Here is a 72,089-nt window from a genome sequence, read left to right as displayed (position 1 = left end):
GGCAAGGCATTGAAGGTGACTCCTCAGGTAGGCATGTCACTTGTGATAGTGGTTCTGTTGGTCACCGACTGGTGCTTGGTGAGGTGAGGGGCATCACATAGGTGACAGGCAATACCGTTGATGGAGTCTCTCTCGGCACCTCAGCGGGCGTCCATTGAGCTATTCGCTATTGCAGGCATTCTTAATGGAAGTGACCCTCCTTGCCACAGCTAGGCGCATTTTGGTGGATTGACCGTCGCATGTAACGATGCCGCGACACCTGCTGATGATTAAATAGGATGGACAAAGATCAAATGTGATCTGATGTACCCTGTTTAAAACAGGTTACGCACTGAACTGCGTCCATCGCTCTCTACGTGACTGTGAACCATGCCACAGGGCTGGAAGGCCGCTATGGAGTCTTCCGCCTTTAGCTTGAACGGCAGCTCAAACAAGCGTGATACGTGCGTATCGATTGGACCTGTCAATCGGCCGAGTAGCTTTATCGATGCGGCTAAAGTCAGAGGTCGTACTCGTTCGGAGCATAGTAAAAGCCCTCGGCCTGTGCGCTTGAGGAGTGAGCTGTGGGCCGTCAATGGGAGAAGTTCTCTATAAGGAGGTTTGACGGAATCACGTGCCGTGGACGCGACCGCGCCTGGGTAGTCGCTGTTCTGCAGTTGTTTTGATGCAGGCCAGTGAGGTACCTGTGTGTGACGGAGTGCACCATGTGTTGGAGCTGTTACTGTGTTTCACATGATCCACCACATTAACTCAACATTGAGAAATTGGTGTGTTCGTGCATTGAGGACTGTGGCGGGTGCTGACTTTCATACTCCAGCATGGATTAACATTTCTTCTTATCTGTGGTAGAAGCAGGGAAGTTTATATGTAAGCAACAAAACATTCTGAGTGTGGTGATTGCTTAACGTTATCGGCTGAAGGCTTGTGTTTACCGACGGCCGGTTTCTGTACTGACAGCATAGAGTAATTTTGATTCCCGAGTGCTGTAAAAGTGGCTGTCGGCTCAAGACACTTTTAAGTGATCACATATACTTATTTCATAATTTCCAAAAGTAAAGTTGTGGCTTATTCTCTTGGAGGACAAGTACGCAGATCACAAACTGAAGTGGTTAAATTTTAAAAGGACAAAAGTTGATTCTCATTTATGTCAAAAAAGCACCAATTTAGGTGCCGGCCGGAGTGGACGAGCGGTTCTAGGCGCTACAGTCTGGAACCGCGCGGCCGCTACGGTCGCAGGTTCGAATCCTGCCTCGGGCATGGATGTATGTGATGTCCTTAGGTTAGTTAGGTTTAAGTAGTCCTAAGTTCTAGGAGACTGATGACCTCAGGAGTTAAGGCCCATAGTGCTCAGAGCCATTTGAACCATTTGAACCAATTTAGGTGTTTAGGTGTCGTAAGGCAACCGACAGTTGTCCTGTTGCTCAGTGTGTTTATTGATTTCCAACTGAAATTGTCTTCTTGACATTTACGCAATATCACTTAATGAAAATTGCCTCATTAACCTTAGTATGTCATTTAAAGTTCGTATCAAAAGATGTGCGTTGTGCATTGTCTCGTTGCAGTATTGGTCATGTGCGTTGTAATTTTAAAAGGATTAGATCCCAGGTCATTTAAGAAAATTTGCTAAATTTCAGATTTAAGTCGTTAATTCCAAAGTTGTAGTTCCTGTGTTCATGCTATTTTCGTGTAAAAAAAATTTTTCTCCTAAGCAAATTGTCTTTAAAGGTCTTACCCTTTACTAAAGGGGCTAGTGCCTATGTTTCCTAGTCCACAGATTTTCCTGAGTTAAATTACAAAATTTTAAAGGGGCTACTGTTTGGCGTTGTGCAACCATTGTTGTGCATACTCATTATCTAGTTGCGTGCGCTAATCGCTGTTAGTTCTGTCTTAGGCTGAAGGTAACACTGTGGGTGGCCACTTCGCAGATTTGACACTGTACCCATTGACTTTAGTCAAGATATCATTGTGTGTTGTTGTTACCTTTTCTTTGTAAAATATGTGTGGAAGTAATCAAATAAATCTTGCAAGTTTTCGTGAGAACTTTCTATGTGGCTTACTGCCACCAATCAGTAATGTTAACTGTTTTTATTTACTTGGATAAAACGGTTCATGATCTGCAATCACGATATTAGTAATCCTGTTGAAGGCTCCGTGTACCAATGTATGTTCCTTACAAGATGTTAATAAATGTTTTGTAAATCTACTGTCCAGTGGCTTTCCACTCAAGGACCTCTGTTTGCAAGGTAACCTTCTCCAAAGGTTTTAAAAGGGCCGTTAGTTCCAAAGTAATTCCATCTACCTTCGTCAATACTGACCCCCCCCCCCCCCCCCTCCTATTAACGCGTATGGTACGAACGCCCAAACGCGCATGTGCCACCGTGACTACTCCGTTGTGGCAGATCGGAGGCCATATTCAGGAGCTGCGTTGTCAACGACCTTCACATATACAACACTACTGAGTATGGGAAAGTGTATTCCCATTATGTTCAATGGCGGTACCTTTGCTTCATCATGGAGGATGCGTTGAACCTCGAGAACCTTTGGTCATGTCTATTCACTGTTAAAGGTGAATTGAAGTGTTGCTTTTCTTAAGCGTTTGGCCATGTGCCTGTGCAGAATCAAGTGGAGTGTAAGTCCAAAATGTACACAAAACAGGACGTGCTCATTTCCACCACTCGGTTTCTAAAGCCAGACTCTCACCATTCAGCTGAGGGCGACCTCTTTTTACCTTCAAAAAAATGTGGTCGAGTAGATACGACCTAGAGCAATGGAGAAATTGCATAACGAAATGTAACTATTCTGGTCATAGCTATCCAAGCAGTCACTCCTCCATGGACATGATGTGTTTATTGAGCTTTCAGTATCTTCTCAATAGTCTTTTGTGAGATTTCTGCCGGTAATGAAGCTCAGAATAAAAATGTAAAAAGGCATCCTTGACTTTTATGGTATTGTTAACTACCGTCATCCAACAAACGAAAAACTTACTATGACGCTGCACGATTTTATTCGATCACAGATTTCATTTACTTTATAGGACTGAATAACATTAGCCGAGAGGGCTTACATCATAGAGGCTACGTGTAATCCTTGAGATTCTTGCACGTTTTGCCAATGCTGTATTATGCCTACAAAGAGGAAGGAAGTGTAATGATAGCTGCCATAATTGCGCAGATTTCCGTAATCAGCTGGCATAGCATTTCCTCATTTTGGCTGCCGTTGGCACATTAATAGGGCCAATCAGTGGTCTCTCTAAAATCCAGGACACTTTTGAACATTGTCACAAGGAAGGTGAGCCGTGCTGTGACTCGTGTTCGTGCTGGTTGTAGGTTTCCGCCCTCTGTTGGAGGCCAGACCGTATCCTTTAGTTGGCATGGTTCCAGTTGTTTTCTTCTCGTCTGGACGGGCGCCACTCGTTTTCGCAAGCGTTGTCTGTCCGCTAGTGGCAGCAGCGGTAGTTATCGACATGTAGAAACTGTTGCCCTATCTTTGGGGCGACGTGGCTGTTTTTTCATGTCCTGTGAGTGTGGCAGTTCGGTTGAGGACTCAGGAGGAGCCAGGTCCGCACAGTGGCCGGTACTGCTGGTGGCGCGTGTGGACTACCGGATGGAAGGGCTGTGGTCACGAGGGTGCACGACCTCATCGTAAACCAGATCCTGCAGGCTGTAAGATTAGTGCATTTCAATTCAAGTAGGGGAACCTCCACCATTGTGACATCTCGCTATTCTCCAGTGACTTGGGTTCGTGCTGCCGCTCATAGTGTCGCTAAGGTGAAGAGCAACAAGTGGATTGCTTGGGAAAAGCTACTTCTTACTAAGATTTACTGCGTTCAGCTTGTCACAAGTTTTAAGTTCAACCAGCGGTATTTTTCCTGCCTTTTGACCGCTAACGCCCCAGTTACGTGCCCTGGGGGTTAGTGCATGTAACGGCAGTGTACGTTTCCTCGCCTTGCCGCTGTTGTCCAGTAAGGCGTGTAGTTTTCACAGCTTTCTTGATTGTAGGCCGTTTGTGGTTCTTCTACTCTGGTGGCAGTGATTCCTTTCTCGTTCTGGGCGCTCTAAACACAGTATTCTGGGGGCGGAGTGCAGACCGCCAGTTCCGGCTTTGGCGTGTTGTTCCATTCTTGCATTTGGTTTATTGGACGTCAGGTAGCTTCAGCAAGATTATCATTAGTCATTCGTTAGACTGCCACCAACCTGAGTTACCATCTTGTGAAGTGAATGCAACTCTTGGCTGCCTACCTCATCGCTGGCGAAAGTGTTTCTGGCTGGACCTTCTTAGAGGTCGATTCCTGGAGCACCGTCTGTCACTGGTCCTTGTGTTTTACTGGTGTATTATTTATTACCATACCTTGTAATGCCTACATTAACGGTTATGTATGTTTAGTTAATAGTTCCAGTCACCTCCTGGAATAAATCTAGCAATGTAAGGGTTGTGTTACAAGGTTACCATCATCTTATTTCACCCGTTTGGTGTCAGTTGCTTATTTCTTTTGATTAACCTTTGCTTGTATTTGCTGTCTTACAGCAGGTTTCTAAATTTTTTATGTAATTGCCGTTCCTGGCGTATAAGGCCTTCAGCCGTGATTGTGGTCATTTGCTTTGAAAAAAATAAATAAATCGATATCTGTATTTTAGCAGTAAGCCTTAAAACCTTATTTACTGCCATTCCTGGCGTCTGATACCTTCTGCTGTGTTTGTGGCCACTTAATATTTTAATATCTGTAAGCTGTAATTGCAGCGAGTTCTTAAACATCGTTAATTTATTGCCATTCTTGGCGTGTAAGGCCTTTAGCTGTGATCACAGTGGCTTGCTTTTTTCTTTTATTTTTTAACATTATTTGCATCTGTATTTTATGGTGATTTGCTACATTGTAACGCACTGAAAACACTATTATTTACATAGTTCTTTATTCCTTCATTAATAAAAATGTGGTATTTTTTAAATTTATTGTTGAGTCTGGAATTTTTGTTTTAAAAATAAATGTGTGTAACTGTAAAAGGCAACCAATAGTAAATGATTACGGCCCCATACAGAACCATAACCGAATCCTGCCTTCCCTTGACCAGCAGGTTCCAGAAGGTAAATAAGGTGTAGGCCATCTGGCACATATAAATACTGGCCACCAAGCTGGCAAAAGGTATTAAATTGGCGATTGCTGTTGAGTGGGCTACCACTTTGTAGCTCGGAGCTGTACCATCACTCCGTCGCTGTCCACGCGTGTAGCCAAAATCATACATTACCACGTAGGAGCTCTTGCTGTTTCGACTAGCATCAACTCCAATACGCCGAGGGGTGAACTTAACCATTCACTGGTCGCCATCAGTTCTGTCACTCACCCCTGCTGGGACAGGTTCACGGCCTACCACCAAGGATTGTCGGTTCGATGCTCATTCCCTGGCTGCCGGTCGTGATCACAGTATTTCCACTGTAGGCTAAAAGTAATAAATAAATTAACTGTGACAGGAGTTGACCCTTGCCTACCCATCAGAGAATGCTGCGCCATTACAGAAGGAAGATTAAGGTTCCACGTCGCATAGAGAGCGTACTGTTTGGACCTGCAGCACAAGTTTATACTGGTGAAGGATATTGGCCATGTGCTTTCATAGGTACCAACCCATTATTTGCCACAAGCGATTTCTGAAAACGACAAAAACTCTAGACTAGGATGGCTAGATGAGGAATAGTACCCGGATCTTCCTGAGTGTAAGCCCAGTCTCTTCACCCCTTCACCACCTCGCTCTGCCATTGGGTTGGGTCTCTTGGGTAATTAAGTCTGCAGGAATAAATTCTGTCCGCTGACGAGAGGCTGAAGCAGTAATGAACTCAAATCCGTCCTTTCGACAAAACGCAGCTGTACCAGAAGTGCTGTCTCCCAGATCCCTCTTCTGATGCTCCAGGACTCGCTCTGTATCCCTTCTTTGTTCCAGCTAATTGTGAGATTCTTTTTTACAGCGAAATTTGTCATCATGATGCTTGCAGTGATCATACAAAACAGGACAACAAAATCCAAGCAGTTATAGTCCATTCAAATCACCGAGTCACTGATTTTAGAGGAGGAGGAGTAATGCTGTGTATCATATGTCATCTGCTATGATATAGACATATAGTCATGGTTTCTGACATGTGAATCTCTGGTTTGATTCCCATGTCCTGCAGTTATTAGCCATTTAAGATTTATAAATTGTTTATTGTTCTGAAACTTATTCATGAAATATTGTAATTTATTGAAACATTCTGTGTGTATATAAATAGGATCATTCCCTACTGGGGCAAGCAGTTGTTTTGCTTGTATCATTCATGTGTGCACTCGGTAAACATGCTTTCAGAGTGAAGTGTTAGCTCTTTTTGGCGACCATACTCTCGTAACTAGTTCCTGTTTCCATATAGTATGTGATAGTGTCATCAGCATTAAGACCTCCAGATAGGTCTGGCTTACTATTTCTTGTCTGGCTCCGTTCTTGTAAGGTGGAATATTTGCTTCATTGTGGTAGTTTTGGGGTATCGTCTTCCTCTGCAAATAATTTTGGAAGTTCCTTTTGTATTACTTTTTCCTTAACTTTAACCGTTGCGATTCAGGTATACTATGACAGATCCACTGGCGGTTTGTTCTCTTGCCGTATATAGTCCACACACATTAATCCCAAGTTTGTAGGAAAGAGACGAGTCCAATAATTGATGTTGCGCTAGTTCCACAACACATTCCTGTTCCGATATCACGTGGAGGTCCTACACATAACTGATGAGGGTTTCAAGAATTGCAGAATCAGTTGTCCTGCAGGAATAATAACTACATGTATATTATATGCTGGCATGTATTTCAGGAAAGCTTTTGTTACTATTAACTGTCTCCATTTTCTGTCCTTGTTATCTCAGCCATTGTCAGTCACATTGCTGAACAAATAGTAAAGCTCATCTACTACTTTTAGTGGCTCATTTCCTAACGTAATCCACTCAGCAAAACCAGATTTAATTTTATTGCAGCCCATTACCCTCGGTTTGCTTTAGTAGATATTCAACTTGCAGACTCTTTTTAAGACACTAACCATACTGGTCAACTGATTTTCGAAGACCTGTTGTAAGCGAATGGGGGAGGGTGGGGTTATTGTTCCGTCTGGTTTTGCAATCACCTCGTAAATCCAATCGTCATTCGCTTCTTCCCTTGCAGTGTAGGAACAGCATCTTGAGTATTGCTGTAATAAACGATAACTAACTAGGGGGACAAAGGAGTGCCAATTACAAAAATTGAAGTTTTAGTCTAGTATAATCCTGTTGTGTACATCGTTCCGCGTAGTCAGCGCGTACACAACTTTCCCACTAGAGCGCGCCCTGCTAAGCACAACAGCGCGGGCGCAGAGCTCGTCCATCTCCGCACTATGAGATGGCGCTGCCTTAGAGACGGACCAAATTCTGCTTCCACCGATCCGCGTATTAATATGTAACGCAGACAATGAGATTGCTGCTAACGTAGAATCTTTCTCCTCGCGGATCACACTCGCGCAGTGATATATGAATGCGCGAGGTATTATAATGAGTGTACAGACCTCTGATCAGTCAGTCTGCATTTGTCTGCACCAGTCTGTACCAGTCTGCATTAGTCTGTACCAGTCTATAGTCGAATTTTAGTCTGCACCTAAGAATATTATCATATTCCTGTACATAGCCATGAAGATAAATGTATAGACACTTTTGTCAAGTATCAGAGATATGTGAGAATGAGATTAACGTACCAAGACCAAAGGAACTTCGGATTGTCAATTGTAAACAGCATCCAGAATCAAGTTACGTAATGTCTATGCATTTTATTATTTTAATAAATGTGTGTGAAAATTAACAAGTTCTGTTTAAAGTTGGTCACCGTCAATCTGCTACTCTAAGTGTGCAAGTGGCATTTCTATCTTGTGACCTAACGGCAGAAGATAAACATGCCATGATAAGATCACGAGACATATTGCTGACACTCGCCTACTTCGTTAGAGCGACAAGTCAAATAATCTGATGGTGTGTGTACCGAAGGTCTTACAGTACGCACACCACAAATCCATTGATGTATTTTTTAACACTTGCACTACACAGGGCTGCACTGTTACACTCTTCACAAAATAAGAAATATGTTGATACACTGATACATACAGTAACACGACACCACAATACATTATCCCACACTGCAATCCAGACTTGGCGTTCGTGGCAATACAGGTAATCCAAGTTTCATTTCACGGCGCGGATGAGATGCTCGTCGGCATCTAATCATGTTCTCGCGATCGTTCTCGTGGTTTTTGACTTCGCGAACAGCGGATTACCTCTCGTGAGGTACACGAATGATTACACAGCATCAAACACCTCTATAGTCAAAAAATTTACTTGTTCTCTTAACCTGATTCCTTAATATCTTCACACCAAACACACGGTTAGAAAACCACCACGTGACTCGCTCGCTCGTTCTGGCGCGAAAAAATAAAGAAGCGGCCATAGCGATGTTATCATAATCGATATCAGTGCTACTCGATACATCCTTACACTGTGCTGCGTCTAATAGAACTACAAGTCACGGGCGTTTGATAAAGTTTTTATTTTTCTTCCGAACTTTAATTTCCTTACCAAATATCTTTAATGGTCACGTACTTGGCATCATTGCAGTTGTAGCAAAACTGTCTCTTAGAAAAGAACGTATTTTCCAGAGACAACGAACATGTGGTAACAAGGTGCTTAATTCGCCAGTAGCACAACTGAAACCGTTGCCTCGACCGCAGCGCTATGACAATTACGTGTAATTCTCGTAGACCATAACAACAACCACAGCGCCGCTGCACTAAAAAGGAGTGACAAAAAATCGTAATAAAGGCGGGCTTAGCGCGCAGCTAGAGGGATTCAGTTTGTTAATATCGTACGGTGCGCATGCCGCCGTTACTGTCTTTGAAGTCTTAAATTATTCATTTATGACTCGCTCGCGGACAGGAGTTTTTTTCAGGAAAGAGTTTGCGTATGTGTGTGTGTATGTGTGTGTGAGTGAGTGCGAGCTTGTTCGCGAGCGCCCGCGCGCACGTGCCCGGCTCGCTCTCGCGTTTATTGAGTTTTACGAGACGCGTGCGTCGCACACAGAGCGGGCCGGCGCCACAAATAAACGACGCCCGCACCCAGCTCGGCGGAAGGCAAACAAACCGCGCGGCGCGGCGCCGTCGCTGTCGGCGTCGATGGCGACGGCGGCACGCGTGCGCGCGCTCTGCGTCCCACATTCGCCCCTGCTCAGCACTCCAGGGCGGCGCATCTGGGCCGGTTGCCTCGGCCGATAAAACTGAATGTTCCGCTCCGAATAATCGCGGCCCCGTATAGGCTTTCGGCACGCGCTCTCATAAAAGTTTAGCTCCCGAGAGATGAGAGAGACAGAGACAGCACGCACGATTCCGCGGCGTGGCGTGTGTTTCCCTACGTGAAGAGCACGGTATGTATTTTACTGTGCGCGGAAGAGGTGTCCTGATTCAGCGGCAGGTAGCTGCCGGCTGTTTGATCGGCGTGCTTAACGATTCTCGCTGCGCGGCTTCCGAATCGGGAACAGCGTAGCATGTGTGTGTGTCCGTGTGTGTGTGTGTGTGTGTCTGTGTGTGTGTGTGTGTGTGTGTGTGTTAAACCGCGGCGGGCGCGACGTCCACCGCATAATGATAACGGTGCTCGCTGTTGCCTCAGTCCTACGTGTCACCCGTGTGGACGGGCGAGATAGGCAGCAATGTACCAAAGACCGGCGGGACGGATGAAGTAAGGCGGAAAAAGGATGCAGCGCAAATAACAGATTTTGTGCTCTTTGACATCAGCTATCTGTTTCCCAATTCGCTTTATAAGGAATACTTTATAGCATTGGCCCCTTACTTAGATTGCATTTATTGCGAATCTCTCGCCCAGCGCAAAGTGCCAAGATACTGGGAAAAAAAGTACGGGTGACTCCTGTGTATACGACAGGAAAAAGAACGGCCTCGCAAAAATTACAAGCCGATATCTTTAACATCGGTTTCCTGCAGAATCCTTGAACACATTCTCAGATCGAATATATTATACACTACTGGCCATTAAAATTGCTACACCAAGAAAAAATGCAGATGATAAATGGGTATTCATTGGACAAATATGTTATACTAGAACTCACATGTGATTACATTTTCACGCAATTTGGGTGCATAGATCCTGAGAAATCAGTACCCAGAACAACCATCTCTGACCGTAATAACGGCCTTGATACGCCTGGGCATTGAGTCAAACGGATGGCGTGTACAGGTACAGCTGCCCATGCAGCTTCAACACGATACCACAGTTAATCAAGAGTAGTGACTGGCGTATTGTGACGAGCCAGTTGCTCGGCCATCATTGACCACACGTTTTCGATTGGTGAGAGATCTGGAGAATGTGGTGGCCAGGGCAGCACTCGAACATTTTCTGTATCCAGAGAGGCTCGTACAGGACCTGCAACATGCGATCGTGCATTATCCTGCTGGAATGTACGGTTTCGCAGGGATCGAATGAAGGGTAGAGCCACGGGTCGTAACACATCTGAAATGTAACGTCCACTGTTCAATGTGCCGTCAATGCGAACAAGAGGTGACCGAGACGTGTAACCAATGGCACACCATACCATCACGCCGGCTGATACGCCAGTATGGCGATGACGAATACACGCTTCCAATGTGCGTTCACCGCGATGTCGCCAAACACGGATGCGATCATCATGATGCTGTAAACAGAACCTGCATTCATCCGAAAAAATGACGTTTTGCCATTCGTGCACCCAGGTTCGTCGTGGAGTACACCATCGCAGGCGCTCCTGTCTCTGATGCAGCGTCAAGGGTAACCGCAGCCACGGTATCGGAGCTGATAGTCCATGTTGCTTCAAACGTCGTCGAACTGTTCGTGCAGATGGTTGTAGTCTTGCAAACGTCTCCATCTGTTGATTCAGGGGTCGAGAGGGCTGCACGATCCGTTACAGCCATGAGGATAAGATGCCTGTCATCTCGACTGCTAGTGATACAAGGGCGTTGGGATCCAGCACGGCGTTCCGTATTACCCTCCTGAACCCACAGATTCCATATTCTGCTAACAGTCATTGGATGTCGACCAACACGAGCATGAATGTCGCGATACGATAAACCGCAATCGCGATAGGCTACAATCCGACCTTTATCAAAATCGGAAACGTGATGGTACGTTTCACCAGGCAACGCCAGTCAATTGCTGTTTGCGTATGAGAAATCGTTTGGAAACTTTCCTCATGTCAGCACGGTGTAGGTGTCGCCACAGGCGCCAACGATTGTGTGAATGCTGTGAAAAGCTAATCATTTGCATATCACAGCATCTTCTTCCTGTCGGTTAAATTACGCGTCTGTAGCACGTCATCTTCGTGGTGTAGCAATTTTAATTGCCAGTAGTGTAAAATACAGGGTGAGTCACCTAACGTTACCGCTGGATATATTTCGTAAACCACATCAAATACTGACGAACCGATTCCACAGACCGAACGTGAGGAGAGGGGCTAGTGTAACTGTTCAATACAAACCATACAAAAATGCACGGAAGTGTGCTTTTTAACACAAACATACGTTTTTTTAAATGGAACCCCGTTAGTTTTGTTAGCACATCTGAACATATAAACAGATACGTAATCAGTGCCGTTTGTTGCATTGTAAAATGTTAATTACATCCGGACATATTGTAACCTAAAGTTGACGCTTGAGTACCACTCCTCTGTTGTTCGATCGTGTGTATCGGAGAGCACCGAATTACGCAGGGATCCAAAGGGAACGGTGATGGACCTTAGGTACAGAAGAGACTGGAACAGCACATTACGTCCACATGCTAACACCTTTTTATTGGTCTTTTTCACTGACGCACATGTACATTACCATGAGGGGTGAGGTACACGTACACACCTGGTTTCCGTTTTCAATTACGGAGCGGAATAGAGTGTGTCCCGACATGTCGGGCTAATAGATGTTCAATGTGGTGGCCATCATTTGCTGCACACAACTGCAATCTCTGGCGTAATGAATGTCGTACACGCCGCAGTACATCTGGTGTAATGTCGCCGCAGGCTGCCACAATACGTTGTTTCATATCCTCTGGGGTTGTAGGCACATCACGGTACACATTCTCCTTTAACGTACCCCACAGAAAGAAGTCCACAGGTGTAAGATCAGGAGAACGGGCTGGCCAATGTATGCGTCCTCCACGTCCTATGAAACGCCCGTCGAACACCCTATCAAGGGTCAGCCTAGTGTTAATTGCGGAATGTGCAGGTGCACCATCATGCTGATACCACATACGTCGACGCGTTTCCAGTGGGACATTTTCGAGCAACGTTGGCAGATCATTCTGTAGTGCTCTCCGATACACACGATCGAACAGAGGAGGAGTGGTACTCAAGCGTCAACTTTAGGTTGCAATATCTCCGGAAGTAATTAACATTTTACAAGGCAACAAACGGCACTGATTACGTATTTGTTTATATGTTCAGATGTGCTAACAAAACTAACGTGGTTCCATTTTAAAAAACGTAGGTTTGTGTTAAAAAGCACACTTCCGTGCATTTTTGTATGGTTTGTATTGAACAGTTACACTAGCCCCTCTCCTCACGTTCGGTCTGTGGAATCGGTTCGTCAGTATTTGATGTGGTTTACGAAATATATCCAGCGGTAACGTTAGGTGACTCACCCTGTATATCTCCTTGAGAGTGTTAAATTTGTCTCCACAAATCAGTACGGACTTAAGAGCATCGCTAGTGCTAAACTCAGCTTGCTCTTTTCTCACATGATGCACTGCGAACCATGGGTGGAGGGCAACCAGCGGATTCCATATTCCTAGATTTCCGAAAGCGTTTGAACCTGTGCCACACTGCCGATGGTTATCAAAAGTGCAAGCGCACTGAATAGGTTCCCATGTATGTCAGTGACTCGAAGACTTCCTAAGCCACAGAACCCAGTATTCCGTTCTCGACGGCGAGTGTTCCTCAGAGACAAGAGTTTCGTCAGGGGAGACCTACGGAAGTGTGATACGACCGCTGTTATTTGCTGTATACATAAATGAATTCGCAGACAAAGTTTTTATCAAAGATATGGTCAAATATTCGTCAAATTTCTTTGACAAAGATCTTTTACGTGGCGCTAAAAAGGGGTATTACACTGTCATCATATATTTCGTCAGTGTTCAAGATGGTTGACAACAACAACAACTTGTTATTATGTGCAGCAGCTGCATGTACCACAATTGCACTGTGTGCGCATTTGGTAGAGAAGCGGTGAGAAAAGGAATCGTAGCTTGGTGAAGCCGTGGGTTTTAAGAAGATACAATAAAAGCATTCAACAAAATTTGTTCGTGAGTTTGTAGTGGAGGTCATCAAGTCTTTTATAAATTACTTAAGAATGGATGGGCACACATTTCAGTATTTGCTCAAAGAAGTGTCTCCTCATATCACAAAGCACAATACTCACTGCTACATCTGCTGAAGACAGGCTCACAGTAACACTGCGATTTCTTGCCGCAGGAGAGAGTTACTCTAGCTCACAGTACAGACTCGAATACCACAGTGCACATTAACTAAAATAATGCCTGAAACGTGTGAAACAATTTATAAAGCACTAAAGGATCAATATCTGAAGGTAAATAAATGTTCAATACGCTTTATGTGCATTAAGAACTATTTTTATTATAGATCCAAGTAGCAATTACATTTTGTCCCCACAACTACAAAATTAATAGAAATGTATGAATCTGATGAGCTGCTTTACAACGTGAGGCATCCTGAGTACAAAAATTGGTTAAGAAGACTGGAGAGCTCAGAAGAGGTATATACAGGGTGGTCCATTGATCGTGACGGGGCCGAATATCTCATGAAATAAGCGTCAAACGAAAAAACTACAAAGGCGGAAACTTCTCTAACTTGAAGGGGGAAACCAGATGGCACTATGGTTGGCCCGCTAGATGGCACTGCCATAGGTCAAACGGATATAAACTGCGATTTTTTAAAAATAGGAACCCCCATTTTTTATTTCATACTCGTATAGTACGTAAAGAAATATGAATGGTTTAGATGGACCACTTTTTTCGCTTTGTGATAGATGGCGCTGTAATAGTCATAAACATATGGCTCACAATTTTAGACGAACACTTGGTAACAGGAAGGTTTTTTTTTAAATTAAAATACAGAACGTAGGTACGTTTCAATATTTAATTTCGGTTGTTGCATTGTGATACAGGTATCTTTGTGAACTTATTTCTGAGAACGCATGCTGTTACAGCGTGATTACCTGTAAATACCACATTAATGCAATAAATGCTCAAAATTATGTCCGTCAACTTCAATGCATTTGGCAATACGTGTAACGACATTCTTCTCAACAGCGAGTAGTTCGCCTTCCGTAATGTTCGCACATGCATTGACAATGCACTGGCGCATGTTGTCAGGCGTTGTCGGTGGATCACGATAGCAAATATCCTTCAACTTTCCACACAGAAAGAAATCCGGGGACGTCAGATCCGGTGAACGTGCGATGACCAATCCACCTGTCATGAAATATGCAATTCAATACCACTTGAACCGCACGCGAGCTATGTGCCGGACATCCATCATGCAAGACCTCTACGGTCGCAGGTTCGAATCCTGCCTCGGGCATGGCTGTTTGTGATGTCCTTAGGTTAGTTAGGTTTAACTAGTTCTAAGTTCTAGGGGACTAATGACCTCAGCAGTTGAGTCCCATAGTGCTCAGAGCCATTTGAACCATCCATCATGTTGGAAGTACATCGCCATTCTATCATGCAGTGAAACATCTTGTAGTAACATCGGTAGAACATTACGTAGGAAATGATACATACATTGCACCATTTAGATTACCATCGATAAAATGGGGGCCAGTTATCCTTCCTCCCATAATGCCGCACCATATATTATCCCGCCAAGGTCGCTGATGTTCCACCTGTCGCAGCCATCGTGGATTTTCCGTTGCCCAATAGTGCATATTATGCCGGTTTACGTTACCGCAGTTGGTGAATGACGCTTCGTCGCCAAATAGAACGCGTGTGAAAAATCTGTCATCGTCCCGTAATTTCTCTTGTGCCCAGTGGCAGAACTGTACACGACGTTCAAAGTCGTCTCCATGCAATTCGTGGTGCATAGAAACATGGTACGGGTGCAGTCGATGTTGATGTAGCGTTCTCAACAGCGACGTTTTTGAGGTTCCCGATTCTCGCGCAATTTGTCTGCTACTGATGTGCGGATTAGCCGCGACAGCAGCTAAAACACCTACTTGGGTATCATCATTTGTTGCAGGTCGTGGGTGACGTTTCACATGTGGCTGAACACTTCCTGTTTCCTTAAATAACGTAACTATCCGGCGAACGGTCCCGACACTTGGATGATGTCGTAAAGGATACCGAGCAGCATACATAGCACACGCCCGTTGGGCAGTTTGACCACAATGCCATACATCAACACGATATCGACCTTGTCCGCGGTTGGTAAAAGGTCCATTTTAACACAGGTAATGTATCACGAAGCAAATACCGTCCGCACTGGCGGAATGTTTCGTGATACCACGTACTTATATATTTGTGACTATTACAGCGCCATCTATCACAAAACGAAAAAAGTGGTCCAACTAAAACATTCATATTTCTTTGCGTACTACACGAATATGTAATTAAAAATGGTGGTTCCTATTTTAAAAAAACGCAGTTGATATCCGTCTGACCTATGGCAGCGCCATCTAGCGGGCGAACCCTGGCGCCATCTGGTTTCCCCCTTCAAGCTAGACGAGTTTCGTTCTCTGTAGTTTATACTTCCGTGAAATTTTTTATGGTTTGTATTAACCAATTACACTAGCCCCTCTCCTCACGTTTGGTCTGTGGAATCGGTTCGTCAGTATTTGATGTGGTTTACGAAATATATCCAGCGGTAACGTTAGGTGACTCACCATATATATATATATATATATATATGTATATATATATATATTATAGTGTGTCCTCCTCCTGTATAACAGCTTGCTGGAAGGCAGCCTGGGTGCATACAGAGGTGGATGGTTGTGGCTGTGGATTTGTAGCCTGCAGAAAATCCCACCTGTGAATCAAAATACGATCTAACCCATGCATAGTGCCCTTTGTGAATGCTTTACCATCCACATTTTCTATCTGCAGCAGTTCAGCTGCGATGTGGGCGGCAAGGGTCGCTATACCGATCTTCACGGGCATGCTGGGGCTGATTTTTGCTCATATCAGCTACAGACTTGAACGTTTCGGTGGCCTCCACAAGAATGCCCGCTGTAACTTTGCTTCTCTTTGTGGGAGGCCGCTCATGATGCTGAGGCTGTGGCTGTGGCTCATCGGTCTCTTCTTGTGAAGATTAATGAGCCTGTAAGTGAGGCTATATAAAATGCAGAAATAAAAGCCACTAGTTACATACTGTCTTACACCTACATAAATCTTATTTACAATACCCACAAGCAGTGATGAGTGGGAGCAAATTGCAAATGATTTCGAGGAGAAGTGGAACTGTTATCACTATAGGAGCAATGGACGGAATGCATATTCGCATTAAATGCCCACAAGCTAGTGGATCTCAGTTTTTCAATTATAAATTCTTTAACAGTATAATTTTATTTGCCATTGTAGACGCTACCCACAAATTCTTTATGTTGATATAGGAGCTAATGGACGCGTTGGTGATACTGGAGTGTTTTCAAGAATGAAACTACGAGCGTGTCTGATTGATTGATCTATTCTGAACATTCCTGAATGCAGAGAGCTTGGGAACACAAACATTACACCTCCAATGGCTGTATTGGCAGAAGATGCTTTCCCTCTGAGTTACAACATTATGTAGCTGTGCCCCATAAAGATAATCATTGTGTAATTGGGAACTTTGTCAATCTCGCCTGTAGTCAAATAAATACGATCAAATCTGGGGCCTTGCTGTAGATGTTGATCATAAAAGTCGCATGTCTTCTGCTCTCTGCAATGTGAAATGTTACCACTTGGAGACAGACTGTCGTGAGGAAGAAGACTAGTGGAAAGCACCTTTCGCATTCTTGCCAGCCGTTTCAGGATTTTTCGAAGTGCCATTAATCCACCTCCAGAAACAGTTACTACAACTACATTGGCAGCCTCCACACTGCATAACATGTTAACTGAGACGAGAAAGACGTGTACACTCGTCAAGAAACGTTGTCTACCGTAGTGGGAGACTTCGCTTATTTTGAGCCTCAAAGCACTGAGGATCTACAGCGAATTGAACCAATACTTTTAGTTTGCTAAGCTGCTTCTGGGCGTACAGTACATGGGAAAGCAGTCAGAGAATTCTTTAAAGCATTTTACAATGGTGCTGGGAAAATGCCCTGGCAGGACAATCACATTTCGTAATGTAAAATGTAAACAAATATAACCTCAAACATTTCTTCGAACGTGGGTGTCCCACGTTCACTGCCACTTCCGGTGCCCTCTACATTACAGACGCTTTCGTCCGCCTCTGTAGTCTGGTCCACGAACTTAAGCAAGCGGAACCAGTACACTTGTGGACCACAAACGGCCTGTGCACTGACTCCACTTTTGCTTTTAAGCATCTGCAATTATAGTAACAAAAATAATGTATGGAAAATTACCGAGCTATCAGTTTAATAAGTCACAAATACTAACGCGAATGGAAAAACGGATAGAAGCCGACCTCGGGGAAGATCAGTTTGGATTCCGTAGAAATGTTGGAACACGTGAGGCAATACTGACCTTACGACTTATCTTAGAAGAAAGATTAAGTAAAGGCAAACCTACGTTTCTAGCATTTGTAGACTTAGAGAAAGCTTTTGGCAATGTTGACTGGAATACTCTCTTTCAAATTCTGAAGGTGGCAGGGGTAAAATACAGGGAGCGAAAGGCTATTTACAATTTGTACAGAAACCAGATGGCAGTTATAAGAGTCGAGGGGCATGAAATGGAAGCAGCGGTTGGTAAGGGAGTGAGACAGGGTTGTAGCCTGTCCCCGATGTTATTTAATTTGTATATTGAGCAGGCAATAAGGGAAACAAAAGAAAAATTCGATGTAGGTATTAGTCCATGGAAAAGAAATAAAAACGTTGAGGTTCGCCGATAACATTGTAATTCTGTCAGAGACAGCAAAGGACTTGGAAGAGCTGTTGAACGGAATGGACAGTGTCTTGAAAGGAGGGTATAAGATAAACATCAACAAAAGCAAAACGATGATAATGGAATGTAGTCGGGTGATGCTGAGGGAATTAGATTAGGAAATGAGACACTTAAAGTAGTAAAGGAGTTTCGCTGTTTGGGGAGCAAAATAACTGATGATGGTCGAAGAAGAGAGGATATAAAATGTAGACTGGCAATGGCAAGAAAAGCGTTTCTGAAGAAGTAAAATTTGTTAACATCGAGTATAGATTTAAATGTCAGGACGTCGTTTCTGAAAGTATTTGTATGCAGTGTAGCCATGTATGGAAGTGAAACGTGGACGATAAATAGTTTAGATAAGAAGAGAATAGAAGCTTTCGAAATGTGGTGCTACAGAAGAATGCTGAAGATTAGATGGGTAGATCACATAACTAATGAGGAGGTATTGAATAGAATTGGGGAGAAGAGGAGCTTGTGGCACAACTTGAAGAAGGGATCGGTTGGTAGGACATGTTCTGAGACATCGAGGGATCACCAATTTAGTATTGGAGGGCAGCGTGGAGGGTAAAAATCGTATAGGGAGACCAAGAGATGAATACACTAAGCAGATTCAGAAGGATGTAGGCTGCAGTAGGTACTGGGAGATGAAGAAGCTTGCACAGGATAGAGTAGCATGGAGAGCTGCATCAAACCAGTCTCAGGACTGAAGACCACAACAACAACAACAACAACAACAACATGTAAACAGCATTGTGTGCTTCAAGTATCTGCAGTGAACAAAATTATGTAAATCATTTGTATGTCATGTGAACACTAATCGCATAAATAAAATGAAATAAGTAAGTCGATACGTACTTTTGCTTTCTCGTGAGATTAGCTTGATTGGAGTCCGTTAATTTTCTTTTTTATATAGTAAGAAGTGCATGCGGGCCGTATCTCACGGCTTATGAGCTCCGCAGCTTTTTTGTAGCTCTCCAGTTTTCTATTTTCTGTACTCAGGGTACATCACGTCGTAAAACGCCTCAGCTTCATACATTTCCATTAATTTTGTAGTTGACAGCACACACCAATTAAATTTAGCAGCCATGTTTACAAGCACACTACTGGTGGCAGAACGCTGCAGCGATGCTAGCGTTCGAAGCGGTAACATTTCACATTGCCGTGAACAGAAGAGAAGCTACTTCTATGATCAAATCTACAGCGAGGCCGCAGATTTGATCGTATTTATTTGACGACAGGCGAGATTTGACAAAGTTCCCGATTACATCATGAAATTGATTTGACATGTTAACTTTCATGAAGAAATATGATAGTATAGTACTGGCCTAAGCAGTAGTCTGTGGCTGCTATTTCCTGATGATGCTGTGTTATATGGTATGGCGTCGTCGTTGAGTGGCTCTAGGAGGATATGGTGTGACTTAGACAAAATTTGTTGTTGGTATCAAGAATGGCGTGTAGCTCTAAATGTGGATAAATAGAGTCCTTGAGTAGGAAAATCAGATATGTAATGTTTCAATATACCGTTAGTAGCATCCTGCTTGACACATATAACGCCTCTTCTTCTTGATGATTTGGTTTGATTTGTACTTGGCCTCGGCTAAAACTCGGCGACAGTCGATAGAGTGTTCAGATAGTTATCAAGTTACGAAGACGACGTTACACAAAATAACGGTGCTGAACCGAAATGTCGACGTGCGTGAGATATTTACTTCACCAAGAATCGTAATTAATCGTTCGTAATCGATGTTTAACTGATTAATGATGAAATATTAATGATAAAACCAATACAGTCACATCCAGAACAAATTCCCTACAAGCTGGCCTTAATTCCAAGTATCTAAGAAGTCGTAACAGTGGGCTTGTTATTTGAGTCAAAGATTCTACACAAGCGCCGACCGCTACAGTTAAATATTACCATTGCGCGTAATTATTACTCGGGCGTTTCATGTCAATAATTTGATAGAATTTTAAATCACAAATGCACGACTTGTCACGAGAGTGTGTTTTATTGCACAATATCAGTCACTTCCTAACCGAACCTTGAGAAGAAAACTTTCCCAGGTGTTGGGGGGATTTAAATTATATTCTTCGGACCTATCAGTGAAGTTCCATAAACCACTGGCTACTATGAACGAAAATTGTCTATCAGTGTTCGTTGCCAAAATAGCTGTCTAAGTAATGTTTAGTTCAATTAACTAGTTAAAAGTTCACTTTATTCTAGTAGGTAAAAGTCCTCCGTTCGAATTCTAATGCCGTGATATTTGAAGTCAGAAGATCGTATTACTGCGTCATAATAGATCGCAATTATTCAATCTCAAAAACAATCTAAGCGCGCCTACATGTACGAGCATTCAAGTATATGACCTGCTTCGGCAAACTCTCATAACGTAGTGACAATTCATTGAATTATACTTAGTCATTACTCACGACTCCCTAAGAGTTCTACTTTGCGAATGTTAATTTATGCTAATTTTGCGATTTATTATGATTTTGATTTTAATTTTACTGAAATTTAATCTATCTTTCGTAGATTGCTAAATTGTCAAGTCTTAGATACCTGATTTAATTACTTGTTATTATCCTAATAATAGTGATAAATGGAACTTCGTTCGCTTATTCACTTTTCTAGGAATTTGGGACTTGGGGGGAACTCTTTGGGGGTATTTGGAGCTAATTTTTTTTTTGTTTCTCGTCCGAGGAAGTGGCATTACACACACACACACACACACACACACACACACACACACACACACACACACACACACACACACACACAGTCACGTTGCAAAGCAATATGAATTGGAACGACCATTTAAGGATAGTAGTACAGAAGGCGAATGGTCAACATCGGTTTATTGGGAGAGTTTTAGGAAAGTGTGGTTCATCTGTCAAGGAGACCGCATATGGGACACTAGTGCAAACCCATTGTTGACTACTACTGTTCGAACGTTTGGGATGCGCACCAGGTTGGATTAATGGAACACATCGAAGCAATTCAGAGACGGGCGGCTAGATTTGTTACCGGTAAGTTAGAACAACACGCAGGTACTACACGCATGCTTTGGGAACTGAAACGGCAATCCGTAGAGCTAAGTCACGCATGATTAGCCGAGCGGTCTGAGGCGCTGCAGTCATGGACTGTGTGGCTGGTCCCGGCAGAGCTTCGAGTCCTCCCTGGGGAATGGGTGTATGTGTTTGTCCTTAGGATAATTTAGGTTAAGTAGTGTGTAAGCTTAGGCACTGATGACCTTAGCAGTTAATTTTCACACACATTTGAACATTTTGAAAGGGTACAGTACCGCCTGACATTGAAAATAGGTACAACATACTTCATTATTTTTGTCAGAACAACACATTTTTTTTGTAAAATAACTCAATTTCAATTAATACAGCGAAGCCGGATACCAGTGTGGGAAAGAATGACAATTTATTTATTTAATTGATCACATGTGCACTCCCACAAAGTAAATCCCTACATCCAGTTTGGTGATATCTGTGAAATGAATGAATGTATGGTCGTCTGCTAACCACAGATAGTGAATGTGAATATATGATCATCTTTGAGTCGATCCTTTGGCCACCTTTGGTGGGACCAAAGAGATGAAATTTACCTGAGCTTTGAGCGCCTGAAATGTGGCTGACCAATACGGTAGCATGGTCTTCCCCCACCTTGACAGAGGTGCGAGATGACCTAAAGAACGGCCATGTTTCAGCACTCTGCCGCTGGATCTTGTGCTGTGAAGACCTGTTTTAGTTGTGCTCCGTAATGACGAAAGAGTGGAGACATGGTATGCATGTGGAATATTTAAGAGTAGTTTGAAATAATAATTTCTCTATTTCAGGAACTTTTGTGGGGAAAATTAAATGTCAGGCAGGTAATATTAATGGGATTGTAGTAATCTTCGGAAGTGACCAACGGTCACAATGAAACCACGTGTAACAATAAGTTGAAATACTTCCGTGTGCTTAAGTTAAGCTGAATTACTAGCGTGTGTACAATAAGTTGAAATATTTAAGAAATAGCGTGTGTACCATAAGTTGAAATATTCAAGAAATGGCGTGTGCAGGACTTGAAATTAGAGACGAGTACTTCCACGTGGTGAGTACTGTGTGAGTCTCAAACTGTGTATGAGACAAAAGATAAAGAGAAGTACTCGTCCATGGTATCAGTTGAGGACTCGCGTGTGTGCTGAATATGTTCTTAATATTACTTTGCGTGATATGATTCCGTGTGACGCTAGATTCAAACTCTGAGAGAGAAGCAAGGTGAGTCGGCCGTCTATCCAGCAACGCCACTTGGCTTGCATTGCACAGGAAGACGTGCATATATCTCCAGAGTTCATAGTAGGAAAGTAGAATTACGAAGTGGGGCTGTGTCGTGAGAAACTGGGATAAATATTAATTGAAGTGGGAAAGCTGAAAGTGATAATGTTGTGACTATTCCCTGTGTAGCATTTCATGTTGTAGTGTGGTGTATGTCATGTAATTTATGTGTGATTTGCGTGGGAGAGTAGCAAGGTAGTTTCAAAAGATTAGTGGGTTATGCTTGTTCCTTCTGTACCGCTCGGTCTGGAGGATAGTTTCGTGACGATGATTGTGAGAGTCGAAGTGTGAGAAATAATAAAAGATCCACCATCCTATCCAGAAAGTGCACTGTAGCGTTAAATAATTACGAGACCATAATATAGAGATTCACCACCACTGGGCGGAATTTCTCATGTGTTATTAGGTTATGGAATTTGTGTGTTTAGGTTAGAGAATTTATCGGAATAAATAAGATAGTGAAAAGAAAAAGATTGGTGGACTTTTCCTTCGAATTGTATGTTGTCATAATGTCCCGAATTTATTATGTGTGCGCCAATCATATTCAGTGCGGTGGCCACGTGTTGACAAAAGCCGTTAAATAAAAGACAGAAAGAAAATGTGGTATTGCCAGTGCGTAGTGTACAGTCAGAGTTTTGTAAATTACTGATAGTCAGATGCGTGTTTCCGTTGCGTATTATTCATACAGGAGGATAATCTGTAACTTAATTGTGAGTACGAGAGTTCATGTTACTCGATAAATAAGAATGAATCCACTCGCTTGGCAGACCACTCATCTTGCAGGCCTGACTGCTTGATGCCACAGTATGAGCAAGGCATGTGGGTGACTCTCAATTTGAACCCTAGAGCTAAGGCGACGTTCTTTTCGAGGAGCACTATTGAGAAGACACAGAGCTTAGGTATTTGAGGCTGACTGCGGGTCGCTTCTACTGCTGCCAATGTACATTTCGAGTAAGGTCTATGAAGATAAGACTAGAGAGATTAGGGCTCATATGCTGGCATATAGACAGTCTTTCTTCCCTCGTCCTATTTTCGGGTGGAACAGAAAAGGAAATGGCCAGGGTAGCTGGCGGAGTATGAATGTGTATGTAAATGTAGATGTGGACTTATGATTTAGTGTACTAAACGTGATGTACAATCAAAATTGCAGAAAGAAAAATACAGCTCATACAAATAACACTGGCGACCTTCGGTCTCTGAAGTTGGCTGTTGCACACGTTTCATTGTTGCATTTTTATATGAGACGCTTACAAGAGAGAAAATTCTGTATCACCTGGCCTCGCTTCCAGTCATTAGTTATGATGTAAATACTCCTAGAATTAATGATGTATGGAGGTCATAAAATTCAGTTTGTTAAATCCACGTCACGATCCCGCGTAAACGTAGAGATACATTTGTCACAGAAAAATATCTGTAGCAAAGAGCATGCTACGATTTATCGACTGTCTAGAAAAACTATTATCATTATGTAATTAGCTACGTTCCTAGTAAACCGAAAAGCATTTTGAAAAGTTTTGGACGTTCCTTTGAAAACAGTTGGCTGATTCAAATGATCATTGAGTGTTTCAACCATTACAGCGATAAAATTAATCAGTCCTCTGAAAACACATGGGTTTGATGATGATTCAGTTTCATTATGAACTTTTAAGGCTAGTTCGAGCCAGCAGCTGTGTCCGAGCGGTTGTAGGCGCTTCAGTCCAGATCCGTGCTGCTGCTACGGTCGCAGGTTCGAATCCTGCCTCGGGCATGGATGTGTGTGATGTCCTAAGGTTAATTAGGTTTAAGTAGTTCTAAGTTCTAGGGGACTGATGACCTCAGCAGTTAAGTCCCATAGTGCACAGAGCCATTTGAACCATTTTGTTCAGCTCTATTGACAACCTTACTCAGTTTTGTATGTGAACAGCTGAAGATTCACCCTTCTTCTCTCTGTACAGATAACCAACAAGTATTTAAGAAGAAATTAAAAGAATTTCTGAACGACAACTCCTTCTACTCCATAGAGGAATTTTGAGATATAAATTAAGAAAAAAAAGAAAAAAAAACAAAACAAAAATATTAAAAAAATAAAAAAATAAAAATAAAGAAAAACAAAAAACACAAAAAAATAAAGTTGTTATATTAACTTAAGTATGTTGTTAAATTAACCTAATTATGTCATGTATTGGAAAATTCGACTCGTTCCACATCATTACGAAATATCGTATTCATGATCCATGGAACTAGTATTAATCTAATCTAATCTAATCTAATCTGTACACAGTATATCTCACATTTTTGTCCACGATGATTCTCCACCAAAGAAAAGGCGCAGAAAGGAGAATAATGCGTTTTTAACTTCTCAGCGCAAGGATCTATCACAGTTTTTGAGATATCCACTTTAAATTCTCTCTTAAACTGTCAATTTCCCGTATTAATATTTTGTATATTATTTAAAACTGGTAACGGTCTTCCCAGTATCTTTACAGCAAGCTCTCCTCGTCAGAAAGGTAGGACAAGTCTGTACTTTGTAAACTATATACACTGTTCGTTTTCACTCGCAATCCACATTCTACACATTATGTGACAAACTAGTTCTCAGTGTCCGAACGTATCAGAAACAGCAACCCATATAACACCGCAGTATAAAGAGGCGAAACACTCAGTTACCTAGCAAAACCACAACTTTTCTAGACAAGGTTCATAGAAATACCTTCTTACACGTTATAAACATTACGGCTATCGTAACAATAATCGCAATAGTCTAGCCACTTCTTCCAATGGTCATAATGTTGCCATTAAATCTAGGCTGAAATGACCAATGTCATGGGCTAGCTTTATGCACATGTACAAGTTCCAGTAGTATTGCGTACACGAGGTATAAAAGGGCAGTACATTGGCGGAGCTAACATTTGTACAGTGTCTGTGATGAGAATATCGAATTTCAGGCACCATCGCTGGCCACGCACAATGCAGTGGCCGACGACCTTCACTTAACGACCGAAAACAGTTGCGTCTGCATAGAGTTGTCAGTGTTAATAGATAAGCAACACTGCGTGAAATAATCGCGGACTTGCCTGTTAAAGCGGAAGAATTTGGAGTTAATGGGCTATGGCAGCAGACGACCGACGTGAGTACCTTTGCTAGCAGCTTGATATCGCCTGCAGCGCCTGTCCTGAGCCAATGACCATGTCGAATGGACCCTCGAAGACTGGAAAACCGTGGTCTGGTCACTACTTCTGTTGGTAATGGTAGGGTTCGAGTGTGGCACAGACCCCACGAAACCATGGACTCAAGCTGTCAACAAGGCACTGTGCAAGCCGATGGTGGCTCCATAATGGTGTGGGCCGTGTTCACACGATATGGACTTCGTCCTCTGGTCCAACTGAACCGATAATTAACTGGAAATTTTTATGTTCAGCTACTTGTAGACCAGTTGCAGCCGTTCATGGAATTCATGTTCTCAAACAATGTTGTCATGTCACCAGGCCACAGCTGTTCGCGATTGGTTTGGAGAAAGTGTGGACAATTCGACCGAATGATATGACTACCAAGATCATCCGACATTAATCCCATCTAACATTTAAGGGATGTAATCGAGAGATCAGTTAGTGCACAAAATCCTATACCGGCAACACTGACACTTATGGACGGTTATAGAGGACGCATGACTTAATATTCCTGCAGGGGACTTGTTGATTCCGTGCCTCGTCGAGTTGCTGTACTATGCCGGTTAAAAGGCGGTCCGACACGATATTAGGAGTTACCACACAACATGTTTCACCCCAGTGTATGTTTTTCCATCCATGCAGTGGGAGTTAAAAGCCCTTGTGTCTCTGTGGTGTGTCAGTAAGACGTTTCACTTCAGGTGGAGCAGTCATGGTCCACATTTCACGCCATCTTTTGTTAGAAATGAAGTTGCTATAGGCCAGCTGTTGGGCCAGTCACAGGCGAGTTTTAATATTAAAAACGAGTTTGAATAAATTTGTAGCAGGTGTTGAAACACGAAACTGAATCGTCTGATGTTCGGCAGAGCAGACGAATCATTTCCTGTAAGATATCAGGCACGTAATGAGGCAAAGAGGAGAGTTAACACCTATTGTAATTTACCTCAGATCCGGATGAGTCACTGTGGCATCCTCGTCTACTGTCTTTATTTCCTGTCATTTCTCGTGAGATACGTCTAATGCCAGTTGGGGTTTTGTACGTCTAGCACTATCACTTACTTGATCTATTTTCCGCATACCACATCTGGCAGTACACATTCATTACAGACCTTTTCATGCACTATTCTACACCTACATCTACATCTACATGGATACACTGCAAATCATATTCAAGTGCATTGCACAGGGTTCACCGAACCACCTTCACAATTCTCTAGTATTCCAATCTCGTATAGCGCGCGGAAAGAATGAACACCTATATCTTTCCGTACGAGCTCTGATTTCCCTTATTTTATCGTGGTGATCGTTCCTCCCTATGTAGGTCGGTGTCAACAAAATATTTTCGCATTCGGAGGAGAAAGTTTATGATTGGAATTTCGTGAGAAGATTCCGTCGCGACGAAAAACGCCTTTCTTTTAATGATGTCCTTTTAATGATGTCATTTCTGTGACACTCTCTCCCATATTTCGCGATAATACAAAACGTGCTGTCTTTCTTTGAACTTTTTCGATGCACTCAGTCAGTTCTATCTGGTAAGGATTCCACACCGCGCAGCAGTATTCTAAAATAGGATGAACAAGCTTAGTGTAGGAGGAGGAGGAGGATATTGGTGTTTAACATCCCGTCGACAACGAGGTCATTAGAGACGGAGCGCAAGCTCGGGTGAGGGAAGGATGGGGAAGGAAATCGGCCGTGCCCTTTCAAAGGAAACATCCCGGCATTTGCCTGAAGCGATTTAGGGAAATCACGGAAAACCTAAATCACGATGGCCGGAGACGGGATTGAACCGTCGTCCTCCCGAATGCGAGTCCAGTGTGCTAACCACTGCGCCACCTCGCTCGGTCAAGCTTAGTGTAGGCAGTCTCCTTAATAGGTGTGTTACATTACCTAAGTGTCCTGGCAATAAAACGCAGTCTTTGGTTAGCCTTCCCCACAACATTTTCTATGTGTTCCTTCTTATTTAAGTTGTTCGTAATTGTAATACGTAGGTATTTAGTTGAATTCCGGCTTTTAGATTAGACTGATTTATCGTGTAACCGAAGTCTAGCGATTTTCTTTTAGCACTCATGTGGATGACCTCACACTTTTCGTTATTTTGGGTCAACTGCCAATTTTCGCACCATTCAGATATCTTTTCTAAATCGTTTTGCAGTTTATTTTGATCTTCTGATGACTTTATTAGTCGATACTCGACAGCGTCATGTGCAAACAACCGAAGACGGCTGCTCAGATTGTCTCCAAAATCGTTTATATAGACAAGGAACAGCAAAGGGCCTGTAACACTACCTGGGGGAACGCCAGAAATCACATTTGTTCTACTCGATCACTTTCCGTGAATAACTACGAACTGTGACCTCTCTGACAGGAAATCACAAATCCAGTCACATAACTGAGACGATATTCCATAAGCACGCAATTTCACTACGAGGCGCTTGTGTGGTACAGTATCAAAAGCCTTCCGGAAATCCAGAAATACGGAATCGATCTGAAATCCCTTGTCAATAGCACTCAAAACTTCATGTGAATAAAGAGCTAGTAGTGTTTCACAGGAACGATGTTTTCTAAACCCATGCTGACTGTGTGTCAACAGACCGTTTTCTTCGAGGTAATTCATGATGTTCGAACACAATATATGTTCTATAGTCCTGCTGCATAGCGATGTTAACGATATGGGCCTGAAATTTAGTGGATTACTCCAACTACCTTTCTTGAATATTGGTGTGACCTGTGAAACTTTCCGATCTTTGGGTACGGATCTTTCGTCGAGCTAACGGCTGTATATGATTGTTATGTATGGAGCTAAAGCATCAGCATACTCCGAAAGGAACCCAATTGGTATACAGTCTGGACCAGAAGACTTGCTTTTATTAAGTGATTTAAGTTGCTTCACTACTCCGAGGATATTTACGTTAGTCATGTTGGCAAAAAATGGTTCAAATGGCTCTGAGCACTATGGGACTTGACTTCTGAAGTCATCGGTCCCCTAGAACTTAAAACTACTTAAACCTAACTAACCTAAGGACATCACCCACATCCATGCCCGAGGCAGGATTCGAACCTGCGACCGTAGCGGTCGCGCGGTTCCAGACTGTAGCACCTAGAACCGCTCGGCCACTCCGGCCGGCAGTCATGTTGGCAGCTGTTCTCGATTCGAATTCTGGAATATTTACTTCGTCTTCTTTTGTGAAGGCATTTCGGAAAGCTGTGTTTAGAAACGCTGCTTTGGCAGCACTGTCTTCGATAGTATCTCCATTGTTATCGCGCAGAGAAGGCATTGATTGTTTCTTGCCGCTAACATACTTCACATACGACAAGAATCTCTTTGGATTTTCTGCCAGGTTTCGAGACAAAGTTTCGTTGTGGAAACTGTTATAGGCATCTCGCATTGAAGTCCGCTCTAAACTTCGAACTTCTGTAAAAGATCGCCAATGTTGGGGATTTTGCATCTGTTTAAATTTGGCATGTTTGTTTCGTTGTTTCTGCAACAGTGATCTAACCCGTTTTGTGTACCAAGGAGGATCAGCTCCGTCGTTTGTTAATTTATTTGGTATAAATTTCTCAATTGCTGCCGATATTATTTCTTTGAATTTAAGCCACATCTGGTCTACACTTATATTATTAATTTGCAATGTGTGGAGATTTTCTCTTAGGAAGGCGTCAAGTGAATTTTTATCTGCTTTTTTGAATGGGTATATTTTTCGCTTATTTATCGAGGATTTGGGGATTACAGTATTCAATCTCGCTACGTCAACTCTGTGTTCACTAATCCCTGAATCGGTTTTGATGATTGTTATTAACTCAGGATTATTTGTTGCTAAGATGTCTAGTGTGTTTTCACAAACGTTTACTATTCGCTTGGGCTCATGAACTATTCTGTTTCCCAAATGAATTTACTCTACTTTATATTTCTTCCTGTGTTCATTAGCTGTTCATTTTCCTATGATTCAATTACACAAAGTCGTAGATTGTTTCAGTAACGTTACTGCTGACTCCTGATGACTTCACTCAGTGAAAAGGAAGAAAATAAATGTACAGGGTGACTCAAAAAGAATACCACAAATTTAAAAATGTGTATTTAATGAAAGACACATAATATAACCTTCTGTTATACATCATTACAAAGAGTATTTAAAAAGGTTTTTTTCACTCAAAAACAAGTTCAGAGATGTTCAATATGGCCCCCTCCAGACGCTCGAGCAATATCAACCCGATACTCCAACTCGTTCCACACTCTCTGTAGCATATCAGGCGTAACAGTTTGGATAGCTGCTGTTATTTCTCGTTTCAAATCATCAATGGTGGCTGGGAGAGGTGGCCGAAACACCATATCCTTAACATATCCCCATAATAAAAAATCGCAGGGGGTAAGATCAGGGCTTCTTGGAGGCCAGTGATGAAGTGCTCTGTCACGGGCTGCCTGGCGGCCGATCCATCGCCTCGGGTAGTTGACGTTTCATAACTAACCTTTTTCGTAGGACTCTCCATACAGTTGATTGTGGAATTTGCAGCTCTCTGCTAGCTCTGTGAGTCGATTTTCCTGGGCTGCGAATAAATGCTTGCTGGATGCGTGCTACATTTTCATCACTCGTTCTCGGCTGTCCAGAACTTTTCCCTTTGCACAAACACCCATTCTCTGTAAACTGTTTATACCAACGTTTAATACACCACCTATCAGGAGGGTTAACACCATACTTCGTTCGAAATGCACGCTGAACAACTGTCGTCGATTCACTTCTGCAGTACTCAATAACACAAAAAGCTTTCTGTTGAGCGGTCGCCATCTTAGCATCAACTGACGCTGACGCCTAGTCAACAGCGCCTCAAGCGAACAAATGTACAACTAAATGAAACTTTATAGCTCCCTTAATTCGCCGACAGATAGTGCTTAGCTCTGCCTTTTGTCGTTGCAGAGTTTTAAATTCCTAAAGTTGTGGTATTCTTTTTGAATCACCCTGTATAACGACCCGTCGAAGACGTCATTACAGGAGGACTATCAGGCTCAGATCGGAAGAGGACGGAGCAGAAAATAGACAATGTGTTTTTCGGTGGAACTACCCTGGGATTCACCTTAAGCTTCTTCGTTAAATTAGGAAAACCTAATTCTGAATAATTGTACAGAGATTTGAATCGCGCTCCTCCAGACTACGAGTCAATTGTTTTAACATCCACTCCAGCTATGTGTACCTCACGAACGTAATGTTGAACATAGACCTTGCGCCCCAATGATAATATTTCGCACTCGAGAAAACTCATAAAGTTTTGTTTCCTCGTTCAGTAAGACGTTGCACTTCAGGTGAAACAGTGGTGGTCCACGTTTCACGCCATTTTTTGTCAATCGTGAAGTTGCCATCAGCCAGTTGTTGGGCCAGTCGCAGGCGAGTTAAACGGAAACAGTGTCAGTTTGTTTTGAACCTGATAATATCTTCGTGAAGATCATTCATTGTTTTCGAATATTTTTTCAACAGAGCATCTTGTCTTCTTAACAGAGAAGGGGCTATTTTGACCTGAATACCATGACATAGGGCATGTTTGAGACGTTCTAAGAAATTAAAATTAAAAGGGAAGGTCAGCTTTGGCCAATGATGACCTTCCTTTTAATTTAACATGAATGGTCGTTGTGCACACATCACACCATGGAGTCGCCAATGAATAACTTTCTAAGAAAGTTTGTTGCTGCTTTCAGTTTATTGTGTTGAGAGCACCTTTTCGAGAAGAATGGCAGCTCTGCGTATGGCGTTTACCATAATTTATCATTGTGCTGGATGTTTCAAGAACACAGTAACGAACTTTGAGGATCGGTACATCAACAAGGGAAATATTTCTGTTAAGAAATACATTCTTCCTAATCAATTATTTACGAGTTACGGGTTTTAATCTCCGTAAGGTTCTTAGAATGAATAACATCAAAGACGAGTCTGATAAATTTATAGTAGGTGTTGAAACACGAAACTAAATCGTGTCATGATCGACAGAGTTGATGACTCATTTCCTGTGAGGTGTCTAGCACGTAATGAGGCAAACAGAAGACTGAATACCTGCTGTTTTTTACTTCGGATCCAGAGCAATCACTACGACATCCTCGGTTTCTGTCTTTATTTATTCATCTTCCTGTCATTTCTCGTCAATTGCCTGTAATGCCAATTGGACAACAGCGGGTTTTGTACGCTTAGGATAATTACTTGGTGTGTACCCCAGACACTACATCTGGCAGTACACATTCATTAAAGACGTTATCAGGCACTATTCTATTTCCCAAATGAATTTGCTCTGCTTTATATTTCTTGCGTATTCATCAGCTACTTGTTGCCCTTTGATTTAAATACACAGATTCGTAGATCGTTTCAGTAACGTCTCTGCTGGAAGCTGATGGCTTCACTCGCAAGAAGAAGGAAGGTACGTAGTGATTGCTGTATAATGACCCGTCGAAGACGTCATTACAGGATGATTTTCAGTCTCTGATCGGACGATGACGGAGCAGGAAATCACGAATGTGTTTTTCGGTAGAAGTATACTGCCTTCCATAAGTTTGGAAACAGCATGCTGGTCTATGTGAGTTATTGGTAAGAATACGGAATAGCAAGCTCAAATAACGGTTAATAATGACACGTACTGTATTGTACACTTAATTATTGTACATATACATACATATTGGAACATACTAGTATTGCTACGTTTTATGTAAACTGACGTTACCTGTCCAAGCAGTTCTACTAAACATGCCAGGTTGGTCAAGAAGACCGCATGGCTATGAAGAGGTGCGATGTTTACATTTCTGTTCACTTGTAGTTGCGTTTGCATGAAGGTATAACACGCCGCGAAAGTAATTGAAAATGGCCACAAAGTGCCAGATTCCTTATGAATCACGGGTAATGATAATCACTTTGCACCAAGTACGCATTAGTGCCCGACATTTAGCAAAGAAACTGATGATTTCCATCAGCGGAGTTGTCAAAACCATACACCGGCATCGAGAGACAGGTTCCTATGGAGATCGTCCTCGCTGAGGAGCACCCAGGAAAATATCAGAACGCCAGGAAAAGTGTTTGGTAGTGACCAGTAAACGTAACAGATTAAAAACTGTCCGTGAATTGACTGCTGAACAAAACGCAACGAGGGATACACAGCTGAGTGAGTCAACAGTGAGGCGACGCTTGGCAGACAACAACCTCCGAGGTTATGTAGCAACAAGGAAACCACTGTTGCGCCCTGTTAACATGAAGAAAAGGCTTCTGTGGGCTAAGACACACCAAAGTTATTTCATTTCAGCGTTTAAACACGGCCACCGGAGCTGAATTGTGTACTTGATTGGGTTCTACATTATAGCGCCAGTTAATCTGATCTGGGTAAAATCAGCCACTCATGCTTTTCGCCCTTTTCTTGATTGATAAACTTGCCATGTGTCATGGTGTCGTTATTAGAATTCTAAATGAAACTGCTCCACGAGCCCATGCAATTCCTGGAGTCGGGAATATAAAGGACACATGGCACTAGCGTGCACCCTTTCCACTATCTTTCATAACAACTTTTCAGGACGTAGTTTGACTCAGATGCAGGTTTTCTCCGAGACCTTCGGCCAGAGGAGACAAACAACTAACACTTATTAATACTGGGCAGACAGCAGAGTTTTACCAGTCGTTAAACAATGATCAGCTACTGATACAAATGCACTTTTTCAAGTTTACAGAACTTATTTAAGAGCTCACATTTAATAGTTCATATTTAATATTCAGTACTCTACTTCCATAGCTGAGTGGTCATTGTAGCAAAATGCCATGCGAGGGGCCCGCGTTTCTATTCTTGGTCAGGACTGAAATTTTCTCCATCCATGAACTGGATCTTCTCTTCATCATCATTTCATCCTCATAGACAAGCAAGTCGCCGAGCTGGCCCCAACTAAAAAGACTTGGTGACCTATCTCTCCAACGGGAGGCCGTACCCACAAACACGCCACAGTGTTCGACGAGGCACCACGCTTTAAACGCCTTAGCCCCTGTAATTGTGCTTCAGCATAAACGTGCTCTCCCTGTTGCTACTCTCCTAAGTCCGCGTTATCTTTCTTAAAAAAATTCTTTTTGGCGGTATAATTCAGTGCATAAACAACTACTCTGGATTTGCATTGATATGGACGTTCCAATTCAGAAGACAGGGACTGCTTACACCACGAACTTGTACTTCTGAAATTTTATTATTTCTACTTCGTTTATTGTGATACCTTGTCCCCATCTCATACAACTAAGCATTCAATTACCTTGCACCTGTGCCTGCCATTTACGATTCAATCTTTCTGTTTCGTAACAATGCTAGCGGCTATGAACTGTCTCTCGCTCTTCGAGGTCATCGTAGTCTCTTCCATTCCAGATTCCTCAATTCACACAGATGTACTCCGTTAACTGTACATTGCCTTCATCAATGTAGTTGTTCTCTTAAGCTGCTTCATACTAGCATAAAGTATTCAGTACTGCTAGTGACTGTTCACATTATTTCTTTCTTTCCCCTTCTTTTTTTTATTACGGTGAGGGATTGCAGTGTTGAAAGCCTTCGAGCTGCCTGGGTAGAGCTAAGAGTTTTTTTTTTAAGGAACATTCTTTACCATAAATTTGTTAAGAGTCCTAAGCTGAATTCAGCTCAGGTAGCCAACAATGCATTCATACACACACTGGGAAGTTGTAGGAGGCAGCTATCTAAAAAAAAAAAATTTTCCAAATAATTCTTTTAGAAAGATAAAAATCTAAACAAATATCTCTTTCCAGAAGCCAGCAAGAGAAATGCCATTGCCTCAGCAGCCACGCTACAAAAGAACATTCCATTTAAACTTTTTAGAAACAAGCATTCCTATTGGTTAGTAATGCCATTTTCCATGGAGTGCTCGCTTCCTCGTGTGTGCCTAAATGTGGCCTATCAGTAAGTCTGCTTCAGTATTGTATCGTGGAGTGAGAGAAATCTCCTTGTCTCCTTCCCTTGCTGCAGCATTATTGGTTAATAATAACGAATTCCGCAAGAGGAGAAATCTGTTTAACCTTATTACTAAATTTCTCCTGGACAGAGCTTGCAGCGTCTGCTACTATTGGCCAGTGAGATACCCGCTGTGACAGGGACAGCCAGGTTCCAGAGCATTAAGTCGGAGAGCACCAGCTGGTAGGCTATGGACGAGTAATAGCTTACCACTGAAAGATGGCGGAGCAAAGACTTGTTACTGTACAACTGAAAAGACGATCCTTGCTGACTTAGAAAAATATGACTCCTCTTTAGCATTGAGTGCAGAAGGTACCCCGAACTTAGAATCTCTAGCCGCTACGAGTGCTACCTCCCACAATTACGCTACACGAGTCTGCTAAGATTGAGCCACCACTGCCACCACCGATTCGGCAGAGACACAAAGTTAGTTAACACCCTTCAGGAGCCAACTGCATAGTTTTAACGTTTTGCAGTCAGCTAGTTTCTTTCATTATGCACTTTCTGGATGTTACTGGTGTTCCTATATATTTCCTTGTTCTTAATGAAATCCACCAACCACTCTAGCAATCATTGATCATATCTGTGAATTATTTTCGTAACTATATTTCCATCGTGCCAACCTACATATGCCACCGATAGATTTACAGTTATAATCCCTTGTCCAGTTATTAAAGGCTTATTCAGTTATGTGAGTAGGTAATTCGTGTGTTTTGCCTTTCTATAGTAAACTTGACTGTTATGGTGGCCACCTGTTCCTGTTAAGGGCAGACAATACGACTTCTCAACAGTATATCTATGTCTGTGGTATGCTACCCATGTTTTCATGCTTAACACCCATTGATTATCACTTCAGTAAGAGATTTCTATTTGTGGAACACTTAAATTTTTTTTAAATTAATTTGCATTATCGTATGAGAGCTTCCCTTTTCTGTAGGTCAGCAGAGATCAGACTACAACACCATAGTGGTATGCTAAACATCACACCCCATATAATACACTATAGATATTCACCGGTGTTTGATGTAAACGTCTTGACAGTTAAGAATCCAATCTATGTGATGGTGACGCTATTTGCTGATGACCAGATAGTTACTGCTAATAGTGAAAATGATCTACAAAGATTAGCTGAGCTTCATAAACTCTTCAGAAAACAGATACAACACAAAAATGGTGACATACTTCAGGAAAAATAAAATTTAGCCTGAAGCTGCAATTAATAGAAAAATAATAGAGCAAGTAATAAATTTTGAATACGTAGAACGAAATATATGAAGATGAAACCGATTTTCAACATCAGATACAGACATTTAATCTATGGGGCGAACTTTAAACAGGAAGTCAGTGGAAAGAAATACAGCTAAAATTTTAGAACACATTTATAGTTCTGCTTGTACTGTATGAAAGCGAAATTTGGGTAACAACAGGAAAGGGTGAGCTAAGATCACGAGGGCAGAAACGAAGCAGGACAAATTAGAAGTTAAATACAGATACTAACAGAATCAGGACTCATGCTTCAAAAGAAAACATACAAGAATGCAGAAAGAAGTGGAAAGACCTGATGCATATACGTGAAAGATACAAGGCCAAAAATATAAACATATGAAACAGCATAGGGAGACCCACCAGAATCAGATAGGATTTCTATACTGTGGAGGCTTTGTTATGTAAATCAGTGGAGAGAAGGAGACGCTCTAAAAAATGGGCACTGGTCTCTACGAGCAAAGAACCAGTCTTCACCACGGACTTGGTTGCAAACGCTGCAGTTACACCTGGAAACAAATAAATCGTTGCGAAGCGGACGTGAATGTTCACAAACAAAGCAAGCGTAAACCGTAGCCTACAATAGCCCTTTTGTAAACCGCCTCTGATTTACAGTGTCTGCCGTGCCTGAAAGCACACATGACTAATGTGTTAACATCTCATTCCCAAACACAGACTTCCAACGTTTTGAGTGTCAGATGCCACCTCAAACAGCACAGATATGATACGGCTTCAACACAACAACTGCTCCACAAGTGTAATATGTACTATCTCTCTCAAGTACATAAAACACTCATAGCTACAGCGGTAACAGAGAATTTCGAAAATATATTTTTTGAAGCAACGATGTCCTGAATAAACATTGGGTCTGATGTAATTCAGTTGAGTCCTGCACATAAATGTTGCGAAATTAAACTGTACCCACCTTTTTGCGATGCTAGTATTCTGATTAATGATTGTATTAAATACTTACCTGGCAACCAAAACAAACACCCATAATACGGAACTTCTGTAAACACAAATATAAAATTATTATAAAATTACGCTGTAAATAGACTTAGAAATCAATTTATTCATTCGCCACACCTTCAATCTATGTCCGACATTGGTAAAAGCAGCTACTGTGTGTCACGGATTTTAGATACTGGCAAAAATAAGTAGCTAAAGAAAAACACACAAATTAGGAATGTCGTATTAGCAAGGCGAAAATGATTTTGAATGGTACTTCACTTACTCACAATGCTTAGCGCTGTTGATTTGTGCCTGAAAGTTTTTAACAGTTGTATTAATCAAGATGATTTATTCAGGTACCGTAACATTTTCACATAGAGGCCTGTAACGGATAACCTTTATATCTCAGCTGCTGATGATGTGTTTCGAGAAGACTTCTTTCATCAAGTTGAAATGTCCCCTTTGGAAAATTATTACTGTGCTGGTAAACGTTATTTGATTTTCAAACAGCTGAGCAAAACTGAACGTACTCAGACATTTCTCTCTTTACTTATTCTGATCACCACTAAACTGACATACAATATGTTTAGCGCAACGCAATCTGACTTTCAATAATCCCTACAAAACAATGGCCCTGACTAACAACAACCTATACCTTTCATGAATCACTTACCTCACAAAAATCTTCGTTACATGAACTGCTGTAATACAGCGAGCGCCAATAATGCCATCTAAATAAAAGATTCTAACTACTGAAGGTACTAACTACTGATAGGCATAATTAGCAAATGAAAGATTTTGGTAGAGAACAATCAATGTATTTACCTTAATACTGTTCAAAAGTCATAATATCTATATCAGTTCATGATATCTTGTCTTACAAATTTCCTTTTTCTGATAGACACACGTCCAGATCGCCCGCTCTCAAAACTCTGGCATTTCTCTCCCCACATCCACCACTGCTGGCGACTCAAAAATGGTTCAAATGGCTATGAGCACTATGGGACTCAACTTCTGAGGTCATCAGTCCCCTAGAAGTTAGATCTAATTAAACCTAACTAACCTAAGGACATCACACACATCCATGCCCGAGGCAGGATTCGAACCTACGACCGTAGCGGTCTCGCGGTTCCAGACTGTAGCGCCTAGAACCGCACGGCCACTCCGGCCGGCTCTGGCGGCTCACCTCCAACTGCACAACGCTGCGCGTTGTTCACATCCGACTGCCAAACATTTGGTTGTTGTTGTTGTGGTCTTCAGTCCTGAGACTGGTTTGATGCAGCTCTCCATGTGCAAGCTTCTTCATCTCTCAGTACCTACTGCAACCTACATCCTTCTGAATCTGCTTACTGTATTCATCTCTTGGTCTCCCTCTACGATTTTTACCCTCCACGCTGCCCTCCAATACTAAATTGGTGATCCCTTGATGCCTCAGAACATGTCCTACCAACCGATCCCTTCGTCTGGTCAAGCTGTGCCACAAACTTCTCTTCGCCCCAATCCTATTCAATACTTCCTCATTAGTTATGTGATCTACCCATATAATATTCAGCATTCTTCTGTTGCACCACATTTCGAAAGCTTCTATTCTCTTCTTGTCCAAACTATTTATCGTCCATGTTTCACTTCCATACATGGCTACAGTCCATACAAATACTTTCAGGAATGACTTCCTGACACTTAAATCTATACTCAATGTTAACAAATTTCTCTTCTTCAGAAACGCTTTCCTTGCCATTGCCAATCTACATTTTATATCCTGTCTACTTCGACCATCATCAGTTATTTTGCTCCCCAAATAGCTAAACTCCTTTACTACTTTAAGTGTCTCATTTCCTAATCTAATTCCCTCAGCATCACCCGACTTAATTCGACTACATTCCATTATCCTCGTTTTACTTTTGTTGATGTTCATCTTATATCCTCCTTTCAGTACGCTATCCATTCCATTCAACTGCTCTTCCAAGTCCTTTGCTGTCTCTGACAGAATTACAATGTCATCGGCGAACCTTAAAGTTTTTATTTCCTCTCCATGGATTTTAATACCTACTCTGAATTTTTCTTTTGTTTCCTTTACTGCTTGCTCAATATACAGATTGAATAACATCGGGGAGAGGCTACAACCCTGTCTTACTCCCTTCCCAACCACTGCTTCCCTTTCATGTCTCTCGACTCTTATAACTGCCATCTGGTTTCTGTACAAATTGTAAATACCCTTTCGCTCCCTGTATTTTACCCCTGCCACCTTTAGAATTTGAAAGAGAGTATTCCAGTCAACATTGTCAAAAGCTTTCTCTAAGTCTACAAATGCTAGAAACGTAGGTTTGCCTTTCCTTAATCTTTCTTCTAAGATAAGTCGTAAGGTCAGTATTGCCTCACGTGTTCCAATATTTCTACGGAATCCAAACTGATCTTCCCCGAGGTCGGCTTCTACCAGTTTTTCCATTCGTCCGTAAAGAATTCGCATTAGTATTTTGCAGCTGTGGCTTATTAAACTGATAGTTCGGTAATTTTCACATCTGTCAACACCTGCTTTCTTTGGGATTGGGATTATTATATTCTTCTTGAAGTCTGAGGGTATTATGCCTGTCTCATACATCTTGCTCACCAGATGGTAGAGTTTTGTCAGGAGTGGCTCTCCCAAGGCCGTCAGTAGTTCCAATGGAATGTTGTCTACTCCGGGGGCCTTGTTTCGACTCAGGTCTTTCAGTGCTCTGTCAAACTCTTCACGCAGTATCATATCTCCCATTCCATCATTATCTACATCCTCTTTCATTTCCATAATATTGTCCTCAAGTACATCGCCGTTTTATAGACCCTCTATATACTCCTTCCACCTTTCTGCTTTCCCTTCTTTGCTTAGAACTGGGTTTCCACCTGAGCTCTTGATGTTCATACAAGTGGTTCTCTTATCTCCAAAGGTCTCTTTAATTTTCCTGTAGGCAGTATCTATCTTACCCCTAGTAAGATAATCCTCTACATCTTTACATTTGTCCTCTAGCCATTCCTACTTAGCCATTTTGCACTTCCTGTCGATCTCATTTTTGAGGCGTTTGTATTCCTTTTTGCCTGCTTCATTTACTGCATTTTTATATTTTCTCCTTTCATCAATTAAATTCAATATTTCTTCTGTTACCCAAGGATTTCTACTAGCCCTCGTCTTTTTACATACTTGATCCTCTGCTGCCTTCACTATTTCATCCCTCGAAGCTACCCATTCTTCTTCTACTGTATTTCTCTCCCCCATTCCTGTCAATTGTTCCCTTATGCTCTCCCTGAAACTCTCTACAACATCTGGTTCTTTCAGTTTATCCAGGTCCCATCTCCTTAAGTTCCCACCTTTTTGCAGTTTCTTCAGTTTTAATATACGGGTCATAACCAATAGATTGTGGTCAGAGTCCACATCTGCCCCTGGAAATGTCTTACAATTTAAAACCTGGTTCCTAAATCTCTGTCTTACCATTATATAATCTATCTGATACCTTTTAATATCTCCAGGGTTCTTCCATGTATACAACCTTCTTTCATGATTCTTAAACCAAGTGTTAGCTATGATTAAGTTATGCTCTGTGCAAAATTCTACCAGGCGGCTTCCTCTTTCATTTCTTAGCCCCAATCCATATTCACCTACTACGTTTCCTTCTCTCCCTTTTCCTACTACCGAATTCCAGTCACCCATGACTATTAAATTTTCATCACCCTTCACTATCTGAATAATTTCTTTTATTTCATCATACATTTCTTCAATTTCTTCGTCATCTGCACAGCTAGTTGGCATATAAACTTGTACTACTGTAGTAGGTGTGGGCTTCGTATCTATCTTGGCCACAATAATGCGTTCACTATGCTGTTTGTAGTAGCTTACCCGCATTCCTATTTTCTTATTAATTATTAAACCTACTCCTGCCTTACCCCTATTTGATTTTGTGTTTATAACCCTGTAGTCACCTGACCAGAAGTCTTGTTTCTCCTGCCACCGAACTTCACTAATTCCCCCTATATCTAACTTTAACCTATCCATTTCCCTTTTTAAATTTTCTAACCTACCTGCCCGATTAAGTGATCTGACATTCCACGCTCCGATCCGTAGAACGTCAGTTTTCTTTCTCCTGATAACGACATTCTCCTGAGTAGTCCCCGCCCGGAGATCCGAATGGGGGACTATTTTACCTCCGGAATATTTTACCCAAGATGACGCCATCATCTTTTATCCATACAGTAAAGCTGCATGCCCTCGGGAAAAATTACGGCCGTAGTTTCCCCTTGCTTTCAGCCGTTCGCAGTACCAGCACAGCAAGGCCGTTTTGGTTATTATTACAAGGCCAGATCAGTCAATCATCCAGACTGTTGCCCTTGCAACTACTGAAAAGGCTGCTGCCCCTCTTCAGGAACCACACGTTTTTCTGGCCTCTCAACAGATACCCCTCCGTTGTGGTTGCACCTACGGTACGGCTATCTGTATCGCTGAGGCACGCAAGCCTCCCCACCAACGGCAAGGTCCATGGTTCATGGGGGGAGGTGCCCAACATTACAATACCGAATATTCCAACAATGCCAACCAGCCACAGACTGCACACGGCACAGTCAGTGATTTTCATACAGAGCGTTACTTGGTGTTACCAACATAAAAACCTAAACACCCCGCTTACAAAGTGAAAATAATCTTTTTAAAATATGGGTTGCAGTCTGACAACATTGGTATGGGCATGGAACTTCTGGTTTCATGTTATTTGCATTGTTCTGAAAGCAAGAGTCATGTAACAATTATTCATTGTTCAAATTATAGTGAGGTAATAAAATGAAAATTAAAACATTCGTTTACTGTGTGGCTAGGAAAATGGTCCCAGGACTCTCCATCTCTCTGTCTCTCTCTCTCTCTCTCTCTCTCTCTCTCTCTCTCTCTCTCTCACACACACACACACACACACACACACACACACACACACATACACAGACACACACGGGCGCCGGCACGGGCTCTTCGTAGTTCACAAATTTTTTTCATATCTGGAGATGTGGAAACCCTCCCGGCTCTGGTAATAAAATATTTATCAAATCGCGGTTATTAATTTGCAGGGAAACTACATCTGCTAGTTTCAGGATTGGGTAAGCTCTACACTTTACAAGTAGGTTGTTTACTCTAATAGTGTCGTTATTCACCAAAGCACTAACAAAAGACATTCTGGGTTGTTTTTTAGTTTGTGTCACAAATCCATTTCATGTTAAGAGTTACATTTTGCAAAATGAACTGAGAGCTTTTGACTCAACATGTGTAGTAAGTATAATTTATTTTTCTTCCGTCCACTGCACTATGTTTATGTCTCTGAAAATATCGAACTGTACGAAGTTTATCTTGCTCTACGCGATCGTATTTTCATTTCTGATGACTTGTGAATATTACCAAACATTTTTCGAACAATTACAATTGACAGTGACCTATTTTTTGGTCGGACGTGACGTAAGAAGGAGCACAAGGCAAATGATTTACAGACTGTGTGGTTGTGTCTCTACTGAGTCTAAACATTTTGACAGAGCTGTCTGCAAGATGGTTTTTACGAGGCTTGCAACTTTAATAGTGGCAGCTATTTATTTACAGCTCGTACAAAATAGATACGTGTTTCAAAGTTTTACTGACCTCCAAAGTAGTCACCAGCATTGTCAATAACCCGTTGCCAGCGATGTGGAAGTCGTAGGATACTCTTAGCAGTGCCCGTTGTGTTGATAGTTCGAGCGACGCGGACTATTGCCCGACGAATTTGTAGTAGTTCTGAAGTGAATGCCGTGAAGTGTTTCCTTCAGTTTAGAAATCGAGTTGAACTCACGAGGGCTTAAGTCAGGCGAGTACAGTAGGTGGTATAGCACTTAGCACCCCCATCAGTCAAACAAATCAATAAGAGCTTGCACTGTACGTGCTTGAGCATTCGCCTGCAAAATGATGGTCAGGTGCTGCAGAAAGTGTCATCACTTCTGTCTCTAAGCTGGTTGTGGGCTGTGTTGCAAATGAACAGCATAGAGACAGAAGTGATGACACTTTCTGCAGCACCTGACCATCATTCTGTAGGACAATGCTCAAGCACGTACAGTGCAAACTGTTACTGATTTGTTTGACAGATGGGACTGCTAAGTGCTATACAACCTACTGCACTCCCCTGACTTGAGACCTCGTGAGTTCAACTCTATTTATAAACTGAAGGAAACACTTCATGGCATTCGCTTCAGAACTGCTACAAATTCGTCGGGCAATAGACCGGGCCGCTCGAACTATCAACACAACGGGCACTGCTAAGAGTATCCTACGACTTTCACATCGCTGGCGAGTTATACACACTGCTGGTGACTACTTTCAAGGCCAGTAACACTTTGGAACGCGTATCTATTTTGTACGAGCCACTGTTATTGTTGTGGTCTTCAGTCCTGAGACTGGTTTGATGCAGCTCTCCATGCCACCCTATCCTGTGCAAGCTTCTTCATCTCCCAGTACCTACTGCAACCTACATCCTTCTGAATCTGCTTAGTGTATTCATCTCTTGGTCTCCCTCTACGATTTTTACACTCCACGCTGCCCTCCAATGCTAAATTTGTGATCCCTTGATGCCTCAGAACATGTCCTACCAACCGGTCCCTTCTTCTCGTCAAGTTGTGCCACAAACTCCTCTTCTCCCTAATTCTATTCAATACCTCCTCATTAGTTATGTGATCTACCCACCTAATCTTCAGCATTCTTCTGTAGCACCACATTTCGAAAGCGTCTATTCTCTTCCTGTCCAAGTTATTTATCGTCCATCTTTCACTTCCATACATGGCTACACACCATACAACTACTTTCACAAATGACTTCCTGACACTTAAATCTATACTCGATGTTAACAAATTTCTTCTCTTCAGAAACGCTTTCCTTGCCATTGCCAGTCTACATTTTATGTCTTCTCTACTTCGACCATCATCAGTTATTTTGCTCCCCAAATAGCAAAACTCCTTTACTACTTTCTCATTTCCTAATCTAATTCTCTCAGCATCACCCGACTTAATTCGACTACATTCCATTATCCTCGTTTTGCTTTTGTTGATGTTCATCTTATATCCTCCTTTCAAGACACTGTCCATTCCGTTCAACTGCTCTTCCAAGTCCTTTGTTGTCTCTGACAGAATTACAATGTCATCGGCGAACCTCAAAGTTTTTATTTCTTCTCCATGGATTTTAATTGTGGTGTCACCGCCAGACACCACACTTGCTAGGTGGTAGCCTTTAAATCGGCCGCGGTCCGTTAGTATACGTCGGACCCGCGTGTCGCCACTATCAGTGATTGCAGACCGGGCGCCGCCACACGGCAGGTCTAGAGAGACGTCCTAGCACTCGCCCAGTTGTACAGCCGACTTTGCTAGCGATGGTTCACTGACAAATTACGCTCTCATTTGCTGAGACGATAGTTAGCATAGCCTTCAGCTACGTCATTTGCTACGACCTAGCAAGGCGCCATTATCATTTGCTATTTATCTTGTGATGCATGTACCGTCAGACCGATGTTCACCAATCATGGATTAAAGTTAAGTATTCCAGAAGCTACGTGCCTATTTTGCTAGTCTCTATTCCTTTAACTGTTCCAGACCTCACGCCTGCCTGCGTGAGCTTATACGCGTGCCTTTCGGCTTCCTCTCATAATGGCTTGGCTGTCTTGCCAAGTCACAACATTAATACCTACTCCGAATTTTTCGTTTGTTTCCTTTACTGCTCGCTCAATATACAGATTGAATAATATTGGGGAGAGGCTACAAGCCTGTCTCACTCCCTTCCCAACCATTGCTTCCCTTTCATACCCATCGACTCTTATAACTGCCATCTGGTTTCTGTACAAATTGTAAATAGCCTTTCACTCTCTGTATTTTACTCCTGCCACCTTCAGAATTTGAAAGAGAATATTCCAATCAAAATTGTCAAAAGCTTTCTCTAAGTCTACAAATGCTAGAAACGTAGGTTTGCCTTTCCTTAATCTTTCTTCTAAGATAAGTCGTAAGGTCAGTATTGCCTCACGTGTTCCAATATTTCTACGGAATCCAAACTGATCTTCCCCGAGGTCGGCTTCTAGCAGTTTTTCCATTCGTCTGTAAAGAATTCGCGTTAGTATTTTGCAGCTGTGACTTATTAAAGTGATTGTTCGGTAATTTTCACATCTGTCAGCACCTGCTTTCTTTGGGATTGGGATTATTATATTCTTCTTGAAGTCTGAGGGTACTTCGCCTGTCTCATACATCTTGCTCACCAGATGGTAGAGTTTTGTCAGGACTGGCTCTCCCAAGGCCGTCAGTAGTTCTAATGGAATGTTGTCTACTCCCGGAGCCTTGTTTCGGCTCAGGTCTTCCAGAGCCACTATTAAAGTTTTAACCCTCGAATAGTCATAGGTGTTATAAGTATAACAAATGTGTTCTTTAAGTTCCGCGTTCAGACATTTGTTATGGGTATTATACCTGTACTTTGGGTCAAATCTGGGTTCTCTGATCACATGTTTGTGAAGTATTGCACTTAATTATTACACAGATTTGTCTGAAATAGATTTGATTTGTGGAAATTTTTGTTCAGTACGAGGTGCTGGTTTTTGTTCAAGTGCCCCTATGTATGCAACCAATAATAAACATTGAGCCGATAGTGAAATCAAAATTCGTGCACAAAACTCACTATCGTCCATTATAACATCAGTAAACAGCAGCAGTAAGGGTTCTGATCAGGCTTTCATTTAGGCTCCGTAAAAAACTTCATCAAAAGAGACGTTCCTTTCTTTGACAATGCCGCGCCTGATCTCCTTCCACGCATTTGTCCATCTGAACAAACACTCCACCTCGTATGATAACATAATCGACGAAATATTAAATTTTAAACTTGTTTTCTTTTCAGACACTGGATATATCATTACTAGTTAACTGTTAACTAATCGCTCATATCGTGAAAGCATTGAGAGTGCATTATGGGAAAGAATGATTCAATTTAGAGTCCTATACACAACAATATATTCAGACCGATTACAGGCGTAGTTCACCGAAGATGAGTGATGTGGGCACCATGGTCTTGTTAAGTGAAGCATCCTAGCATTTATTTACTATCAAAAACAGTCTTCATCACAATTTATTTATTACGGTGACCGGTTTCGACCTCTACCGTGGTCATCTTCAGATCTACAAGTCATATACAAAGCTTTAATTAGGGGGCTACATACATTAAAGAAAATACATAAAGTTATAAAGCTATAAAACGATGAATTACCAATGAGTAAGAACCTCCTTCTGCTGAGGAATCACTACTGGAGAAACCAGTGCACGTCATACTATAAATAATGGAGGCTCCACCTACGCTGACGGAATGATGTCATTACTAACCAATGGGTTATAGGTCGAATAACAATGTAAAATTTCTTAGTTAAAAGAACATTGTCAAGAAAGGAAAGTAATCACACACTGAATTTAGCTTATTTAACAGCAATTGTCAATTAAGAAGTGTTAAAAATATTTAAATGACAAATGAACTTCGTTTTGACAGTACATGGGTTGTCCTTTCAAGGCCTGTTAGTGAACCATTTGGAACCACTGGTTGCCATGGTGAAGTTGGACGCCGTTCCAAAGACGTGGCAGCAGGCTTCTTTCCACTGAAGTTGTAAAGTCAATAGGCAAACTAGTGGTTGCCATGGTGAGGATAAACGCCAATGCAAAGATGTGGCAGCAGGCTTCTTTCTAACGAAGTTGTTGCGAAAGTGGAATGGCAAAGACTGTCACGTCAGACGATTTATTATTGAGCAGCAACATGTCCTTATTGAAATGATTTTTAATGAGTAGGCTGCAACAATCGTTAACTGACATGTATAGTACATGCTGAACAGATTCGATTTACTGGTGTAATAAGAGACTTCCATTACATAGTTCACGTAATAATTCTTACAGTCAGTGGGTGGGTAAATCAATAGACTTACAACTCTCTAAGGTAGGTAGAACGGCCACCAGAGTGTTGTTACTAGGTCTGGGAGATTGTATAAGGGGCGTGAATAGCGTCAGATGTTGAGTGACCACTTTGGTCTCGTGTGAGATAGCGCTATCGGCACCTGACAGTTTGAAAGGGTCCTCATTCTGGGTCTCCATTTTACCCAGTGATCGAATCACGCAATATGCAAATTCTGAGGGCATTCGGATATGATGGTGGCTCGGAGTTGAATTCCATGGAAACGTAAAGTCAGCCATACTTGTCGTCAAATTTCCTGTCGACCACGTCTGTCAACCACACCTGTTTTTTAATCTCGTCTACAACAATTTAATTGATGGTTGTATGAAAAAGGAGATTATGAAGTCAGTGTGATGTAGAAGAATGGGATAGAATAAAAGAAAATCATAGCAACACATAGTACTTCATCAGTTATTTGTATTGTATTGTATTGGATGTATTGTATGTTAACCGGGGACCTAGGAACGACGGAGAGGCTCCGTCCCCGCCGCAGCCGCAGTGGTCCACAACCCCACGACGACTACCGCAGTCCACTTCAACCCTCCCCCGCCCCACACCGAACCCAGGGTTATTGTGCGGTTCGGCCCCCGGTGGAACCCCCAGGGATTGTCTCACACCAGACGAGTGTAACCCCTATGTTTGCGTGGTAGAGTAATGGTGGTGTACGCGTACGTGAAGAACTTGTTTGCGCAGCAATCGCCGACATAGTGTAACTGTGGCGGAATAAGGGGAACCAGCCCGCATTCGCCGAGGCAGATGGAAAACCGCCTAAAAACCATTCACAGGCTGGCCGGTTCACCGGACCTCGACACAGATCCACCGGGCGGATTCGTGCCGGGGACAAGACGCTCCTTCCCGCCCGGAAAGCCGTGCGTTAGACCGCAAAGCCAACCGGGCGGGCCATCAGTTATTTAGTCACCTGGAACCCAGTAAGTCCAAATTTCAGCCGCAAGAATGTGCCCCTAGACGCAAGAACTGGAGCCAACAACAAGATAAAATAGAGAAAAGTAAAAAAATTTGCATTTCTATACCTTACGCCTCACGAAGGTTTCACAACTTGTGCAGAGACAGAGAATTTTAATAGTGATGTGTGGGAGGGTAATATTACAGCACCAAGCAGTCTTCTGACTGATTTGATGCGGCCCCCCACGAATTCCTCTCCTGTGCCATTCTCTTCATCTCAGAGCAGCAGTTGCAACCTACGTCCTCATTTATTTGCTGGCTGTATTCCATTCTCTGTCTTCCTCTACTGTTTTTCCTCTCTACAGCTGCCTCTGGTACCACGGAAGTCATTCACTGATATCTTAACAGATGTGCCTTCTCCTTGTCAGTGTTTTCCACATACTCCTTTCCTCTCCGATTCTGCGCAGAACCTCTTCATCCCTTGCCTTGTCAGTCCATCCAATTTTCAACATTCGTCTGTAGCACCATATCTCAAATGCTTGATTCTCTTCTGTTCCGGTTTTTCCACAGTTCAACTTTCACTACCATAAAATGCTGTGCTCCAAACGTACATTCCCATACATTTCTTCTTCAAATTAAGGCCTATTTTTTGAACTAGTAGACTTCTCTCGGCCAGGATGCCCTTTTTGCCAGTGCTAGTCTGTTTTTGATGTCCTCCTTGCTCCGTCCGTCACTGGTTATTTTGCTGTCTAGGTATCAGAATTCCTTAACTTCATCTACTTCGTGGCCATCAATCCTGATGTTAAGTTTCAGGCACATAGAAATTCGTTTACATCTGTGCCCACTATCTGACTATCTGGGAACAAGTAATGGACTGCCTAAAACATTTTGATCTTCGTACATCCATATTTAAATTGGGTTATGGTGGAACACAGCTGGTATAATTTTTACTGAAAATGAAACTCCTCCAGCTGTACTTACGATGTTATATTTATTTGGCTACTAGTTTCGACTTTGCGTCAACGCTATCTTCAGGCCTGTACACATTGATGAAATCAGTTGTGTGTGGCTGAGTACTAGAAGTCCGCTGAGAGACCAATACGTGCTCCACATGTATGGCGGGCAGTAACTAGTGTGAAGTTTAAAGCAGTGGGTCAAGGATAGTAGTCGAAACTAGTAGCCAAATAAATATAAAATCTTAAGTACAGCTGGGGGAGTCTCATTTTTGATAAAAATGAAACATTTTGTGTCATCCCGCACCAGAGGTGAGGGACCAGCAGCAGCCAGACGAGGGAATAGTAGGACTGGTGATATTTTGAGAAATACCAGGAATCCGATATATCGATATTTAAAGAAATGTCAATGTCGTTTCTTGATATATATCAATAAATTGACGGAAATGTATCAAGTACCTTTCTATGCAAATATCGGCTGTACATTGTAAATATACTGCCGGTTTTAGAGCTGTATGTTTAAGTATTGATGTATTATCAGATACTCTGTACGTCAACAAGATGGCAGACTGGCCATACCCCCTAGAGCAAGAATTGAATACAATGCACGTTTACGCTTGGCGATAACATAGTCACCGCATGTAAGTGGCACAATAATAGGTGTCTGATGGTTCCTTCGTTCGGTTTCGTCACACATCGGATCTGTCCGGAACACTTCATGTCGACTGCCCTGTTTTTCCATTTCTGTCAACGCCAGGGATCTAGCAGCTGAAGTGTCAAAGCTAAACGTTGCAGTTTCTGTTTGCAGTACCGAGCGCCGATTATGTCACCATTTCCCTCACACGTCTCTGCATATTTTTGCTCATCATTTTCAGCAACTGTTTTTGAAGAATGCCGACGTCCAGAACTAGCACACTAGCTGCGTTAAAAATTGTTTTTAACACAACTGGTGTACTATTTCTTCACACCGAAAATCTTGTTATTATATTGTCCACGCCGCCACCCCCAAACCCCACACGCCGCACAATCGGACATTTTCTTTTGTGCCACCTATACTTGATTCACACAGTCACAGACAAACATTGGACGTGACGAAAGCTCAAAAAGTAGTATGACTTCTTCACATAGGGAGGAGGAGGAGGAGGAGATTAGTGTTTAACGTCCCGTCGACAACGAGGTCATTACAGACGGAGCGCAAACTCGGGTGAGGGAAGGATGGGGAAGGAAATCGGCCGTGCCCTTTCAAAGGAACCATCCCGGCATTTGCCTGAAGCGATTTAGGAAAATCACGGAAAACCTAAATCAGGATGGCCGGAGACGGGATTGAACCGTCGTCCTCCCGAATGCGAGTCCAGTTTGGTAACCACTGCGCCACCTCGCTCGGTCCTTCACATAGGGAACGAAAAATTATGTCCTACTACACTTTCACAAGAAGTTCAAATATTTACCGAAAATTATGAAAAAATCAAAACATAGTATAAAAATATCTGCATCCGATATCTCCGATTTGCTATCGATACATCGATGTATCGGAGGGAAACTTGTCATACATGTATATCTATGATTTTTGTTGTACATGTCTGTATACAGGGTGGTCCATTGATAGTGAACGATTCAAATATCTCACGAAAAATCATCAAACGAAATAACTCCAAAGAACGAAACTCGTCTAGCTTGAAGGGGGAAACCAGATGGCGCTATGGTTGGCCCGCAAGATGGCGCTGCCATAGGTTGGACGGATATCCTTTTTTTAAAAATAGGAATCCCCATTTATTATGATATATTCGTGTAGTACGTAAAGAAATATGAATGTTTTAGTAGGACCACTTTGTGATAGATGGCACTGTAGTAGTACCTCAAAATGCACGAGTGAGTTGTAGGGTGGCAATCCTGGTAAATACACTCCTGGAAATTGAAATAAGAACACCGTCAATTCATTGTCCCAGGAAGGGGAAACTTTATTGACACATTCCTGGGGTCAGATACATCACATGATCACACTGACAGAACCACAGGCACATAGACACAGCCAACAGAGCATGCACAATGTCGGCACTAGTACAGTGTATATCCACCTTTCGCAGCAATGCAGGCTGCTATTCTCCCATGGAGACGATCGTAGAGATGCTGGATGTAGTCCTGTGGAACGGCTTGCCATGCCATTTCCACCTGGCGCCTCAGTTGGACCAGCGTTCGTGCTGGACGTGCAGACCGCGTGAGACGACGCTTCATCCAGTCCCAAACATGCTCAATGGGGGACAGATCCGGAGATCTTGCTGGCCAGGGTAGTTGACTTACACCTTCTAGAGCACGTTGGGTGGCACGGGATACATGCGGACGTGCATTGTCCTGTTGGAACAGCAAGTTCCCTTGCCGGTCTAGGAATGGTAGAACGATGGGTTCGATGACGGTTTGGATGTACCGTGCACTATTCAGTGTCCCCTCGACGATCACCAGTGGTGTACGGCCAGTGTAGGAGATCGCTCCCCACACCATGATGCCGGGTGTTGGCCCTGTGTGCCTCGGTCGTATGCAGTCCTGATTGTGGCGCTCACCTGCACGGCGCCAAACACGCATACGACCATCATTGGCACCAAGGCAGAAGCGACTCTCATCGCTGAAGACGACACGTCTCCATTCGTCCCTCCATTCACGCCTGTCGCGACACCACTGGAGGCGGGCTGCACGATGTTGGGGCGTGAGCGGAAGACGGCCTAACGGTGTGCGGGACCGTAGCCCAACTTCATGGAGACGGTTGCGAATGGTCCTCGCCGATACCCCAGGAGCAACAGTGTCCCTAATTTGCTGGGAAGTGGCGGTGCGGTCCCCTACGGCACTGCGTAGGATCCTACGGTCTTGGCGTGCATCCGTGCGTCGCTGCGGTCCGGTCCCAGGTCGACGGGCACGTGCACCTTCCGCCGACCACTGGCGACAACATCGATGTACTGTGGAGACCTCACGCCCCACGTGTTGAGCAATTCGGCGGTACGTCCACCCGGCCTCCCGCATGCCCACTATACGCCCTCGCTCAAAGTCCGTCAACTGCACATACGGTTCACGTCCACGCTGTCGCGGCATGCTACCAGTGTTAAAGACTGCGATGGAGCTCCGTATGCCACGGCAAACTGGCTGACACTGACGGTGGCGGTGCACAAATGCTGCGCAGCTAGCGCCATTCGACGGCCAACACCGCGGTTCCTGGTGTGTCCGCTGTGCCGTGCGTGTGATCATCGCTTGTACAGCCCTCTCGCAGTGTCCGGAGCAAGTATGGTGGGTCTGACACACCGGTGTCAATGTGTTCTTTTTTCCATTTCCAGGAGTGTAACTGGAATAACTGAAATATTCCTTTCGCAATGAAAGGATCGTTACATCCAAATTTAACAATGATAGAAGATATTTAGTCATTATAGGCGTATATGCAACTGAAGAAGCCTGCCTAGTGGCCGAGCGGTTCTAGGCGCTACAGTCTGGAACCGCGCGACCGTCTAGCGGTTCTGGCGCTGCATTCCGGAACCGCGCGACCGTTGCGGTGGCAGGTTCGAATCCTGCCTCGGGCATGAATGTGTGTGATGTCCTTAGGTTAGTTAGGTTTAAGTAGTTCTAGGTTCTAGGGGACTGATGACCTCAGAAGTTAAGTCCCATAGTGCTCAGACCCATTTTTGCAACTGAAGAATGGAAGAAAGTACAACATAGCAGCTCTATGACGAACTGCAAACGGTCCCAAGTAAAGTAAATAAAAATATCTGTTTCTTATCTGCGGAGATTTAAATGCTAGAGTATGCAACATACCTATCTCAGGAATTTCAGTTACATTTGGAGAACAAGACGTAGATACAAATGGTGAAGAACGTAGTCAGATTGCAGGCCGGGGTTGTCTCGCGGTTCTAGGCGCGCAGCCCGGAACCGTGTGACTGCTAAGGTCGCAGGTTCGAATCTTGCCTCGGGCATGGATGTGTGTGATGTCCTTAGCTGTTAAGTCCCATAGTGCTCAGAGCCATTTGAACCATTTCGTAGTCAGATAGCAGCCTTCAAACAACTTAACATCAATAAGACACTTTTTACGAAAAGATATATACATAATATGGGGTGTCATACCTTTTTAGTGGTCTGCGTAATAGCAAATGACTGGATATGGAACCAGGTTCAAAATGCTCACGTACATCGAGGAAGTGATGTGTGTTCAGATCACTATCTAGTCATCGCAAAGTGAAAGAAACTTATACCAAGAAGATAAAGTTTAAGATATCTTGAAGACAAACGTTCTGGAACAAGAAAGTATTAGAAAGTTTTATCAAAGTCGGCTTCAGAAATAGTGACTAGACACTCCAGCTGTTCAGGACGTAGAGATAGGATGGCAACATATTAAAGAACACATAAAAAAATGGTTCAAATGACTCTGAGCACTATGGGACTCAACATCTGAGGTCATAAAGTCCCCTATAACTTAGAACTACTTAAACCTAACTAACCTAAGGACATCACACACACCCATGCCCGAGGCAGGATTCGAACCTGCGACCGTAGCAGTCCCGCGGTTCCGGACTGCAGCGCCAGAACCGCTAGACCACCGCGGCCGGCGAACACATAAAAAGAGCAGCTTACAAGGCATTGGGGAAAAAGAAGAATTTAAGGACAAAGACGGATTAAGGCCAATAAAATTCTTCTGTGTATGTGACCGCATTGTGAATGTGTAAAATTCTCTGATGTTTCTGCCACTGTTGCAAATGTCCTCCCTCTAACAAGGGAAACTGCCCATCACATTCCCATCAGATTTGGTGGTAACATGGTAAAGTGGATAGCCCATGTACCTTTTTCTTATGAAATGATGGTCCGTCCTGCATCGACGTCGCTGTATTCAGCTTTGTGCCTGTGTCGTGACGTAACGTCCGTTTGCAACAACAAGGAAGATACCTCCAGACATACATACATCGCCAGCCGGAGTGGCCGAGCGGTTCTAGGCACTACAGTCTGGCACCAAGCGACCGCTACGGTCGCAGGCCCGAATCCTGCCTGGCGCATGGGTGTGTGTGCTGTCCTTAGGTTAGTTCTACGGGACTGATGACCTCAGCTGTTCCATAGTGCTCAGAGCCATTTGAACCATACATACATCTCATTTTCTATACACAAGTTTCTGTTATGACTCTAGCGTTCCGTTTCGCAAGTTTTGACTCTTGAATAACTTTGTTTTTACATAGTTTACACCCATTTAATTGTTGTATTCACTTCTAAGAGACGTCTATGCGGCATCTTGCCTGCTCTCATTATTTATAGCATTTACTTGCGACGATATTATATTCTTACCGCATGACTCGTATTCTATAAAAAATGGTTCAAATGGCTCTGAGCACTATGGGACTCAACTTCTGAGGTCATTAGTCCCCTAGAACTTAGAACTACTTAAACCTAACTAACCTAAGGACATCACACACATCCATGCCCGGGGCAGGATTCGAACCTGCGGCCGTAGCGGTCTCGCGGTTCCAAACTGCAGCGCCCAGAACCGCGCGGCCACTTCGGCCGGCTCGTATTCTATAACCAGTATATAGTATTACATTTGCCAAGAATACAGCAGGAGAACAGACACCTCACCGAGCGGACGGAAAATTCGTAATGTTGTGAAAAAAAGGGGTATTAGGGAGATCTGAACACGGACCTACAGCTTTGCAGTCCAACACCGTGTCCACACAACTACGACGCCGTCGTTCTTGGTACATGTTCGATGTCGCACATCTTATACTTTTACCGGTCATTCTTTCTATTTTGCTTCTTTTTCACAGTTCAGTATACCTTCTCCCTGTTCTTATTCTTTCTGTTCTTGACGTTCTGTCCACTGGGCAGTTGTACCACTAGATATGAGGGAGAAGCGATAGGTAGTTTTCCTTGTAGATGTAGGCTAGACGGAATGACCGATCAGCACACGGATATCTGAACATTGGAAGAGACAACCCAACAACTTGGCGGTGGCAGAATGCCAGTATGAGTGCGGCAAACAGAATTTCGAGAAGCCTGCGTGCCGGAGAAACAGCCTCTTATGTTCAGGAGGAAGATTAGAGAGGCGATAGAAATAGCCGAGCGACCCGCCAACATGAACAGAGAGGACGGATATCGACTTCCGGCGTCTTGGCTGCCAGCAGTAACAGCGCTATGGAACGGCAGCTCAAGCGGAGCAAGTGCTCAAGAGACCACCGCGGCCTAAGGCGCACGGAGTACTGCCACGTCTCCACCGGCACTAGGTAGCAAGTAAACAGCACTACGTCACTACTGCTGCCCATTTCTAATTCACCTACTTCCACCAGTGGCAAGCAATTAATTAAATTCGAGTCAAGAATGTCTGTTCCCACCAATGAAAACAAATAACAAAAACACCAAAAAAAGGGCATCTAACACTATTCTTCCGGTCGCAGGTTCGATTCCTGCCTCGGGCATGGATGTGTGTGATGTCCTTAGGTTAGTTAGGTTTAAGTAGTTCTAAGTACTAGGTCTGATGACCTCAGATGTAAAGTCCCATAGTGCTCAGAGCTATTTGAACCATTTTAGAACTATTCTTCCTCATTCTCAGTACTCTGTTACGTTAACCGCCTAGCCCGCAATTATATAAGAACCAAGTTTTCTCATTCAACAGATATCAAAAAGCAGCTGAAGAAGGCCATCTGCAACATTGGCCAAAACACTGGAGAATTTTACACATTGAGAAAACGGTCACATACCCAGTTTTGACTTTCACAACAGCCGTGGAAGCCTAGGCTTAGAAAGAATTAAGGCTCTGATACGAAAATATCGCAAAAGCCATTCAAGAAAAAAATATAGCCTGAAAAATTTCCCGTAGAATAAAAGATCTGAAACTGAAGAGGAGCATCAGAAAAAACGTGAAACAAATAACTAAGATTGAACACCAACAGTCATCGAGACGTTTTATAGCTAAAGTAGAACAGGACATACATGGGAGGCAAACGTTTACCTGTATACTAATGAATCACTTCAGCAGAGAAGCTGCTGTAGAACTAAACATAATTAACCAAGATCAGAGGAAAGAATCTTGTAGAACGTTGTGGCAAGTGCAAGATTCAGGATAAAAGGAAGAGGATATCTCATGATAATAATAGTACCGTGGACTCAATCACTGTAGAAGTGTAAGTAGTTGTAAGAAGCACAAAAAAATGTGAAAGCATGTAGACGACATGGTATTAATGTGGAATTTCTAAAATATACTGTCCGCCTGCCTACCTGAATCGTAACGTGCTTGCTTTCCATGCAGCGGGCCCGGGTTCGATTCCCGGTCGGGTTGGAGATTTACTCCGCTCGTAGATTGGATGTTCTGTTGTCTTCATCATCATTTCATCCTCATCACCAGCACGTAAGTCGACCAGTGTGGCGTCGACTGAAGTAAGACTTGCAATCGGCGGTCGAACTTCCCCAGATGGGGCCTCCCGGCCAACGATGTCATAGTCTCATTTCATTTCTGAAATATGCTCGTCCCTTTTGTGATTTTACATGCTTAGGTGTATTTATTTAATGAATGTTGGCTGTTGTCCGGCTTCCCTCAGAGATGATTTATTAGCGGACTAAACACATGGAAGACGCGGGGCAACATGTAGGGCGGATGCCCAAGCTGCTCCCACATGCTCTTGCCGATTACACATTGTGTGACCTTCGAGGCGTATGGACACACGTTATCGTGGAGCAGAATCACTCTGTCCGTGAGCAGCCGAGACTGTCTGCTCTTCATGGACTTGGGTAAGCTACGGCAAGTCTTACAGTACGCATCACTGTTCATGGCTTTTCCGTGCTCGAGGCATTCGGAGAGTATCGTACTTCAGAGTCTGTATCTGTCCCCTGCTACGTCTTACAGTCCAATATCTGATTTCGGGATCTCTGTCTAACCATGAATACAGAAGCAATTAGCGTGACCTACAGAGAACTTGAGGGTACGCTAGACGAAATTATGTTATCATACCTGCAGTATGTGACAATAGCAATGTTCGGCAACCATAAACCAGACTTGCCAGAACTACACAAACGCAATTCCGATTTCACTGTGCTGGCAGGACACCGAAATGATGACAGAAATTAGTTTGAATTAGGATTCGCAGCACAATAACAGTTGCATTTCGTAACGAAGACGCGACACACACATCATGGACTAGAACGGGTCACATCACGAGGTGTATTTGGCACGACAGGGAAACAGGAAGCAGGGGATTCGTGTTTGGCGTCCCGTCGAAAACGTGGTCATTAGAGACGAATCTCAAGCCCGAGTTAGGGAAGGATGGGGAAGAAATCGGCCATACCCTTTCAGAGCAACCATCCCGGCATTTGCCTGAAGCGATTTAGGGAAATCACGGAAAACTTAAATCAGGATGGCCGGACGTGGGTTTGAACCGTCGTCCTCCCGAAGACGAGTCCAGCGTGCTAACCACTGCGCCACATCGCTCGGTACGGCAGAGAAACACGCGTCCGTGTGAGAAAAGGAACGAATTACTGTGAATGAAAGGGGAAAACAATACACCGAAGTCGCGGTCGACCACGAACTTTACGTCTCATTCAATAAGCTCCAGCACTACACGGAAGACGGGAACGGTGTAAATCCCTGCCTATTTATAGAGCAGTTTGCGGAAGCCATACCCTCTTATTGTCCAATACAACCAAAGATTTTGTATGCTTGCACCTACAAGGTGTGATTACAGAGACGCGAAAAGTAGCAAAATCTCGCACGACACAGGCGTTCTTTACTCGCTACTGGTCGCGAGCTACCCAAAACAGAAAAAACGCGAGCTTATGATGCACGTAGATATGGAATCTTCTGGATTTAAAAGCCCGATAAATTTGTGCGATCGCATGTCGAAGAAGAATCAGTACCTGGATGAACCATATAGTGACACAGAGATCATCCACATGTGCTTCACAAAGCTGCCCCTACCACATCAACAAATATTGACAAGAACATGGGGATGACCTGGACGGATTCAGAGGAATTCTGTATGAGACAGACTTTGTGCGGAATGAAGATAAAACATACAGCAAAAGGTGACGGTACGAGGCAAATTCTTATCAGACGTGAAATTAGAATAACCAGAGCAATTTTAAGACGTTAAACAGTTTGCAAGATAACGGGAGTAGGCCACGCCCTAACATTCCACAATTCCGAAACCAGAACGACAATAGGCGGAATTGGAATGGGAGTTAAGGAAATAATTGATCGCATTTTCACTGTAACGGGCCTGCGCAAAATGAAACACAGCCGGGAGTTCAAATCGCGAAGGTTCGTCAACCGAACCCAGACCATTGGAGATAGGGAGAAGAAGGGCAGGTATGACTATAATGCGAAGCGTGCAAGACTGCAGGCAGATCGGCAGCAGAAATAGGATACAGTAATCTGAAATTGTTGGAATACGATGACACTTCATAAATACGAGGGCGGTTCAGAAAGTAACCTCCGATTGGTCACAGTGCGGGTTGTGGGGGGAGTAGCGACGCCATCTGTGCGTTCACGCACTCAACAGGTCAGTCGGCATCAAGCCGTGGTCGAGTGAACGTCGTACCTGCGCTAGTTTAGTTTTTGTGGCAGTTTGAAATGTGTGCTGCAATAGAAAACCCCCGCCAAATGTGAAGTGCGTGCTGTCATAAGGTTTTTTACAGCCAAAGGATATTCTGCAGCAGCTATTCATCGTGAGCTTTGTGCCGTGTACGGACCAAGAGTTATGAGTGAAGGAGTTGTCCGTGAATGGGTACGTTTATTTAAAAGTGGACGAGAAAACGTTCATGATGAAGAGAGGAGTGGTAGACCATCATTGGTGACTGACGAACTCGTTCAGACAGTTGATGCAAAAGTTCGTGAAAATCGACGTTTCTCAATGTCAGAGTTGTCTACTGGTTTTCCACAGATTTCTAAGACTCTCTTGTACGAGATAGTGACAGCAAGATTGGGTTCCCGTAAGTTCTGTGCACGATGGGTGCCCAAAATTCTTACCGACCACCACAAAACTCAAAGAATGGCCTCTGCATTAGACTTTCTGTCACGTTATGAGGACGAAGGAGAACCATTGTTAAACAGAATCGTGACCGGTGACGAAACCTGGATTAAGTACGTGAACCCTGAGACAAAAGAACAATCAAAGATGTGGGCACATTCAAATTCGCCTACCAAACCAAGAAAAGCCTCGCTAGATTTTTCTGCCAGAAAACTGATGGCAACGGTGTTTTGGGATGCCAAAGGGGTGTTGTTGGTTGAATTCATGGAACGTGGTACGACCATTAATCAAGACGTGTACTGTGAAACAATAAAAAAGTTGTGACGGGCTATACAGAACAAACGCCGTGGTATGCTGACTTGCGGTATCGTTTTTTTGCACGATAACGCCCGTCCTCACTCTGCTCGCAGAACAGCGGCCCTTCTTGAGTCCTTCAAGTGGGACGTTATCAACCATCCACCTTACAGCCCAGACCTGGCGCCAAGTGATTATCACCTCTTCATGCATTTGAAGAAATGGCTCGGGTCACAGCGGTTTGATGACGACGAAGAGCTCAAAGATGCGGTCACAGGCTGGCTCCAGGCACAAGCGGGTGATTTTTATGCAGAAGGAATTTCAAAGCTTGTGAAGAGATACGATAAGTGCCTCAATCGCTATGGAGACTATGTAGAAAAATAGTGCAAAGATGTAGTTGTAAGATGTATATATTAAAATATTTTTATTTAACTTGGTGTATTTTTTTTAAATCAACCGGAGGTTACTTTCTGAACGGCCCTCGTAATAGTGTAGGAAGTTGCAACAAAGAGCAACTTGTACCCGATCATACAAATTCCGATGGGCGAGATGAGAATCTGGGCAAATTTAAATAGTGGCGATCAGCCGGTCTGTCTTCAAACAAATATGAACTTTCCACATTAAGGTTCGAGGTAGCATAATTATGTTTACTACCTGAGCCCCCATCTTAACTCTGTTACTCGCTCCTGTGAACGGGAACGCGTTATGCACATCTTGGTGCCTCTCGCGTCCACAAAAAAAAATGACCTGAAGATGCCTAAATAAGGCCAAATGCGTCGTTGAAAAATAAAAAACTAAAATTGCAACCAAGACTGTTCTAACCAATACTTAGGTAGGTTGGTTAATTTGGGATAGGGTACCAGGCAGCAAAGTCATCGGTCCCATCGAATTAGAGAAGGATGGGAAAGAAAGTCGGCTGTGCCCTTTCAAAGGTAATATCCCGGCATTTGCGTGAAGAGATTTAGGGAAATCACGCAAAACCTAAATCATTGTGACCGGACGCGGGATTGAACCGTCGTCCTCCCGAATGCGAGTCCAGTGTGCTAACCACTGCGCCACCTCGCTCGGTACACAACAACAGGAAAACGCACCGAGATTAGTAGACAAATCATGTTGGAATTCACGTGACACGGGAACAGGTTAGAAGCAAACTTCTTCGTGGTGCCTCAGTTAGCCACAGGTATAACTATAGGAATTGGCTTCTTGGGCTACATGAGACACGCAAATGTCACACTAGAGGAGAGGGATGACATCAGCATTCGGTTTCAGGAGCAAGCTACGAAGGAGCAGATTCCCTCGAGCTGTCTCAAACTGGAGATCGAGAACACGATTAAAGACACGCCCGTTCAACATCTGAGGTATAATGGGCGGAAAGATGCGAGAGCCTGGGACAACATGACACTTTTAGAAACCCACCAGGAAACAGACGTGGAATTAGCAGGGCACACAGTAATCACTGAGACAGAGAAGCCGTAACTAGAAGTAGCACAACGCCGCAAACCGAAGAATGCTTGCCAAAACCTGCCTCTATCAAGGACATGCAGTACCTGTTTAATGTACACCTCATAAACCTCTCAGAGTGCCGCCATACGCAATTTCATTAGCTTACAGAAGGAGGGTTTTTCTGGATCTGATGATGGTGTAACTAAGCAAGACACATCTGCAAATAATAATCCACTCCGAGTATAAAAGATAAGGACGGAAACATCCGGTTAGTCCTTGACTACCGACAAATTAATGCAGTAATTGTTGAGGAAACGGATAGACCAGAAAAGCTTGAGGAACTTCTAAAAAAATTTCCAGATCAACTTTCTGGCAGACAGAACTGGCACCGTAATGTCATAAACACACTGCCTTTATTATTTTTGGCTGGTGTTTCCAGATTCGGTATTAGTTTTTCCACAGCTGTATTTATTCGAGGCCTAGGCACAATACTAGACGAAAAACTGAAAGAATCACATGTTACGTGGATAACATTCTAGCTGGGAAGACTTCGTGGGAACAACGCCGTGAGGTGTTAGGTTCGCTGTTAGACAAACTGAGAGAGCACAGCCTCACAGCAAGTAAATCTTTTGTGAGGACTAATAACCTCCACTTCCTTAGCCACGGTATGTCTGCGGATGGAATAACGCCCAACCGAGATAAACGTGATGTCATAGCGCAATATGCAACGCCCCACACGATACGTAATTTCCTAGGAGTTGTAAACTGCTACAAACGTTTCATTTACGTTGGCAACGTGGCCACCCCAAGACCCTGCACACTAACAGGGAAGAACACGCCATTTATTTGGTATGAGGTAGCTTAGAGGCCGCAATATTCGCAGCACCGATCCTGTCGCACTTAAACCTATCGGAATACTTTTGTATGGTTCCGGTTAGCGCTAAGACAGGTCTCTGCATGTTGGTGTTTCAAGAATATGAAGAGAATGGGCAAGTGACACGTAAAATAATCGCATTTTGGAATCGTGTCCTCACGAAGTGGGAGTAGAACTATTTGGTGGTGGAATTAGAAGCACTGGGCAGTCGTCTGGGGCTTCCAGACGTCTAATTTACTTCCTCTACGTGCGCAAAACGAGAGTATATACAGATCATACAGCGCTGGAGTTTCTCTTCATAACTAAACTGACACATGGGCAAGTGGAACGATGAGTTTCATTTGTTCAGGTTCAAATGGCTCTGAGCACTATGGGACTTAACTTCTGAGGTCATCAGTCCCCTAGAACTTGGAACTACTTAAACCTAAGTAACCTTAGGACATCACACACATCCATGCCCGAGGCAGGATTCGAACCTGCGACCGTAGCGGTCGCGCGGTTCCAGACGGTATCATTTGTTCCGGAATACAACTTTTCATCTTTTGCGAAATAGCGACCTTTTTTTTCAGAAGAAATGTGGCCAGCTCCCTATAGGTAGCGTGTGTCCCAAAAGAGCTAATAAACAAAGTGATATGGTGCACACATCTTAACTGCGCACATTTTCGTAAGAAGAAGTGTTGCATAAAGTTAGAGTCTGTGTCACTTCTGCAATATACAGCCATGCATCCAAAAGGTACCAGCTGTCTGTAAGGACTGTCAAAGGACCAAAACGCCAACAGTTAGAGCCCAGACATCCATGTGCCCTTTTGTGCCAACAAAACTGAGGCAAACTGCCTCGTCTGAGCCGATGGGCTCCCCGCTGAAAAATTTCAGGAGGGTTTAATTACATAATGGTAGTGGTCTAGTTAACCTTTAAGTAATTACCTGCACACTACTGCGTAAGGCAATGGGGCTGCCCATCACAAAAGCACTGTGCAGAGGTTCCTCACCCTGGTGGGTGTACTTGATCGAATACTATAAGATAACGGACCACAATACACATCGCGGAAGTGGCAGGACACGTTCAGGAGCCATAGGACGAAACCCGTGTACTTCTCACGGCACCACCCAAGCTCGAATCCAAGTTACTGCATTACTAAAGGTTTGGAGGATTTGTGCCGACTACATTGTGCAAAGAATGCGGAACTTGCAATGTGTCCTTGAGAGACTTTCAAAATTTAATAAATGAGCTTCCTCACAGTACTATACAACTCTCACTTATTACAGTGTTGAAAAGCAAACGCCTGCCAGGTCTGATCAGAGGCATAGTGGATTTCCCACGTAGAACTCGGCTGCAACATAAAGAAATTGTGAAGCAACATCCGTGCTGCAGGACAGAGACGAAAAGCAAGGGCGGACAAAGTGGCAACAGACAAGACATTCCACGTGGAACAAAAGGTTCTCCCGAAAGTCCACTTGCTGTCGAATGAGCAGAACAAGAGTTGCCAGACTTTTTCTCTGCATACCATGAACCTGTACGAGGGTGTAGCGTTGCTCACGCGAACGCTGTCAAGGTTGAGTGATAAATCTGGTAAATCGCTTAGTGTTCACCAGATGAGTCATCTCGAGGCGTTTGCAGAGTGATCCAAGGTGTCAAAGGGTATGCACGTAGAAATTGTAAACAGAGTATGAAACGTCCCTATAGAAAAATTATAAATGACTGGGCTTAAACTGACACACAATATTTTTAGCACAACGCAATCTGACTTTCAGTAATTCCTAGAAAAGAATGGCCCTGACTAACAATAACCTATACCTTTCATCAATCACTTACCTCACAAAAATCTTCGTTACTCAAACTACTGCAATACAGTGAGCGCCAATACTGCCTGCTAAACAAAAGATTCAAACTACTGAAGGCACTAACTACTGATAGGCGTAGTTAACAAATGAAATATTTTGATAGAGAACAAACAATGTATTTACCTTAATAGTGTTCAAAAGTCATTATATACATATATATATATATGTATATATATATATCAGTTCATGATATCCAGTATTACAAATTTACTCTCTCTGATGGACACAAGTCCAGATTATCCGCTCTTAAAACTCCGCCATCTCTCTTCCCACATCCACCACTGCTGGCGGCTCACCTCCACACCTCCAACTGCGCAATGCTACGCGCTGTTCACATCCAACTGCCCAACACTATCATCATCATCATCATCATCAACATCATCATTTAAGACTGATTATGCCTTTCAGCGTTCAGTCTGGAGCATAGCCCCCCTTATACAGTTCCTCCATGATCCCCTATTCAGTGCTAACATTGGTGCCTCTTCTGATGTTAAACCTATTACTTCAAAATCAGTCTTAACCGAATCCCGGTACCTTCTCCTCGGTCTGCCCCGACTCCTCCTACCCTCTACTGCTCAATCCATGAGTCTCTTGGGTAACCTTGCTTCTCCCATGCGTGTAACATGAGCCCACCATCTAAGCCTGTTCGCCCTGACTGCTACATCTATACAGTTCATTCCCAGTTGTTCTTTGATTTCCTCATTGTGGACACCCTCCTGCCATTGTTCCCATCTACTAGTACCTGCAATCATCCTAGCTACTTTCATATCCGTAACCTCAACGTTGTTGATAAGGTAACCTGAATCCACCCAGCTTTCGCTCCCATACAACAAAGTTGGTCGAAAGATTGAACGGTGCACAGATAACTTAGTCTTGTTACTGACTTCCTTCTTGCAGAAGAGAGTAGGTCGTAGCTGAGCACTCACTGTATTAGCTTTGCTACACCTCGCTTCCAGTTCTTTCACTATGTTGCCATCCTGTGAGAATATGCATCCTAAGTACTTGAAACTGTCCACCTGTTCTAACTTTGTTCCTCCTATTTGGCACTCAATCCGTTTATATTTCTTTCCCACTGACATTACTTTCGTTTTGGAGATGCTAATCTTCATACCATAGTCCTTACATTTCTGATCTAGCTCTGAAATATTACTTTGCAAACTTTCAATCGAATCTGCCATCACAACTAAGTCATCCGCATATGCAAGACTGCTTATTTTGTGTTCACATATCTTAATCTCACCCAGCCAGTCTATTGTTTTCAACATATGATCCATAAATAATATGAATAACAGTGGAGACAGGTTGCAGCCTTGTCTTACCCCTGAAACTACTCTGAACCATGAACTCAATTTACCTTCAACTCTAACTGCTGCCTGGCTATCCATGTAAAGACCTTTAATTGCTTGCAAAAGTTTGCCTCCTATTACATAATCTTGTAGAACAGACAATAACTTCCTCCTAGGAACCCGGTCATGTGCCTTTTCTAGATCTATAAAGCATAGATACAACTCCCTGTTCCACTCATAACACTTCTCCATTATTTGCCGTAAGCTAAAGATCTGGTCCTGACAACCTCTAAGAGGCCTAAACCCACACTGATTTTCATCCAATTGGTCCTCAACTAATACTCGCACTTTCCTTTCAACAATACCTGAGAAGATTTTACCCACAACGCTGATTAAAGAGATACCTCTATAGTTGTTTCAATCTTTTTTGTTTCCATGTTTAAAGATTGGTGTGATTACTGCTTTTGTCCAGTCTGATGGAACCTGTCCCGACTCCCAGGCCATTTCAATTATCCTGTGTAGCCATTTAAGACCTGACATTCCACTGTATTTGATGAGTTCCGACTTAATTTCATCCACCCCAGCCGCTTTATTGCACTGCAATTTATTGACCATTTTTTCCACTTCCTCAAATGTGATCCTATTTCCATCATCATTCCTATCCCATTCTACCTCGAAATCTGAAACATTACTGATCGCATTTTCACCTACATTGAGCAACTCTTCAAAATATTCCCTCCATCTGCCCAAGGCATCCACAGGATTCCCCAGCAGTTTTCCTGACCTGTCCAAAATACTTGTCATTTCCTTCTTACCTCCCTTTCGAAGACTGCTAATTACACTCCAGAATGGTTTTCCAGCAGCTTGACCCATAGTCTCCAACCTGTTTCCAAAGTCTTCCCACGATTTCTTCTTGGATGCTGCAATTATCTGTTTGGCTTTGTTTCTTTCTTCAACGTAACTTTCTCTGTCTACCTGGGTTCTGGTTTGTAGCCATTTTTGATACGCCTTCTTTTTCCTTTTACAGGCTGCCTTGACTGTATCATTCCACCAAGCTGTTTGCTTCATTCTACTTCTACACACTACTGTTCCAAGACATTCTTTAGCCACTTCTAGTACTGTGTCCCTGTACCTTGTCCATTCCTTTTCCAATGACTGTAATTGACTACATTCAACTAACTGGTACCTTTCTGAGATCGCCCAACACTACAATAGCGAATATTACAACAATGTCAACCAGCCACAGACTGCACACAGCACAGCCAGTGATTTTCATACAGATCGATACGTGGCGTTACCAACATAAAAACCTGAACAGCCTACTTACAAGTAGGAAACTGGGGTGTCATGTGTTCGTTTGGAGTGTCATAAGAACTGTTGTAATGGCAATGGAGATGGAGGCGTTAGATACAGTACCCTTATATCAGGGAAGCGTTAAATGAGTAAAATCAAAGAAAGTTACGTTTCTTTTAAAATGGGCAGTAATCCTAGATTGTGCGAACATAGGTTCAGTGAGCTGTAATCTGTCAACAGTTTGGACAACGTATGTTACGTAGAGAGGTATAATGAAGATGAACAAACCTAACAATGCTTTCGACAGGACAAAATCTTCGTCAGAAGTCAGGTCGTGCAGACAACCTGTGTATCTGAAAGTCACCAAAAAATAAATATTTTCTAGTTACAGAGACGTAATGGCGTTAGGTGTTCGTTGGCCAAGTCAGTGTGTCATCGGTTGTTATTGTATTTCTCACTGTCAGACTGATGTAGAAAGCCAATTTTTTTTAAATGTAGTGAGCTTCTTGCAGGTGCGAGGTCTATGGTTTTTTATTAAAGATTGAGAGGGCTTGTCGCAGTGTACGTGAGTGGAGTTTACTTAAAGAAATATATGGAGACAGGGAGGAGAAGAGAGTTCGTTTGACCCTGGTAGGAAGGGAAAGTAGACTTATAATTTTGCAAGGATAATATAAAAGAAGTCTGTATAAAAAGAACATTTGTCATGTGTAATATTTTAAAACTAATGCAAAAATGCTCATTAGGTGTGAAACATAAGTCACGTAAGAAATAACGCTGAGGTGGAACTTGGGAATGACCAGGAATCTGTGAATGCGGAAGAAGGAACTAGAGATAAAACTAGCGAAATCCGGTTTCGCAGGATAGAGCGGATCAGGTTGTGGAAAGGGGCCAAGGTCAGATACTGTTAGTTATACAAGAACACACAACTTTATGCTCGAACCAGAGCACAGTTTTCTCTTTAAAACAACAAAGATCAATTCATGGCTAAGGGCCCAAGTAACTTTTCCAAAATAAGTTTAAATGATTCCTTCTAAAACATCAGGATTTAGAGTAACGGCTGAAGGCCTTACGTAAGTAAAATTACAATATCTTCTCGGCTAAAGGACAAAATAATATTTCAGATCAGCTAAGGAAATTCTTTAAATGCCAAGCGTTTACAAATTCCGGCTAAAGGCCATATTAAGGAAAATTCAAGTTAATTATTCGGCTGCAAGCCCAATTTAAAAAATTTTACTTTACATAATAAAGGAGAGACTTTAAAGATAAGCCTTTACATAGTACAACAGAAATACATCCTAAGAAAACTTCAAGTATCTTGTCGGCTGAAGGCCTAAGCAATTACTCAAGAATAATTAAAGACAACCTTAAGATAAACATTTACAGAAGACGGCTGAAGGCCGTTTCAAGAATTCAAAATAATTAAAGAGAAATTTTACAGGCAAGGATTTACATATTAAAGCCACAGATTCTGAAACAAACGCGGCTGAAGGCCTAAATACAGGGCAATAAGAATTTTAAATGAAACACGGCTGAAGGGCTAATCTTAAAGTTATGAAGTTCGGCTGAAGGCCATATACTGAACATAAGGCACACAATATTAATACACGGCTGAAGCCCTGGCACAGTAGCTGCGACCCAATAAAATGACAATCACAAATAACAAACAGTGGTGCTCATAAGTGTTCCAAGGGGAGGAAACTTTAACAACAGTTTAGGGGAGACAGGCAGCCAAGCGTAACTAAACAGTCGGGTGGCAACACGACGTAGGGACGGCTGAAGAACCAACCAACAGCCTAATCAATTCCCTTCCACCCGACACGCTCGTTGCTCTATTTCAACCGACCGACTCACTACTCAAGTACGCAGACAGCATTCATCTTCTCAGTGGAAATCACAAAAGCTACACACGGTTCCACGTAAACATACTTGCACAAGATCCCGACCAATCGTAAAAGCAATCAGTGTCGAACAACAAGCACGAATTAGTTCGACACACAGAGAGTTTCCACAAGCGGTCGGCGACCAAATACATGTCGTCCGATGAGACGAACGACCAACCCACTCAAGTTACGTGTGTCGGCAACGGTCGGGCGAGTCTTGGCCGTCCGAAGCTCCAACCCAACTCAACTACTTGTCCGTTCGGAATTCGGAGACACGGCGAACCGGGAACCCAGGCTCGGATCCATCCACGCAGAGGTAACACTTGCCCTTTGGCCACGACATCTCTGCACAAGGAAGGAACCGACCCACGTCCGGCAAGTTGACGAAGTGACGAGGCCCAGAAACGGTGGAAGACTCAGTACACGTCGCCCGATGAGACGACCAACAGAACGACCAACCAACGGTCGTCCAGCTTCAATCTCCTTCCAGCGGACAGTTCATGTGTGTCGCCAGCGGTCGGCGAGCACTGGCTGTCGGCGCATCACCGGCGCTCCGTTCCCGACTTCACTGCTGCTGCGTCCCGGTTGAGCTCCCCACTCACCTCCAGCCTGACGACGCCCCGGAAATACTAGCGGTCGCTCCAGAGATAGTACGACAGTGCACTTATCGATAAGTCCTGCTGCTGCCACTGACGGGCAAGCGAACCAGCAACCTAGAGACGCCAGTAAATCGAATTAAAGAAAAAACGAGGAGACTGTGAAACCTCCCCTTAAAAAAATTTATGAATGATTTTGCTGATAAACCCCTTGCGTTATTTGATTTTCAAACAGCTGAGCAAAACTGAACGTAATCAGACATTTCTCTCTTTACTTATTCTGATCATCACTAAACTGACACATAATATGTTTAGCGCAACGCAATCTGACTTTCAATAATCCCTACAAAAGAATGGCCCTGACTAACAATACCCTATAACTTCCATGAATCACTTACCTCACCAAATATATATATATATATATATATATATATATATATATATATATATATATATATATATATATATATATCAGTTCATGATATCCAGCCTTACAAATTTACTCTCTCTGATGGACACAAGTCCAGATCATCCTCTCTCAAAACTCCGCCATCTCTCTCCCCACATCCACCACTGCTGGCGGCTCACCTCCAACTGCACAATGCTACGCGCTGTTCACATCCAACTGCCCAACACTACAATAGCGAATATTACAACAATGCCAACCAGCCACAGACTGCACACAGCACAGTCAGTGATTTTCATACAGATCGGTACGTGGCGTTACCAACATAAAAACCTAAACAGCCTACTTACAAAAGAACCACAAAAACAAACGGCATGAGCGCGAGCCACGCTTGGCTCAGCTAGAATGCAAAACATTAACTATAAAAGATACGTAGCACGAGCTGTCTGATTTACTGAGTTACGTTAGGTCACCATCTCGTAAGTATGGCGTTTTCATATGTTGTCATAAAATGCAGTTCGACGAAACATGTATAAGACTATATGAAATTAGCAGAAGATACCATGTGGATGTGTGGACAAATCTATTATCAAGAATAATTAACTTTGTAAAACTTATTGACGTATTGAATCACAGACGGTACACGTCGTATACATGTATTATGATAATTGTACTAACGAGAATTATTACCTTTCATTTTTGTATACACAGAGCCGGCATTGGTGGCCGAGCGGTTCTAGGCGCTTCAGTCCGGAACCGCGCGACTGCTACGGTCGGAGGTGCGAATCCTGCCTCGTGATGGCTGGGTGTTGTGTGATGTCCTTAGGTTAATTAGGTCTAAGTAGTTCTAAGTTCTAGAGGACTGATGACCTCAGATGTTAGGTCTCATAGTGCTCAGAGCCATTTGAACCATTTTTTGTATATACAGAAGAAACACTTTACACTCCATTTCTCTTGTCCGTCTTGTCTCCTTGTCTTGTTTTCTTGTCCTGGTAGATGTCATAACAGCTTTCGTAACCGTATCAGGTATGTAATTGATATGTCATGAATTAACTGATTAAATAGATAACTCTTTAAAACTGGTTACTTCATGTCTTTATTTCGTAGTTTTGTTTGTCCTGTGTCAAATATCTGCATTATTTCAACATTCATCGCAGGCCGACGGAAAAACAATCTGGCAGCGCTTGATCGACCAGATCGCCGCCATTAAGCGGCAAAATTGAATTTAAACCTTTTCCCGTCCAGCGGCGCTCACATCAGCGCACCAGATTACTAATACTTTCTTACACAGTAGTAGGCGGACCTAGCGCTGCGAACATTTTATATCTTTTTGCAAGTAGGTGGATTTAAATTAATTTTCTGTTTTTCTGGCTACATTTAACGAAGAGCCATTACAGTTATGCTATCAGTTAAATAAATAGTACGAGAACTTTGTGTTTTATCTTACGGCAGGTTTTGTCATGGGGGAAGCCTCGTCTTAGAGGTCCACCTCATGAGCGTCTAGGGAAGTGATTCCAGTGGTGGTTTCCCGTTGCCTTCTACTGACGTTGATGGTGAAAAGATAATGAAGACAGCACAACACCCAGTCCCTGAGCGGAGAAAATTTTCAACCCAGCCGGGAATCGAACTCGAGCCCCTGGGAGTGACAGACCGCCGCACTGACCACTCAGCAATTTTTTTTTGTTTCACCTTTGCTATCTTTTCAGAAACTTCTTATAATTTTGTTCTGCATAATAATTGGAAAGTAAGTTTCTGCATCGGAATAATGTTCAAATAATGAAAATACATACAAAAAATACAACTAACACAGTATGAATATTTAAACTACTTGCTTTACAATATTCTCTGAACATTGAACACAGTATTAAATGCTGGCACTGCGGATAATGACGGTATATTTACTCACGTCACTATGTGGACAAAATGTGACATACTTCCTTAAGCTTACTTCTTTCACTAAACTACACGAACTAGTAAAACAGTTACAAAAACAAATTTTCCTGATGAATGTGATCAAAACATGTTATTAACCTGTTTAATGACTTGCAATTAAGAGCAAATGGACAGGCCTGTTAGTAAGTACTCATCACCAGGCACTCACGTGTAACAATTTAAACAAAAAAGTTTCAAAATGAGTGACAGTATTCTCATAGAATATTTTGAAGCATTGATAAATGCATGATCTCACGAAAATTTAAGAGCAAGTCCAGCAACTTAATACTAAAATTATGTCAATAGCATTCAACAACTGTCTCCAGAATTTGGAATGTTAGATACTGCAAACAGGAGCCACTGTCTGCAAATACCAATCAAGAGCTACTAGAGATGGGGATTATCTACAAGTTGATGCTGTGAGAGCCTGAGCGCCTCGAGTAATAAGAATTGGCAGACTTCGCATAAGATGACCTCGACCGCTGGGGAGGAAAATCTGAACCTGAAATTCTGTCTTCCTGGATACGTGGGACAGGAGAAAATGTCTTATCAAATTCTCAGTACTGTTGGGAACCCGACATTCTTGATCTACGTTCACCAGAGTTCAGAGGATCTCGTTCCACACATCTATCTTCTCCGGATTCCATCTGATCTGACCCTCTAAACCTGGATTGCCGGAAAGGTGACTCATCCAGGTGTATAAATCTGGAGCCATGGGACGGTGATTGATGAGTCTCAGAACCTCGGGTTTTCTGATTGACCTCTGTCTGGAATCACGTATGTGGAATCGAGCCTCATCCAAAGCTGCATACTTTGTTTCGTGAGTTAATAGCTCATGGAACAATAAGCCTCATCAAAAGGAGCTGGGGAGGATCTGTGACTGCATAACCTGTCTCACGAGGCTGTAGCTATCAGGGCGGACTTTAAATAGTATGAGAGCAACTAAATAGCTGAAATTAATGTAAACTGTCTGCTATTTAATTTTTGATGAGCGTTTTCACATGGAATTTTCTGTTATAATGCCTGTCTACGACGTAATGTGTTACAACTAGCCACAAATGTGTGTTATCCCCTGATTTTAAAACCACGCTCTTATGCTAGCTAAGGCAGAGAGTATTATTAACTGCATTAATTCAGTACAAGATTCATTGAAATAACCCTGTTACTAAACGGCACGTTACGTGTATAGGCTCGAACCCAACTACAATACATGAGCCGCAATTTCTATTAACGGACTTTGAATACGGCAAACCTATAAAGCTAAATAATAAGGAAAAGTACTCCTTAAAATATTTTTCTCATTAACAATGACATTTTAGAGGCATTACAGAAGAAGAAAAAATGTGCTACACAGTGTGTGGGAAACATTACTACATGAAACGGCATATTCTGTCCTGTTCACAAATGGTAGCGCCAGCCGTTGTGAAGCACTTGAGAGAGCACGTCAAATAATAGGGACATAGCTTTAATAATTTAATAACTAACTTTAATATTGACTTTATGGTCATTCTGGGTAGCAAAAGACCTTAGCTGCACGAACTGACAAACTGTACTAACCAACATACATTCACCACTCATGCCCATCTAACACAGTCAGAAATCCTTCAGTCACAATGTAACACATGTTAAATTTTATTGAAGTAGAGTAATAAAATCATTTTGAA

Source organism: Schistocerca serialis, chromosome 1, assembly GCF_023864345.2.
Source record: "Schistocerca serialis cubense isolate TAMUIC-IGC-003099 chromosome 1, iqSchSeri2.2, whole genome shotgun sequence".
NCBI lineage: Eukaryota > Metazoa > Arthropoda > Insecta > Orthoptera > Acrididae > Schistocerca > Schistocerca serialis.
Note: the sequence above shows the minus strand (reverse complement) of the source record.